The sequence below is a fragment of the Triplophysa rosa genome, linkage group LG5 (genome assembly GCF_024868665.1).
Source record: "Triplophysa rosa linkage group LG5, Trosa_1v2, whole genome shotgun sequence".
Taxonomy (NCBI): Eukaryota; Metazoa; Chordata; class Actinopteri; order Cypriniformes; family Nemacheilidae; genus Triplophysa; species Triplophysa rosa.
In genome coordinates this window covers 26,772,685-26,844,773 of record NC_079894.1, presented here as the reverse complement: position 1 = coordinate 26,844,773, position 72,089 = coordinate 26,772,685, and the positions used below count along the sequence as shown (strand labels likewise).

The 72,089-nt window shown below is 41.0% G+C and overlaps 1 long non-coding RNA gene and 2 pseudogenes across 1 annotated transcript; 2 read left to right on the top strand and 1 right to left on the bottom strand.

Moving 5' to 3' along the window:
• Positions 1 to 1,300: 1,300 nt before the first annotated feature.
• Positions 1,301 to 7,532, bottom strand: LOC130554821 (nuclear pore complex protein Nup107-like; annotated as a pseudogene).
• A 21,037-nt stretch (positions 7,533 to 28,569) lies between these two features.
• On the top strand, positions 28,570 to 30,930 carry LOC130554820 (uncharacterized; annotated as a pseudogene).
• A 17,071-nt stretch (positions 30,931 to 48,001) lies between these two features.
• Positions 48,002 to 61,645, top strand: LOC130553810 (uncharacterized). The gene is made up of 3 exons (XR_008962911.1): positions 48,002 to 48,285; positions 60,068 to 61,058; positions 61,154 to 61,645. It is a non-coding gene; the product is annotated as an uncharacterized LOC130553810 (long non-coding RNA).
• Positions 61,646 to 72,089: the final 10,444 nt, after the last annotated feature.

Sequence of the window (72,089 nt, the reverse complement as noted above, 5' to 3'; positions counted from 1 at the left end):
ATCTACATTTGAATCTCTTTTTCAAGCACTACAAAAATAGGTTTGCCCTTTGTAAACTTGCATTTATGAATGTGAAATGTCCAGATAAGAAAATGTTGGGGCGTAAAGTTGTGTTTATAAATAAGCCTAAAGGTAGCAAGTGCAAAAATAAAAATTTAGAAAGTTTGATTGGAAGTTTTTTTATTTCATAATTGCACATCAAAAGACATCCGACACCCAAACTACAGGATAATATTAAGATTATCATACCAGAGGACGCCTCTTAAGTCATCTCACCGGGAAACAGAAGTAAACAAAGGGACATCGCAAAGTTAATTTCACGTGATCTCACCTGGCAACGGTTGTGTAACGTCTCTGTCGCTCTCTGAATGATTCTCTGTCTGTCTGTCCAAAGCCGCGGGAACGTATTTTGAGCAGGGGGTGCTATAATGCTTTTTGCTAGGGCTGAAGTTATGACTGTGCTTTGGGCGAGCCGCTTAAGTTTAATGTTAATAAATAACGGAAGAAAAAAAAGGTCTCTGCCAAGAATAAAGATGAATGCCAATGTGATTATAAGATACAGCATAAAAACAAACACATAAACGCATGTTATCTGTATGCCTATAGCCAAATAACAATCTGTTGAACGAAACTACAAGCTGCGCGTTAACTTACCCGCTACATTTAAAACCGGCGCGACTTCTCCCCAGCTCTTTTCCTTATCTGTGCGGTTGTGGTGTGTTTTGGAGGATACATTATATAGACAATCATGTTGTTCCTCCATCTCCGCTGTCCAACGTACCCTTGCAGGAGCTTTCGCGGTCGACATTTTTAAAGGTCTGTCAGTCACCTCCGTCACCTTGCAGATGTGCCTCTCATTGGCTGTTGCGAAAGTACCAACGTCATCACCCCGATTTAAAATCCTAAATATCAAACATGTTTGATATGATCGGGGTGGCCCCGATTTCTCTCGGAGCAGATCGGGAGGTGTAAGATTCAATCTGTGAACGCCTCACATTACATGATAATCTGGACCGAACCTCGGACCCGATCGAGGTTCTGGACCCGATTTTTTCAAAGATTCTCGGGAGGGGAAATCGGGGTAAATTCTGGCCGAGAATCCTGTAATCTGAGCCAGGCTTTAGCGGTTATAAAATGCCCTTTAGAACTCAGCTCAGCCAATCAGAATCTAGGACCAGAACTGACCGTTTTATAAACACCATTATGACATCATAGCGGATTACTCACTGAAAAGCCACGATGAAGGTTGTGAGAGTAGCTATGAGATAGCGGCGTTTTGCTTTTCTCTGATTCTTTTTACTTAAATGGGTATGAGGAAGATAGCGTACAGCGTGTCTTTTGGCCGCTCAAAGCTTTGTGCTGAGTTCGAGAACGAATGGATGCACTTGGAGGCGAAGGTCGAGCGGCAGCGGACGTGCGGGAAGTCATCTTTTCCAGCTCCTGCGCCCAACCTCGGCTGTGATATTGAAGAGCCCATGGATTGGACAGACAGCAGTGAAGCAACACGGATGAGTACCTTGATGTCCACCACCAGCAACCCAAAAGCTTCATTTTCCAGAGCGATTTCGAGACCACGCACCTACATTTACAGGAGCACCGTGATGTCCACAAAGATCAGGTCAAATGCTTCATTGTCCAGAGGTTCATCGTCCAGAGGGATTTTAAGATGTACCTTAGTTCGCAAGAGCCCGAGAACCTGGCCCTTGTATTCCTCACTCTTGGATTGAACAGACAGCAGTGGAGGAACACAGCTGAGTACCTTGATGTCCACCAACAACCAGTCAAATGCTTCATCGTCCAGAAGTCCATGTAACTTCACTTACAAGAGCCTGAGCAGAGCACCTTGATGTCCACCATCAACTCAAATGCGTCATCGTCCAGAGCGACTTTAAGATGTAGCCTAATTCACAAGAGTCCGAGAACCTGGCCCATGGATTGGACAGACACGACTGAACACGGCTCCAGCAACATCAAGTCATGAGCTTCATTGTCCAGAAGTCCATGTAACTTCACTTACAAGAGCACGGGCAAAACAACATCAAGTCAGATGTTTCATCATCCAGAGCGATTTTAGTACGATGTAACTTCCTTTATGGAGCTCAAGCCACTATGTGCCATATCCGAATGTGCGACGCAAATAAAGTGCCTCTGATCCCTTACTGAGAAACTCAAGGTACGGCCTGACCTGAAGAGACCAGACCTATGGAAAACAGCCTCCACCTCTGCACGGGATATTGTGAAGCAGCATGTGAAACGTTCCTTAAAAAGATTCACCAGATTTACATCCCCCTCCCTCAAACTGCATCCAGTCATTCAATTAAAAAAATGATAATGTGCATACAGCATGTCAGCGTTTCCTATCTACTACTTTCCTAATCAAGATGTGAAAACATAAGACAAAAAAGCACAAACACCAGTTACTGTATATTGTCAAGAGTAAAGGCCTGGAATAAATAAATTGCAGTAATACTCATAGTACTAATAGTGCTAATAATATTTTTAACAAGTTACTTTATCCTACAGATATTTTATACTTGTGCATATATACAGTACATTTTAAGTTTACGTATATGCATTTTATATATAATTATTTCAATTCAAATACTGACCCAGATTTGAGTCTCTTGAATTTTCCTGTTGCAAGATGACAAGCAGGGACACCCATCTTTTATATGAAAGAGTATCTTACCAGCATCTTTTACATGAATATTCAGAAAAACACAAGTTGTCTTTTAAACTTGACAGACCGACTTACAGAAACAGATCTAAAACAGCCGTCTGGTAGCATTAACCAAACCACACATTGTCTCTAAACAACACATTTTTTTATTAAATTACAAGTTACAAATCACAAGAAAAAAACACTCTGTCTAGGGCTGTATTTCATATCCAAGTGGATCTAGCCCTTTATCCAGCAGGAGCAGTGAGGATTCCCTCATCTTCTGGAGAAACTTCTGTAGCTCCTCTTCAGAGAAAACCTCAAGGAGGAAAAGGAAGTTCGGATGCAGAACTGGACATCAGTGATCATAAGCCTTAAAGCGATACATCAGCCATGAATAAAAATGTCCCCATGTTTTACTCACCCTCAAGGCATCCTAAGTGAATATGACTTTCTTCTTGAAGAATAATGCAGTCAGAGTTATAATACCACGTATCCTTTTACTTCCAAGCGGTAGAATGGGAGTGAATGGGGGGCAATTTTTTGCTCCAAAAGTTCATCTATCGATCAAAGAGCGGCTCGACACGGCTCAGTGGTCTTATCAAAGGTCTTCTTAAGCGTGTCGATGCATTTGTATCAGAGAAATATCCATATTGACAACACAATTAACGATAATGTCTAACATCCGTTATCGTTAATACCGTGGTCAATATGGATATTTTTGTATGTTGGTCATCGTATCAGATACACATGAATACAAAGGTGTTCGTGAATAGCACTCTCTTCCTCGGAAGGAAGGGCCGAGCTCCTCCACCTGGCGAAGACCATCTTGGTAGCATCGTGCTTCTTAGATGCTATGGTACAAGAGGAAGATTAGACATAAACAAGACAAGCTACAAAACTTGCTTGAAGTAATTTAGCTGCTAAGCACACACACACACACACCTAAAAACTTCCTTATGATGGCACTGCTCTCCTTGAGGGCTTCAGCTCGCTGGGCGGGGTCAAACACCAGCCAATCTATGACATTAATCTTCTGTTGATCCTCCTGTGTGAAAAGGTTACAATCGGATTCTACTTAAACTTGCTCATTTAAATGAAATTAAAGAGAGACGTCACTGTATGCGTGCGTTTTATACTGCTGTAGCCGTGTCTAACGCAGGGGTCAGATCACGATGGGCAAACTCATCTGTGTCTCTCTCTGATGGTCTCTACCACTGTCTTAGTGATTGCCTGAACAACAGAACCTGAACGACAGAACCACATACAGTATATATTTATCAAACCATTACAACATAAATTGTATTAAATACACACTGTATATAATACTATTCTTTCATAAACTGGGGTTTGATCTGAAAACCATGACCAAACCTTTCTAGAACAGATTTCTGTAAAACTTGATTCCTGATTGGACCACTAAACTATATAAATGACATTTCATTATCATGCTAGTTTTATGTCTTGTATCATTATCACAAATAAAAACCAGTCATACCTGCTTCTCTTTCACTAGCAGTGAGATGTAAGCCTTCAGAACATCCACACACACCTCCTCTTAAGAACAAAACATTTAAAAACAATGAATAATACTATAATTTAATGTTTCTTGAGTGAATGCTCAAATGTATGGAAGCCCGTTTCCGCCAGGGTTTTTTTTTTTTTTAGATTTTAAGATACTAAGATACTTGGATACTAAGTCATTATTATGACTTAGTATCTAAAATAATGAGAAACTAACTCATAATAATGACTTAGTAACTCATAATAATGAGAAACTAACTCATAATAATGACTTAGCATCCTTAGCATAGTTAGTGAGAATTGCTCCCTATTCTAAAGTGTGATGTAACTTTTATTGTGCTACAACATTATTAGGATGGCATGCAGGTGCTTTTAATTTTTTCACTAAAGCCTAATACTTGTTTAAGTAGAATTTTACAAGGACTTTCTATCAATGTTTTTTAATTGTCACGTCTTTTTTAAAACATTCCATTAAACTTGGTTACTATGGTAACTCTTTTTCACCATGCTAAACTGCACCCCATTGTCAATGAGGTGATCAATGCCATCACCATCTAGCAACCGTAAAATAATTCGTACAGTCTCTCTGTCGGTGATTATTCCATTGAGCTAGCATTTCTGGTGCATCCACCTGTAACCGTGTGACTGCCCTGATGTCTGTAATTGTTCTTGTATAAAAGCTGCCACCTCAGCTTCAGCAGTCTTGTTCTTCCTCCTCCAACGCTGGTGTTTGCTCAAAAGTCGCTCAAGAGTTCCATGGCTAATTTTAACACCATGAACATTCTCCAGTAGAGTAATAATTTCACGATTTGCAAGGCCCTGTCTGAAATATTGCTCTATGTGTCTAAAATCCATGAATCAACACAATGCTGATCAAGCAGACTGCACATAAAACATAAGGACATACGATCAAAAGCACATAGCAGCATAGCAGACATGTGCATGTGCAGATTAAGCCAATATTACGAGAAAGTCAGTATGAAAAAGTTTCTCAAAATAATGATTTAGTAAGTCAAAATTTAGACTCAGTATCTCATTTTTATGAGATAGTTTCTCATTTTTATGAGATACTAAGTCATTATTATGAGTTAGTTTCTCATCATTATGAGATGCTAAGTCATTATTATGAGAAAGTTTCTAATTATGAGTTACTAAGTCGAAATTTCGACTTAGTTTCTCATTATTTTGAGATACCAAGTCATAATAATGACTTATAAAATCTAAAAAAATCCCAACCCTGGCGGAAACGGGCTTCCATAGAAATTAAACTATTTCTATAAAAGAAACAGAATCAAAATGAAGCTCACCATCAAGGTGTCCAAGAATAACAAACTTCTGAATTACATGATAATGCTCTTTGGTTGCCTCTATACCCTCTGTCAAAATAAAACATTTGCAAAAAAATATTAAAAAAATGCAACATACCACAATAATTATAGATAAAAGTTTAATTTCCCATCCTCACTTTGGATTCTGTTGTTCTTCAAAGACTTTCTCCACTGTCCAACTTAACAAAAATGTCACACAGCAGAGCAAATCAATCATTTAGTGGTAAATAAACACATTATTAACCAACATATGATGTACAATAAAAAGTCTTACTTGGTCTCTAGGAATTCTCTGGGTAGCTCTTCCAGTTCCTCACTTTCCAAACCAGAGGAACAGATCTCCTGCTCCACCAGAGTGTCCACCATCACCCGGAAATACGCCCACACAGTGTCCTCCCACGTCTCACACACAGGTAACTCGACAAATCATACACATTTAACTAAATGAATGCAAATGAATAACAAGAAAAAAGTGAAATGGTTGGACGATTGTACCTGTTTATGGTTTCCACTCAGTGCTGCATAGATGGCTCGTTCATATTTGTTGAACTGCTCCTAAAATCGCTAAATCAAATCTGAATTTTAATCAGAATCCCAAAATAACATTCTAGATGGGAACCCTTTATTTTATATATTTAAGTCAAATTCAAGTTCTCACCTCTTCTGCCAATCTCCAACAGCACACCTTCCACACACTCCTATGAGGATTCCCCTCCACCGGCTGCAACCCTCCGCCTCCTGAACACAGAAACAAAATGTGTATAGTGATATAAAAAAAGCAATAAATCCAGTTCTGTCAGATAACAGTATGAATCTAACTGGTGTATGCAGATGAGCGTGTGTTGACCTTCACTGATGTTGAAGTGGTCTCTTCTGTCTGATGGGAGCGTCAGGATCCAGTTCTGTGACTAAAGGCCTGCTGAAGCCACTACTGGACTGATTCCTCCTTAACTTCAGCGTGTGGAGAGTGTTCTCCCTACACACAAACACACCTTCATAAAACACTGACTCGCCTGCATTATATTAGACTTGGCATCTGTTTATAGATCTCCAGTAACTCAGCATCATCACTTACCAGTACTCAGATTTGGCATAGTACTCGATGTTATCTGAGAAATCTCTTATCTCGTCTTTAGCTATACTCTCCAGCCAGTCCACCACCAGCTAGAAAACAAAACAAGTGTGAGATGGCCCTTCTATAGAGAAACATAGGATAGGTGGATGGATGAAGGTGTACCTGGCTCTGTCGCACCATGCTGTCCTTCTGGAAGAACTGCTCCATTACTGTACTGTCGTACATCTACGCGTAAAATATATTTTAAAATTTAAAATACATTTTAGGACGAAAGTTTTTGTGAATCACGATTTGTTCGTGAAAGCGTTCGTACACAGGTTTCACACACAAATTTGTGCGTACGCATGCTTAGTGAATGAGACCCATTGCATGTCCATGTTTAGACCAAAGTCATTTGAATGCACATTTGCACCATCGCACCAATTTCCAAAGTTTTTCCAACTACACTGTCAACAATTTCAGACCTCTTTAACTCAACATTTTGTAGTGACTTGATAGTGATTTTTCTATAAATTCAAGGAACAGACTATTGCCACAAGTGATAGTTAACAATTGTGCCAATTTAAACATTCAGATGCAACAAGTCATTAAAATGATATACAATTTTGAGTTGAGGTCTGATTTCTTCAACATTGCACGAACAAGAAAAACTTGAGACCAAAGTTTTAATTTCGGAGAAGTTGTGTTTGTCCTGTACTCGGTCTAAAGGGCCAAATAACAAAAATTTACGTAACTATAGCTCCACTTTTTAATCAAGCACCCTGACATCTCGCTTTGAAGTCTCCCGCATACCGGAATGAAGAAATGACACCGAAGAAGTTGCTATTATAGAATTCAGCTGTTCTCTGTTGGCAGACACGGTAATCGCTGAACTGAACATTTTCCAATCGTTCCTACCTCCAGCATCCAGCTCATCTCAGCATGGACATGTCAGAACCCCCTCCAGGCTTTCAACAGTCCTGATGCCTCTACAGAATACTAACACCTTCCCAAATAACCAGAGCCACTCCAACAGAAAACTCCTCAAAGACTCACTTCTGCTCCCAGAGGTAGAGTTGAACCAGATGTTCATTCTGTCTTATCTTCATTTGAAGTGTAAGGTTATTTGCGAACTAGCTCAGTTCTTAAGTTGGGGGTTTCGACATTTGTTTTTAAAACAAGTCTTGACTAGATCATTATTTTTCATCCAGGAGCAGTATTTGGAGATACTTCTGGAATAATATGAAGAATTAACAACAGCACAGCCATCTGCAGATTGCATCAGACCTCCGTGGCAAATCCCATGATCCTCTCTTTCCCACTTGCAGCCACAGCCAATCGCCCTCAGCCGTAAGAGACCCATAAAACCTTAAAACAATTTGGAAACCTCACCGGCCTCGCTTCATCGGGCCATCATTCGTAAGCATTGCCTGATCTCAACAGCCTTCTTCTGCTTCGCCAGGAGTTCTGTGCTGTTTGACATTCACCCGCCAGCTCATTGGAATGAAATTGAAAATGCCTCTGTTTTTTCCTGTCCCGTGTCGGTTCATTGTTCAATGTTTCTCGTATGTTGTTCCTTGTTCAATGGCCACTGTGTTCATGACTTGCCTTGCGTGTCCATTAAAAGTGAGTTTTGTTTGTTTAGGATTTTTAGTTCTCGTTTTTCCCCCTTGAGGGAAGTTTTTGTTTTCCTTTTTGATAGGAGTCCTTTGTTTATAGTGTTTGTTCGCCCATTGTGGGTTTTTGTTTTATTATTTAATAACCCTTTTGTGTTAACCCCTTATTTGCTGCCTGCGCTTGGGTTTTTCCTCCATTTCACGACAAATAGGGCCTATTTTCTTTGGGTTAAGTTGAAATAGTAGTTAGATGCTTTTTACTTATAAATAGTGGCAGATAACATTACTATTTGCACCTCAGTATTGTTGTGCATTAAGCATTATGTAAGGGATAATGTACAGGCAGCCAGTTGTTATGGCAGAAATAAGCCCCCGACAGTGTGATCAGTGATCTTGTATCTCACTGAAGGGGCTTATTTCGCGATAACAGCCGGCTGCTTGTACATTATCCTGCTTATTACACGGCTACTTGTCACATGAGAAAAAAAACTGGACATAAAATGTGAATTTGAAATATTTTATTAGCTCATTTTTACCGAATGCTGACCTTCCGCGAGGAAAAGACGTTTAGTTTCGGTTTTAAAGTAACGACGTTCAAACGTCACGAACAGGCAAATTGGTTTAATCATTTGTAAATATAATGTCATATATGTTGTTAAAAGACATATTTATCATTCATTTTTGTGTAATATTAAACTGCCCCTCTCAAAATGATTTGCAGCATCCGGGTTACAGGGTGTTATTAGTTTTGAGCGGTTGTAATTTTAACAACCCTTGGAATGTTGCGACTGGCCAATCAGAATCAAGCATTCAAAAGAGTCGTGTAATAAGCAATAATAACAGACAGTAAATCATTATATTTATAAAAATTATTAAATGATGGCAATTTATTGAGATATTAAAGCCCTATACCACCCCTAACCTTACCCTAAACCTAAAATATATGAATAAAAATGAATTTTAAGTCTTAAATCAATTTTATTGAAAACAAATGCCTTTATGATCTGTTAAGTAATAAAAAAGGTTAAAGGTTTTCAGCGGGATTAGATCCCCGGTCTCCCATGTCTTTGTCGGCACAGACTTTACACTTACCCTTACACTTTACACTTATACCACTCGAGTCACTGTAAGACAAGGCGTCAATCTTAAACTTTCTCTATTCCAATCACATATTGGTGGGCGGAGCTAGTGTAAATAGTCTCTGCCAACAAGGCGAAGGCGGGCTATTTGTACTCAGTGTAAATAGACACTACGTTAAAGGCACACGTCTCTTGTTCGGTAATCGCCTGCACGTATGCTTACAGCACAGTTCTAGCTGCGGCTGAAGGTTGAGCAGAAAGACACGGTGTTCTGATGCCTGCATGAAAGTGTTTCAGAGCATGAAATTCATCAGGATTCTGCCATCATTTCTGCTGTGATGTTGATTCATTCATATTTTGATTCCCAACAGCAGAATCAACCTCGTTTCATAGGAAATACGTACCACCAGGAACATATTGCAACACGGTATCACAATTTCCAACAACGTTAACAACACCAGATTATATTAAACTTGAGTGTAATTTAATCAGACGTTGTATTTTGTGTACGTTTATTATTACGAAAGCACAATTTAGTCATATTTGAGCACGTAACACAACCCTGCCCCTTAACCTAACAGTGTATATTATACAATATAAAACACAGCACGTAACAGGAGGATGATGTCACCATTCTGCCTGTCATGTTTTGTTTTGGCCACTAGGAGTCCCCATTGTGTTCTGTTTTTGATCCCTGTTTAATTTGAGTAGTTGTTTTCACCTGTGCCTTGTTTTCCCGTGTAGTACTTAAACCTTACTTTTTCCTCAGTTCCTTGCACTATGTTTGTATGTCTGAACTCAACCTTGTGTGTTCTACCCATGTGGACTATTGCTTGTTTGCCTGCTTCCCGAGACTGGATTTCTACTGTGACCTTTTTTTGGTATGTGTTTGTTCCCCTGTGAACCCTGCCTTTTTTGAGTTTGTTCTATTTTTGATCACGAGGTTTTTTGATTTTGGACTTTGTGGATTTACCTCTCCACCTTTTGGATTATTTACTTTTGTGAAGACCCTGCGTTTGCTTTTGGCTTTTTATTTTATTAAACTGGAATACTCAATCTGCTGTGTCTGCCTATATCTTCTGGGTTCCATCTAATACCACGTGGCTCGACTGGTGTAGTGAGTATCCCTTACACCAGAGACCCGAGGCCGGGTCCTGACAGAAACATAGTGCCATCATGAACCCAGAGGCAGCCAGCTCACAGGAGATCCTCTCTACACTGTCTCGCCACGAGGGGGCGTTTCAACGCCACGAGGCCATGCTGGTACAACAGGAGACTTTAATGGCGCAACACTCCCAGCTATTGTCACAGATGCTGGAGTCCGTTCAACGGATGTCGGATCGACTTCCCGCGGCGCCTGCCGCTCAAGTCCAGTCCATCCAAGTCCCCATGGTACTAAACCCCGGGGTGGAACCTCGCCTTCCACCACCTCAGCGATTTTCAGGTGACCCGAGTTCCTGTAAAGGCTTTTTTACCCAATGTTCACTCTCGTTTGAACTGCAGCCTTCCTCGTTTCCCACTGACCGGTCGAGGATTGCATATATCATCACGTTGTTGTCTGGAAAAGCCCTGGCTTGGGCCACCGCTGTGTGGGAGGCTCAAGGTACCTGCTGCTCCAGCTACTCTGCCTTTTCGGAGGAGTTCAAGCGAGTCTTTCGACACCCTGCCAGTGGCCCAGAGTTGTCCAGGAAGCTACTAAATCTCCAACAGGGCCATCGCAGTGTGACTGACTACGCCATCCAGTTCCGGACGATTGCAGCGGGGAGCGGCTGGGATGATGAGGCACTCATGGCATGCTTCCTGAACGGTCTCTCTGGCTCAATTCAAGATGAACTTGCTACCCGGGAACCATCAGAAGGTCTTGAGCACCTGATAAAACTAGCTTCCCGCATTGACAACCGACTGAGAGAAAGGGAATTTCATCGCAGACCTCTCTGCCCATTCTCCACCGGTCCCAGTCCTGAGTTCCATCCATCTTTCTCACAAGCACCTCCAGAACCCATGCAACTGGGACGTACTCGCCTCTCCCAGACAGAAAGAGACCGTCGGATGAGAGAACGTTGCTGCTTGTATTGTGGCAGACCCGGTCATCTCCGTCATGCCTGTCCCGAGCTTCAGGGAAACGCCCCAACCCGTGCAGACCAGGGAGAACTGTAACGGGGAATGTAAGCACCTCCCATCCGTCCAACTCCCGCTTCCTTCTTGCAGTCACCCTCTCCTGGGACAATCAAGAGCTACCCCTACGAGCGCTGGTGGACTCTGGTGCTGCAGGAAATTTTATGGACGGTACCTGGGCCAAAGAAAACAACATCCCTACTGACTCTCTTACCTTTCCCTTGAAGGTCACTGCGCTGGATGGGAGACCTCTGGGGCCAGGCCTAGTTTCCCGAGCTACTACCCCTCTTCACATGACTATCCTTCGACACAAGGAGATGATACGGTTTCATCTCATCCCCTCTCCCGAGTTCCCCCTCATTCTTGGATACCCCTGGCTCTGTGATCACAATCCGGACATTGACTGGGCTGTGGGGTCCATCAGTCAGTGGGGCCCCACGTGCCATGCCAGATGCCTATTCTCGAGTTCCCCTGACCCTTCTCCCGAGGTTCTAGAGTCCATTGATCTGTCCCGAGTCCCCAAGTGTTACCATGACCTTAAGATGGTGTTCAGCAAACAGAAGGCCACTACGTTACCACCCCACAGGCTCTACGACTGCACCGTTGATCTGCTTCCAGGCACCTGCCCTCCCAGGGGCCGGATCTTTTCTCTGTCTCCGCCAGAACGGCTTGCTATGGATTCCTATATCCAGGATGCCCTAGCAGCGGGCTTGATTCGTTCGTCCACCTCACCTGCAGGGGCAGGTTTTTTTTGTGGCCAAGAAGGATGGGGGACTACGTCCCTGTATCGACTACCGAGGGCTCAATAGCATCACAGTACGTAACCGGTACCCTCTACCCCTCATGGCCACAGCCTTTGAGTTACTGCAAGGAGCATCCCTCTTCACCAAGCTGGATCTGCGGAATGCATACCATCTTGTGCGGATCAGGCAAGGCGATGAGTGGAAGACAGCTTTTAACACTCCCACCGGTCACTACGAATACCGGGTGATGCCCTTTGGCCTGACCAACGCCCCGGCTGTTTTCCAAGCCCTTATTAACGATGTGCTCCGGGATATGCTCAACCTCTTTGTGTTCGTCTATCTGGATGACATCCTCATCTTTTCGGCCTCCGCCCAAGAACATACGGAGCATGTCAGAAGAGTCCTCAAACGTCTTCTCGATAACCACTTGTACGTCAAGCCCGAAAAGTGTGAGTTCCATGCCTCTCGAGTACAGTTCTTGGGATTCGTAGTGGAACCTGGCCGTATCCAGATGGACCAAAAGAAGGTTGAGGCGGTAGCAGATTGGCCCACCCCCACGTCTCTCAAAGAAGTCCAACGCTTCCTCGGGTTCACGAACTTCTACCGGAAGTTCATCAGAAACTTCAGCTCTATAGCAGCTCCCCTCTCTGCCCTTACCAAGGGTGGCGTCGCTGAGTTTCGGTGGGGGGCGGAAGCTGAGGCAGCCTTCGTGAACCTTAAGCAGCGGATCATCTCTGCTCCCATTCTGACGCTTCCTGATACGGACAAGCCCTTTGTTGTGGAGGTAGATGCATCTGAAGTGGGGGTTGGAGCAGTACTGTCCCAGAGAGGTGATGACAAAAGACTCCACCCTTGTGCCTTTCTCTCGCACCGGCTCACACCCACAGAGAGGAACTATCACGTAGGAGACCGTGAGCTCCTGGCGGTCAAATTGGCTCTAGAGGAGTGGAGACATTGGCTCGAGGGGGCAGCACATCCTTTTCAAGTACTCACGGACCATAAGAATCTAGAGTATATTCAACAAACCAAACGGTTGAACTCTAGACAAGCACGTTGGTCCCTCTTTTTTAACCGGTTCCAGTTTCTCCTAACCTTTCGGCCCGGTTCTAAAAATCTCAAGCCTGACGCCCTGTCCCGAGTATATGCTCCCACCACTCGAGACGACACTGACATACCCATAATCCCCAACACCAAGATCGTGGCACCCGTTTCATGGGTTATTGAGAGAACAGTGCGACAAGCCCTAGCCAGGGAACCGGATCCAGGAGGAGGGCCTCCCAATCGTCTGTTTGTCCCTAAGGCTGTACGTGCTCAGGTTCTCTTCTGGGGACACTCTTCCCGCCTCACTTGCCACCCTGGCATCGATCGCACCCTCGAGTTCCTCCGAAGACGGTTCTGGTGGCCCACGATCAAAGAGGATGTCAGCACCTTCGTCAAGGCATGCCACATATGCAACCAGAATAAGACCTCCAGTCTCTGCCCTCAGGGGTTACTCCATCCGCTGTCCATTCCCCATCGGCCCTGGTCCCACATCTCACTGGACTTCATCACTGGTCTTCCCTCATCCCAAGGCAACACAGTGATTCTAGTCGTCATTGACAGGTTCTCCAAGGCAGCCAGATTTATCCCTTTGCCCAAATTACCCTCTGCTAAAGAGACTGCTGACCTGATTATAATCCACGTTTTTCGGGTTTTCGGTATCCCCCAGGATATAGTTTCGGACAGAGGCCCCCAATTCTCTTCTAGATTCTGGAAAGCATTCTGCCAGCTCCTTGGAACCGAAGCCAGTCTGTCGTCTGGGTACCACCCTGAGTCTAACGGGCAGACGGAGCGGATGAACCAGGAACTGGAGACTACTCTCAGGTGCATGGCCTCGAACAACCCTTCCACCTGGTCTTCATTCATTGTTTGGGCAGAATATGCCCACAACACCCTACGCTCTTCTGCCACTGGGATGTCTCCCCATGAATGCCAGTTTGGCTATGCTCCCCTGTTGTTTCCTGACCAAGAGGTGGAAGTTGGTGTTCCCTCAGCTACATCATTCATCAGACGCTGTCGACTCACATGGAGAAAGGTCCGTCACAATCTTTTACGTGCCTCTCAGTCTTACCAACGGCAGGCCAACAGACGCCGCCGACCCGGTCCCACCCTTCGCCCTGGTCAGAGGGTATGGCTCGCCACAAAGAACTTGCCCCTACGAGTGGAGTCCCGCAAACTTGCCCAGAAATACATCGGACCCTTTAGGGTAGCCAGGAGAGTAAACCCTGTTACTTACCGGCTATACTTGCCTAGTTCACTTAAGATTAACCCCACGTTCCATGTATCCTTGCTAAAACCTGTTGTGTCTTCTCCCTTTGTCCCGGCAGGCAGACCCCCTCCTCCACCTCGCATCATCCAGGGCCAACCAGCTTATACCGTCCGCCGGATACTGGATACCCGCCGAGTGCAACGATCCGTGCAGTATCTGGTGGACTGGGAGGGTTATGGTCCTGAGGAGCGCTCCTGGGTTCCTGCCAAGGATATATTGGACCCGGACCTTATTCGACAGTTCAAGGCCCGTGGTCTCGATAGACCCGGTGGGAACGTCAGGAGTCGTTCCTAGAGGGGGGGATTCTGTCACCATTCTGCCTGTCATGTTTTGTTTTGGCCACTAGGAGTCCCCATTGTGTTCTGGTTTTGATCCCTGTTTAATTTGAGTAGTTGTTTTCACCTGTGCCTTGTTTTCCCGTGTAGTACTTAAACCTTACTTTTTCCTCAGTTCCTTGCACTATGTTTGTATGTCTGAACTCAACCTTGTGTGTTCTACCCATGTGGACTATTGCTTGTTTGCCTGCTTCCCGAGACTGGATTTCTACTGTGACCTTTTTTTGGTATGTGTTTGTTCCCCTGTGAACCCTGCCTTTTTTGAGTTTGTTCTATTTTTGATCACGAGGTTTTTTGATTTTGGACTTTGTGGATTTACCTCTCCACCTTTTGGATTATTTACTTTTGTGAAGACCCTGCGTTTGCTTTTGGCTTTTTATTTTATTAAACTGGAATACTCAATCTGCTGTGTCTGCCTATATCTTCTGGGTTCCATCTAATACCACGTGGCTCGACTGGTGTAGTGAGTATCCCTTACACCAGAGACCCGAGTTCGAGGCCGGGTCCTGACAGATGATGCTGTTTATTCAAAAAGTGCAATTATTTCAAGCGTTCCAAGGCCAAAGAACAGACCCAAAAGCTATCCCCTTCTCCGTCTGCCATAAAACTTTTTTATTTATTTTTTATTAATGCCATACAGTGAATACAAAGAGAAACATTCACATTATATCACACAAATATAAATGTAAAATCAAATAAGCCAGAGTCTGATTACGTATAACAAAAAAGAGAGAGAAAAATAAAATAAATAAATAAAAGGATAGGGTTAATCAACAATAGCATATTTGCTTGTAATTTTAAAAGCTCTGATTGCTTTTCTATTTGTACAATTTTGTAAAATATTACAATAAACATTAAGTTCATGAGAAAATGTTAGCTTGGAGTCAGACCATTTCATTTTATGAATGTGAAATTTCCCCAGTAAAATTAACAATTGTGTAAGATATATTCCATCTTTATCCAATCCTTGATCATTAAAGTATAGTAACATGTCCAATCCCGTTAGCTGTAAAGCAATGTTTAATCTCTTCATAAAAAAAAACGTTCCATATCAACCCAAAACTATTTTGTGTGTATGCAATGGAAAAATAAATGAAAAATGGTTTCTTTTTCAATATGACAAAAGCAACAAGAGTAGTCAATATTCAGTTTAAATCTTTCCAGCACATGTTTAGCTGGATATATCCTATGCATTATTTTAAAGGACACTTCTTTTACTTTATTATTATTAAAAAACGTATCCACTGTTCGCCAAGCTTAACGCCAATTCACATCTCCAAACACCGAAACGAGCTGGGGGATAAACAATTCTATTGAGTATATTCCTAATGTAGTTATTTGTGACTCTGTTTTGCAAAATGTTAGTATTGCCAATAAATATTTTACTCTTAATGTCTGTAATATTTGGTTCTTTCTCTTGTGATACATTTCTAAAAAGCATCAATATCTTTTTGGGAATTGCATCCATCACAACAGCAAATTCTTTGGGTGTAATTGGTATTTTAAATTTGTTCAGAAATTCTTTATTGTCATGGTTCTGCCCCATCTTGTCTTGCTTTTCTAGATCTAGTGGCAGAACCATGACAGAACCTCTTGTTTCATGTGGAGAGAGGCATTTTGGCACTGATTGCCTTCCATACTCTCCAGTTCTCGTCATTGTTCCTGCCCTCTTGTTTCATCGTTAGTGATAATTATTAGTTCATGCCCTGCACCTGTCCCCTCTTGATTTTGATCCCTTATAATGCCCTTGTGTATTCTGTCCTGTGCTGGTTCATTGTACTGTCACTTGTTTCATGTGGGTGAGTCCTAGTCTAGTCTAGTCTAGTCTAGTCTAGTCTAGTCTTTTTGTAATATATGGTAAATGTTATTTTTTAGTCCTGTCTAGTTTAGTTAGTCCATGTTCCTGTTTATCTGTCATGTTTATATCATTATTTTACCCCCTCGTGGGTTTTTGTTTTGTTTATTATTTAAGTCTTGTTTACCCCTTACCCGCTGTCTGCACCTGGGTCCTCTGTCCGTGTCTCACCTCCCCGTTTCATGACACTTTATAGTCAATAAATTACCATCATTATTTAACAGCTGACTAACTAAAACAATATTATTTTCAAACCATTGTTCAAAAAAGTTTTTTTTATATAGAATATCTTTGTTATTCCAAATATAAAATCTCATAGGGGAAAAATTGTGTTCATATGCCAGAATCCAGGTCATAAGGTCATGAAATTTAGCAAGTTTAACTGGTATTTTATCAATTGAATAATTACATTTATTCATAGGTCGCCCTTGAGGGGGGGGGACTCAGGCAGGGGCCACCTATGCTTTTACGGGGCACACTAACATGTGTCATGATTAATTTTCAGTCATTTTTCACTGTCATGTATTACTGTTTTCTCTAGAAGTAAACTAATAAGCTAATAAAACAAGTTCAGCTCAAATTAATGTTCCATGGTCATTTATTTCACAACACATTGTATATAGTCAAAATAACAATGACAACAATAATAACATTTCGGCACTTTTCTACATCTTAAATGTACATACATGAATGAAAAACTACCCACAAACAAGATATCCAAAAATCAACTTAAGCAGTCATCTAAACATGAGTCACATTATCAGGTATTTCCTTTACACAAAGAAAAAAAACACGAATTTCAAAATTTTGTGGTTTTGTGGTTTTGGCACACTTTCATGTGAATGCCATGTTAACTAAATACTCATGTAAAAACTCATGTTTTTCACATGGAATTTCAGGGTTACAAAAGTTGTCTCTCTGCACAACTATCACCTTGCTGATGGGTCCTCTGTTCTATTGGACTTTCTGCATTCTCTAAGCTTTTGTGCATTTCTGACTCTTTTTCAGAAGCATCTTCTTTCTCCAGCCTTGACTGACTATTATCTTTATTTTTCTTATTGAAAAAAGGACATCATGTCCTTAGAATTTTTTTCTTCATTTTAACTGCAAATGGGAAAATTATGAAAATGTGTAAATGAAAAGAGGACTCTCAAATACACCACAAGTAATATACAGGACAGTATAGAATAAGCTGTATTGATTACTTGAACTCTGCTAATTCCTTGGGAATTTTAATTATAAGGCAAAAGTGCATTTTATCAAACATTCACCCCAATAAATGTAAGTTACATTTTATCTCATTTCATTAACAAATAAAATTTCTTTAGTGTGTTACACTTTCTCTGGCAGCAGCTGATTCTTTGTATAGGCACGACTGCTTTATATGTAGATTTAACATGCGCAACACCGGAAAATATAGGTCAGTATTTTAATGTGATGTGTAATGATATGCATTTTCATTATATTTTGACAAAATATTTCCATTACCTGTATGATGTAGACGTAATCTTGCTGAAGGCGCACAGACTCGACATTGTTTGCGTCTTGCTTGCGTAATCTTTCTTTTGGCACACAAGCATCGTTACTGCCACTCGCAGGACAAACTGTGCATTGCACCCGAAATTGCTCGGTTGTGGCAAAAAATTCCAGACACGATTCCAGATTTAGGGGGACCAGTGGGGAGGCCTAGTGTGCTGACACAGGGGCACTGGCCCCCTCTGGCCTCCCCTAGAACAGCCCCTGAACTTGATATGTTTCCCTGCCATTCATTCTGATTAGCACGAGCGCTGTCACTCCTGTGCATGACTGCGTGTTCATCTATTACATCCACAATATGTTTTAAATTAATAATAAAAATACTGAAGCGTCTGAAAAACGACAAAGAGCTTCTAGGTACACTTTTGTTTTCTCAGAACTCAGAACAATGAATAACACAGCAGCCGCACAGGGCTGAACTACAACAGTAACATCTGCCCGTCGACGTCTTTCTGGGGCTCAGCTCTCTATAACTTAGGTGCAGAAAAATCAAACAGCACATCATGAATGACACATTTCTGTGTGCTACAATATCATCATGATCGTTTTCTAAAGTATGCCGTCATTGGTGTGAAGTGCTTTCATTTTGCTGGAGGTAACGTAAACAAGTAACGTTAGTTAACGAGGGATGAACGCAGACAAAACGTTTTTACAGTGGATGGGAAAGGGTCTTGTATCGCTCCCGCATCATATTAAGCTGCATTTATAACAAAGAATGGCAAAAATGCAGATGTCATGTTAATGTACATGTGACCTGTACCTTCGCTCTGCGTTGTGTTGATGGTTTAAGGAGACCAGACAACAGAAATTCCTCAGATCACTTTTTATTCTGAGTTAATAAAAAGGAAAATTAATTAAAAAGAAAGTCAATCTGTGGCCCTTCTTCACAGTTTCGCCATTGACCTTTCCTCAGCTGTGCTTACCGCGAACTGAAAAAAAGCAACTGGAACTTAATTCTTAAAGGGGACACATACCATATTTAACAATTACAACAAACACAAAAATATGTACATATAAGCATAGAAAACAGGTCAAATAACAGAAATCGATATGAAAAGAATTGCCAGAATACAAAATAATTGATTAAGGGAGAAATTTTGTGTGAAATTAATAAATTGATAACACATCTGTTACATTCACCTCCCCTAATTTCACCAAAATTCTGCATATACATAAAGAGGATTTCCTAAAGAGTCACAATGTAAAAACTAAATAGTTACAGCAATGAAAGCTATCTGTCTTAACAGATAGAGAGAAATTTGAGGGTGATCAGGCCTTAAAACCTCTTAAGTATGTTGCCAAGTACACCATACCACACTTAACCTTTGCAACAAATCCTCATTCACATTTTTCTTCATATTACACTTAATGAAAAAAAAATCTCGAAAGAAAAATAGGAAGTAAACTTGCTACACATCTACAAAGATTAAAATAGGCTTAAAAGTGACTGAGACTTTTTCTGGAACCTGTCTGACAAGTTCGCCATTTTAAATGTTTTTTGGGCCATGGTTTCAATCAGACGGTTGACTTTTTTACTACTCTACCAGCTCGTGTTGTAATCGTGTCTTGAGCTTGTTCAGGACTTGACATTGACACATCATCACAACCAGGTAAATCAGAGGCGGTAATACCTTAATTGGTAAAGTCAACAGTTGCGGGTACATTGTCACAATCAGAAGATAATGCACTGTGTTTTATCAGGGAGCAACTGGTTTCGACTGTCTGGGACAGAATTAACACAGTAAGTGCCATCACTCTCATCTTCTTCCTGTTCCATTTGTACATCCAGAGGTTTTGAATTCTTTGAGACATCCTCATTCGATATTAATGAATGTGTTCTGTTTTCAGTAACTTCGTTCTCCAAGGAATCAGAATCAGAATCAGAAAGAGCTTTATTGCCAAGTATGTTTGCACATACAAGGAATTTGTTTTGGTGACAGGAGCATCCAGAACACAGAAACAGCAACAACAGTACACAGAGACCATAACACAATAGAATACAGTACAAAATGATTTAAATAAGGGCCTATTGGTATAAAAAATTAAGAAATACAATACAATAAACATAAGATAAAGATATAGAGAGTAAAGCTATGTATGTATGTAAATATGTACAAGTAAAAAATAAGAATAGACTATTGTGGTACAAGGTATGTGCTATGGTATGTGCTATATACAGCAGAATGAATGAAATATAATTTACAGAAAAAGTTGTATAAAAATAGATAGTGTATTATCTGGAGGAAATAATTATTATTGCACTTAATTATTATTGCACAGAGTTATTAATTGCACGGTGTGTAAAAACATTTAACTGTTCAAGAGGTAGATGGCCTGAGGGAAGAAGCTGTTTTTGTGTCTGGTTGTTTTGGTGCTCAGTGCTCTGTAGCGCCGACCAGATGGCAGCATTATGAAGAGATGATGGCTTGGATGTGAGAGGTCCAGGGTGATTTTCTGAGCCCTTTTCCTCACTCTGGATGTATACAGTTCTTGGAGGGTGGGCAGGGGAGCACCAATGATCTTCTCAGCAGTCCGAACCGTCCTCTGTAGTCTTCTGATGTCTGACATTGTGATTGAGCCAAACCAGACAGTGATGGATGTGCAGAGGACAGACTCTATGACAGCTGAGTAAAACTGTTTTAATAGAGTTTGTGGTAGGTTGAACTTCTTCAGCTGATGTAAGAAGTACAACCTTTGCTGGGCTTTTTTAGCAATGGAGCCAATGTGATTGTCCCACTTCAGGTTCTGAGAGATGGTGGTGCCCAGGAACCTGAATGACTCCACTGCTGCCACAGTGCTGTTCATGATGGTGAGGGGGGGGGGGATTGTGCAGGGGGGTTTCTCCTGAAGCCCACAATCGTCTCCACTGTTTTAAGCGTGTTCAGCTCCAAGTTGTTATGACTGCACCAGACAGCCAGCTGCTCAGCCTCCTGTCTGTACGCAGACTCATCACCATCCTGGATGAGGCCAATGAGTGTGGTGTCATCTGCGAACCCATCTGCGAAGGGTCCTGGGCAGTGCAGTCATTTGTGTACAGGGAGAAGAGCAGTGGGGAGAGAACGCACGTATGCGCCAGTGCTGATTGTGCGGGTGCTGGATGTGAGTTTCCCCATTCTCACTAACTGCTGCCTGTCTGTTAGAAAGCTGGTGATCCACTGACAGATAGAGCCCGGAACAGATAGCTGGGTTAACTTTGTCTGGAGCAGTGATGGGATGATGGTGTTGAAAGCAGAGCTGAAGTCCACAAACAGGATCTTCACATAGGTCTATCCAGATGTTTCAGGACAAAATGCAGCCCCATGTTAACTGCATCCTCAACAGACCTGTTTGCTCTGTAGGCAAACTGCAGGGGGTCCAGTAAGGGTTCTGTGATGTCCTTCAGATAAGCCAGTACCAGTCTCTCGAATGACTTCATGACCACAGATGTGAGAGCGACGGGTCTGTAGTCATTCAGTCCTGTGATTTTGGGTTTCTTTGGGATGGGGATTATGGTGGAGAGCTTGAAACAGGAAGGAACTGTGCACAGCTCCAGTGATCTGTTGAAGATCTGAGAGAAGATGAAGGCCAGTTGAATAGCACAGCTTTTAAGACAGGCTGGGGAGATACCATCTGGGCCTGGTGCTTTTCTTGTCTTTTGTTTCCTAAAGACTCGGCACACATCCTCTTCACTGATCTGAAGTGCAGGAGGTGGGGTGACTGAAGGTGATAGGTGTTGTGTAGAGAGAATGTCAGAGTTGGAGTGAGGTGTAAAGTTAGCATTTTCAAATCTGCAGTAAAAGTCATTCAGATCATTGATCAGGTGTTGATTGCCTGCAAAATTGGGGGATGGTGGCTTGTAGTTGGTGATGTCTTTAAGGCCTTTCCACACAGATGCAGGGTCGTTGGCTGAAAACCGGTTTTCCAACTTTTTAGAGTAGTTTCTCTTAGCCACTCTGATCTCCTTTGTCAATGTGTTCCTAGCCTGCTTGTACAAGACTTTGTCCCCTTTTCTGTAGGCATCCTCCTTGGCTTGGCGAATCTGTCTGAGTTTTGCTGAGAACCATGGTTTACCATTGTTGTATTTTAAGGAAGTCCTGGTAGGAATGCACAAATCCTCACAGAAACTGATGTATGATGTTACAGTCTCTGTGAGCTCGTCCAGATCGCTGGTAGCAGCTTCAAAAACACTCCAATCGGTGCACTCGAAACAGGCTTGTAAGGCCCGCTCTGTTTCGTTGGTCCATCTTTTAACAGTCCTTACCATAGGTTTGGCAGCTTTTAGTTTCTGCCTGTAGGCTGGGATAAGGTGAACCAGGCAGTGATCAGGGACTGATCTAAGCTGCTCTAGGGACAGAGCGATATGCATTCTTTATTGTGGTGTAGCAATGGTCCAAAATATTTTTGTCTCTGGTAGGGCATGTGATTTGTTGTCTGTATTTTGGCAGCTCGAGTGTAAGTTTTGCCTGATTAAAGTCGCCAAGAATAATAATGACAGAGTCCGGATGTTGTTGCTCAGTGTCCGTGATGTGATCGGCGAGCTGTTGTAACACCACGCTCACGTGCGCTTGCGGTGGAATGTAAACACACACGAGAATGAACGAGGAAAACTCTCGCGGCGAGTAAAAGGGCTTACAGTTAATGAAGAGTGCTTCTAGGTCGAGACAGCACATCTTCTTCATCACTGTTGTATCTGTACACCCCTTTTCATTGATGTAGAAACATACCCCACCACCACGCGATTTCGCGGTCCGCTCTGAACAGCTGGTAGCCGGGCAGATGTAGCGCGCTGTCCGGGATGAAGTCATTTAGCCATGTTTCCACGAAACACAAAACAGCAGAGTTTGAAAAATCCTTATTTGTCCGGTAGAGTAGAAGTTCGTCTGTTTTGTTTGGCAGAGAGCGCAGATTCGCCAGATCTATGCTAGGCAGCGCAGTTTTAAAGCCGCGCTTTCTGAGCCTGATTAGCGCGCCGGCTCGCTTCCCACGCTTGCGCGTCCTGGAGCGCTTTGTTAGCGCCGCTGCGCCTCCGACTATGATGTTAAGTAAAACGTCCGAATAATCAAAAACCGGTAAAAGATCAGATGGTGTGCACTGCCGAATATTCAGCAGTTCATCTCTTGTGAAACTGATTGTATGGGAAAAACATAAAACAGGACAAACTAACAAAAACACTAAAACAACTGGAGAGCTCCACACCGAGGCAGCCATCTGAGGCGCCATCTTGGATGATATTCAGTGGTATTTGTTGATCGGCTCTCACAGTCAGAATTGTTTGAGCAATCGGCAACTGTAGATCCACATGTTTCATCCTCAGGACATGTCACTGGTAAGAAACTGATGTCTAAGAGCATATTCCAATGTACCACTTTAGTATGTCCTTTGTCATCTTTCACTGTATATGTGTGTCTGAGGGTCATTATCCACAATGGTGTACACAGTAGATTTCAATCTATCTGCCAACTTCCTTTTCCATCTTTCTCCTTTATTGGCAATAAGCACTCTATCTCCATTGTTCAAATGTACTCCCTTGATCTTGTGGTTATAAATCTTTGTTTGTTTCCTCTGTTCTTGTACAGCCTGTTTTTGAGCAATTTCAGCTGCTTCGTGAAGATGAGACATTAAAGTTACAACATAGCTGCTGTAATCAACAATCACTGGGTTCTTCGATACTTCGATACATTACATCCACAGGTAATCGTGGGACAAGTCCAAACATCAGTTGGAAATGTGCGTAACCCGTTGTCTCATGTACTGTTGAGTTGTAAGCGAAGGTCAGAGTCTGAATCTGTTGTGGCCACTTATCCTTAGATCTCAAAGGCAAGGCGCGAAGCATATTTCCTAATGTTCGGTTGAACCGATCCGTGATGCCATTTCTCATAGGATGATAGGAAGTCGTGCAAGATTTAGAGACCCCGGAAAGTGTTAGTAATTCAGCCATACACGCAGAACACATGGTCCCATAACTTCCGAGCAACTTGCTTAGCAGTCTGGTTGATGCAAGGAAAGGCATGTGCAAGTTTAGTGAAATGGTCCGTCAGGACCAACACATCCACTGAACGCTGTTTGTTATCTTCTGCACTCCAAAAGTCAAGACAAACCAACTCCATAGGTGCAGAAGTTTGGATGCTTTCCAGTGGAGCTCGAGCAGCTGGCTCAGGTGTTTTTGCCAGAATACACCTCTTGCAACACTTCACATATTCTCTGATCTCACACTCCATCTTGGGCCAGAAGAAGCACCAAGTGAACTGTTCTATCCTGTCCTTGGTGACCGGCAAGATCGTGAAGACCATATAGGGCCTTTTCTACCATGCTCTGAGGCAGAACATACTGATGTCTTCTCTGTCTGCTTATTGGGTCCTTAGTTACCCTGTACAGAATCCCATTGCACATTTTTAGGTGATCCCATTGCTTGACAAGGGCCAATGCTCTGTAGTCAAGCTTTTCTCTCTCTCGTCTGGAAGGGCGTCTCTTACGAAGTACGAAAGGGAGAACCTTGGAAATAGTAAGGTCGAGCTCTTGACGTCTCTCCAACTCATCATGAGAGAACATAAGCAGAGGTTGTTCGCTTTGGCTAGAGGCTGCAACCTGCTGAACTAACTGCACCAACTGAACTGACACTTGGCAAAGTGTCTTGATGGCTGCTGGATCACATGACTGCACATGACAGCTTGATTGACGTCCAATCTGATTACTTATCTTGTGGCACTCAACCTTCAGACGAAACACATCCTGTATTCCTTCTACTTCTACAGCATCAACTTCAGTAAATAAGTGGTTGTAACTCTCATTTATGAGCCTATGACTAATTGACCTTGCAAACGGATCTCTGCTTAAGGTGTCAGTCCAAACTGTGAAGCTGTGCCCATTGAGCCAATGGCTAAACTTTTCACACACACTCCACTTCAAGGCCAAAAACTCGAGCCTGTGGGCAGCGTACTTTTTCTGTGATGTGGTCAGGGTTTTGCTGGTGAAGGCGATTGGCTGAGCTGTTTCTTCCCCAGCTGGAACTTGGGATAGTACAGCACCTAACCCACCCAGAGATGCATCAATTGAAAGGATCAAAGGCTTAGATAAATCAGGATGTGCAAGCACAGCACAGTTCAACAACTTCTCCTTGAGGATATAATATTGCATTCTTCCATCCAATCATTTGGATTCAGCTTTCTGAATGTGCCAACAGGCCTCCTAACTTTCTCTTTACCTCTTCTCTTCTGACCTGCAGTTAGAGCAAAGAGAGGCTTGGCAATCGAAGAACAATTCAGAATAAAGTGTTGATAGTAGAAAATTATTCCTAAAAACGACTTGATCTTTCGAGCTGATGGAGTGCAACCATCATCCTCCATAAGTTGAAATTTGTGCATTTTGCATATAACATCTACCTCATAAAGTCCACAGAGACGCCATGGCCAGAAATAATATGACCCAAGAATTTCACTGAATCACGCAAGAAATTACACTTTTTGGGACTCAGTTTGAGGTGATGTAACCAGAGCCATTGAAAAAACATTTCAAGCCTGCTCAAAGCCTCTTGCTCAGTGGGCGCGAACACAAGCAAATCGTCTAAATAGCGAAGTTCATATCCCCCAAAATGCTAAGCATCATCTGCATGAACGAAGCTGGACTGTTGCACAGCCCTTGCAGCATGCGATTATACTCATGTAGTCCCATGGGAGTAATGAAAGCTATGTATTTTTTGTCTTGTTCATGCATAGGTAGATTGTAGAATCCAGAGGTTAAGTCAAGGGTGCTGAAGTAATTGTTACCTCCTAAAGCAGCAAGGCAGTCGGACTGATGAGGGAGAGCGTGAGCATCTTTGAGTGTTCTCGCATTAAGCCACCTGAAGTCTGTACAGATGCGGAGGTTTCCATCTTTTTTCCACACAAGCACCAAAGGCGATGCATATTCGCTTACCGATTTTCTAATTATCCCTTGCTCCTCCATTTCGGTTAACAGCTGACGCAACTTCTGGTAATGAGCAGGAGGGATCCTGCGATATGGTAACCGGAAAGGCCTCTCATCTGTAAATCGGATACGGTGTTCAAACTCCATAGCCTCTCCACAGTCTAAGGGGTGCTTGGAAAACACATCATTGTAATTTACAAGTAACTGTATGAGTTTCTCTTTGGATGCATCAGTGAATTTGCAGAGATCAAAGTCAATTTCACTCAACCCAGCATCCTGCAGTATCGAATTTAAAGCATTATTTGAAGTAGCTTGCCTCTCTGAACTAACCTCCTTTATCTTTCCAGTACCCTGCAAGACTGGGAAGTCTTCTGCAGCCAGACAAGGTGAAACATCTGCAAATTTCTGATTCTTTCTTAGCGTGACAGGTTGGTCTGACAAATTAGTTATTTTCATAGGTATCCACCTATCACCCCACATAGATGTTATCACACGGGCTACCATAATGTTTCTTGGCATAGTCTTGGAGGAAGTTGGTTCAACAAGAATGGTGCTTCCAAGGGACAATGGAGTGTTGCTAGGCAGTCTTCCCCACACTAAATATTCTTGTCTAGCAGCAAGAGTGACAGCATGTTGGAGCTTTACTGTTCCGATTTTGCTAGGGATCTCATCATGTCGCCAGCGCGTGAGATTTGACATCACATCCAAAAAGTGTTCACTGTCCGGTGATAACGTCTTGGTTACGGATGTAACCTCAGTTCCCTGATGGAGGGAACGAGACGTTGTGTCCTTCATGCCACAACGCGTGCCGCCCGCTGCAGCTCGAAGGGGGGCCTCTTGAGGTCCGCCAGGACCACATCAAGGTCGCAAGAGGGTACGGAGCGCGGACAAGGTGGTAGCCTTCTCGCGCTTCTTAGGAACCTAATGATCAGGTTGTGCTGTCCTAGAAACTTACCAGCAACTGGGTCGTGATGAGTGGCAATGGCGGCTATATACACTTTCAGTGTGGAAGGGGAGAGATTGCTCTCGAGTCTCTGGAAGGACAGCACGTTCCCGATCGAGCAACTCCGCAGGTCTTCTCTTCGAGAAGAGCACCAGGACGAGAACTGACGAGAGAGCGCTCGGCTGTCTGGTTCAGGTCGCCTGGGATATGTGTGGCTCGCACGGAGCGGATCACCTGCTGACTCCACAGGAGGAGGCGTTGGGTAAGTCGTGCTAACTGCTGTGAGCGAATGCCACCTTGGTGGTTGATATACGCTATGGCAGTTGTGCTGGCCGAACGAATCAGCACGTGCTTGTCCTGCACGAGAGGTTGTAGCCTCTTCAGTGCAAGTAGCACAGCCAACAACTCAAGTTGTTGATATGCCAGCGCAGGCGGGGGCCCGTTAAGTTAATTCATGCATTCATGACATCAACCCTGCAGGGAGGCATCTGTCGTCACCACGACGCATCTCGAAACGATCTGCTTCATCGACCTCCCCGGGGGTGGTTCGATGGCTGGCAGTGCGGATCCCTCACCGTGGGGAAGCCCCCGGGGAGGAGATCGGCTCTGCTGGCTTACCTGCCTGGCGATGATGTAGCACAATGCACCGTGGACTGAGAGTGCTGAGGGCTGCTGATTATCCTCGACATTGGGTCTCGCCGTGACGCAACGCCGAGTTGCCGAACACCGTCGTGTAGATGGTGAGAGCAGCTGTGATAAATACCCAGAGTGAGTGGAAACTCTTTTTGTAAGAAGTGAGCTGTTGGGACGGGGCAGGAACCGTCCAGGATCGACAGACCAGTGATGGAATGGCTGGGGTCGGGCCCGATGGTATTCTTGATCTCCCTGGGGTCTTCCCACGAGGACCGCTTCTGCCGCGGCTGCTGGCGCGGTCTTCTTCCGGGGGGCCGCCTGAGTGGGGGGCACCAGAGGGCATCGAAGAGGACCAGGGCTGCTGGGAAGCAGCGGGGGAGCGGGGGGGGTATGGGGCGTCTGGGGATTGCATTGATAGATCTGTCTGCTTTCTTTACTCGGGTCTTGCAGCAATGATGTGAAGTATCTCACTCACTGAAGCATCCCCTTTCTCGCGAGGTGGGGTTGGTGGATGCGGACTTTTGTCGTCATCCATGTTCCTGTAGCTTGCGAGAGTTTCAGCGGAGAATCTGTCTTTGATATGCACAGATGAGTGACATTCGAGTTCAATGCAGTTGTTTCTGCGCACCCATCGGCAAGGGGGGGGGGGGGTTTGTTCAGTGAATATGTCGAGCGCGTTCTGACGTTATACTGAAAACCCCTTGTGAGCGAATGGGGTGCGCTCGTAGAAAGCGGACTTTCTCGGTGTCATCTTATGTGAGTTAAGCTCTTCTCTCTCCCAGAGGTGCATACTCCTGGCATTCAAGATGTGGGAACTCACTTTCGCAAACTTTCACGCCCTCCCCAGGGATGTTGCGCGTCACCCGTTGAGCGAGGATTGGCGGTGGAGTTTGCTAATGTTGTGGGTTGGTTTTACTGCTCTTTCCACGTGGGACTCCCATCATCATTGAGTTCGCCAGGATGGCTTTCATCGTTCGGATGCTAGAGGAGGCATTTTGCGGAGAAGATTTTGTAGTCTCGTACACCTTCAGAGATGGGAGAAAATCTTTTACCATGCTTTTGGATGTGGAGGTGCTAAAGTCGACGTCCCAGGTGGGCGAGTTGCGGGCAAAGTGCAAGTACGGCACACTTCCGGCCTGGCGGCGAAATTGACGTACTCTTAGTGCCCCATTGAGGGAAGAAAGTGGCGATGGAATAGTTTGACGTGCACGTGCGAAGGGGGCTTAGGTCTCTTATGAAGTTTTCTCATCAGGTATGGAGTTTATATAGACCCAAAACTCACGCGCATGGAATCCGCACGCAAACGCGCATAATGATAACCGCGAGCGAGCAGAATAGTATCCGTAAGCGGAAAAGAATCCTCGCGCGGGCGCATTTCTGCTCCGCGAGCAAAAACTCAGTCCGCGAGCAGAGGCTTTGACGAGCGCGCGCGCGATTCTCTATATGCTCTCGCAACTGCTCAACACTTGCTCGCTCGTTGAGTTGACTTCTGAGACTTTGGAGGCGGGACAATGGCAGACTTCTCCGATCCTTTGATTGGTCACTTTTAACATGCACTCACCTACAGTCTCCGACATGTATCTTACCCGTTGTACAGACGTCTTAATTTGGCATAACACGATACTTTTTTCCGTTTTTAAACTTGGGTTACAGTGTTATGTATGCCCTTGCCTTTGGATTTACATATTTGGCATCTTGACAGGAAGTTAGAAATAAATAGTTTTTTCTGTTTCTGCCTCGTGGGGGCTGTGTTGTATCAGTGCTCTTACAACTTCGCTCTAATATTAGTGTATTTTATTGTCGTTGCTAACTTATCCTGATATCTCAATAACCCTGTTCTTGTTATCTACTTGAAGATTCTAAACCAAAAGTGATAGTTAACTTAATGCCGTTAGCATAGCAATAGCGTGTTAGCTTGCTTTCTGTTCACACTGTGGAATATCATCTTGCCTCTGGTTTGTCTTGTGTGCTAACTGTTTCTCTTTTTAAGCGAGTATACTACGATCCATCGAGCAACCTTGGTAAGTTGGAATTGCACTTCAAATCCGGTGAGTTATGGCTTCTATTCCTATTATTGTTACTTGCACCTCATGTCATATGTTTAGCTTAGCCTTCTCTGTCAGCTGCGAGGGCTTTATATGCGATAAATGCAGGGAAATAGTTAGGCTGACAGAGAAGATCTTAGAATTAGAGTCTCGCATCCAATCTTTATCTGAGGATAGTAAGAGTTTAACGACGATAGAAAACACTTTGGATGCGAGCAACATTAGCGCACACAGCTCGGTTCCGGTTGAAAATCCTCCGCAGCTGGGAAACTTCGTGACTGTGAGACGGCGTAGTCGCAGGACAAAACATCACTCGACCGTTCCGATTACAGTCTCGAACAGGTTTGCCCGATCAGTGACGCACCGACTGAGAAGCCTGCTGAAAGTGCCCTAGTTATCGGTGATTCTATTGTTCGGAACGTTAACATAGAGGCGCCAGCCACCATATTCCAATGTTTACCGGGAGCCAGAGCGCCTGACATCAAGTCAAATTTAAATGTGCTGGCTAAGGCTAATCGTAAATTCAGTAAGATTGTTATTCACGTCGGCACAAATGATGTTCGACTCCGTCAATCGGAGATCACAAAAGATAACATTAAAGAGGTGTGTGAGCTCGCAAGCACGATGTCAGACACTGTAATATTCTCTGGCCCCCTCACTGCTTATCGTGGTGATGAGATTTATAGCAGATTATCATCACTAAATGGCTGGTTGTCTGAGTGGTGCCTGCAGAATGATATAGTTTTTATAAATAACTGGAAGAGTTTTGAGGGCAGACCTGACCTGTTGAAACGAGATGGTCTCCATCCCTCCTGGGCTGGGGCTTCCATCCTGTCTAGAAATATGGCAAAAAGTCTTAATGCTAATGCTAAAACTTGACTCGCTGGGGCCCAGGTCAGGGAGCAGACAGAATGGCTTAACCAACTGTCTGCTTGCCGTCTCACGTCGCAGAATACACAAAATGTACAACATGTAGTAATCCGTTCTCCCAAACATCACAAAATAGAGACTGTGTCTGTCCTCCGGATTAGCAAACATAAAATAATGCGTAAACCTCTTGAAAGTAATTTAATAAACGTTAAACAAACTAAACATGAACAAAATACAGATAATCAACTGTTACGACTCGGATTGCTAAATATTAGATCTCTCTCTAATAAAGCACTTTTTGTTAACGATATGATAACAGATCATAAAATAGACATGCTCTGTTTGACAGAAACATGGCTAAAACCAGATGATTATATTGCTTTAAATGAATCTGTCCCCCAAGATTATTATTATAAACACGAGCCTCGTCTAAAAGGCAGAGGGGGAGGTGTCGCAGCACTTTACAATAACTCTCTTAGCATTTCAGAAGTCGAACTCTAAATATAATTCTTTTGAAGTCATGGTTCTTCATGTTTCAACACCTAATACTAAAGATAAAACTCTTTTTAAATTGATTCTAGCTATTGTATATAGGCCTCCAGGGCACCACACAGATTTTATTAAAGAATTTGGTGGGTTCTTATCAGAACTAGTACTGGCCGCAGATAGACTCCTTGTCGTTGGTGACTTTAACATCCACGTAGATAACGTTACAGATGCCTTAGGAATGGCTTTCAAAGACACTCTTAACTCCATGGGCATTAGTCAACATGTGTCAGGACCCACTCACCTTCGTAATCATACTTTAGATTTAATACTGTCTTACGGTATAAATGTGGACGACGTTAAAATCCTTCAGCAGAGTGAAGACATTTCGGATCATTATCTGGTATTATGTTTGCTTCACTGGCCTACGGCTGCAAATAAAACTCATTGTTACAAATATGGTAGAACAATAACTTCAACTACCAAAGATGCGTTTCTCGATAATCTGCCCGAATTGTCTCAAATCATGAGAAATAACGTTGAAGATCTTGACATTACCACTGAAAATTTTAATTCCACCTTCTCGGTAACGCTAGACAAAGTTGCTCCACTACGTTTAAAGAAGATTAAAAATGGCAGCCCCACACCGTGGTATAATGAACACACTCAGGCTCTAAAGAAAGCGGCCCGAAAAATGGAGCGCAACTTTAAGAAAACTAAATTAGAGGTATTTCGTACAGCATGGAAGGATAGTATTCGAAAATACAGGAAAGCCCTAAAAACTTCTAGATCCGCCTACTTTTCATCACTAATAGAAGAAAACCAGCACAACCCTAGGTTTTTATTTAACACGGTGGCTAAATTAACAAAAAATAAATCGTCAGTGACTTCTGATCCTGTATATCAGCATAGCAGTGATGAATTTATGAACTACTTCACATATAAAATCCAAGATATTAGAGAAAAAATTATAACAATGCAATCAGAAGTGAAACCCGCTGAACAAACTAACTACAGCGCCCTTAAGGAGAAAATGCAATTATTTTATACCGTAGATCAAGATGAGCTGTCTAAAATTATTAGATCATCTAAATCAACAACATGCATACTAGACCCTATACCTACAAATCTACTGAAAGAGATGCTCCCAGAAATTATAGATCCTCTTCTTGGTATTATTAACTCATCTCTGACATTAGGACATGTGCCTAAAGCATATAAGGTGGCTGTTATAAGGCCCCTTGTCAAAAAACCCCAACTCGACCCTAGAGAACTAAGGAACTACAGGCCTATATCGAATCTACCTTTCATATCTAAATTCTGGAAAAAGTAGTTTCAACTAATTATGCTCCTTCCTCCAAAGGAATGACATCAATGAAGAATTCCAGTCTGGATTTAGAGCATGTCACAGTACAGAGACTGCTTTGATCAGAGTTACAAATGATCTGCTATTGGCGTCTGACCGAGGTTGTATCTCGTTATTGGTGCTGCTAGACCTTAGTGCTGCATTCGATACCATTGACCACAGCACACTCCTACATAGACTCGAAAATTATGTCGGCATTAAGGGAATAGCTTTGAAATGGTTTAAATCTTATTTATCCGACCGTTTTCAATTTGTAGCAATAAACAATGAGGTGTCACGCAAATCGCAAGTCCAGTACGGTGTACCACAGGGCTCAGTCTTAGGGCCTCTGCTCTTCGCATTATACATGCTACCTCTAGGAGATATAATAAAGCGACACGGAGTTAGCTTTCACTGTTATGCTGATGATACTCAACTTTATATTTCCTCGAAGCCTCATGAAACACAGCAGTTCCATCGAATAATGGAATGCATAGTCGATATAAAAAACTGGATGAGTAACAACTTTTTATTACTGAACTCGGACAAAACGGAAGTGTTACTTATTGGACCGAAAACTGCTATAAGTAACAACCAAGAATACTGTTTAACTATTGACGGATGTTCCATAAAACCCTCGTCGTCAGCAAAGAATCTTGGCGTTCTATTCGATAGTAATCTGTCATTTGAGAGCCACGTCGCCAACACCTGTAAAATTGCGTTTTTCCATCTTAAGAATATATCTAAACTACGTCATATGCTGTCAATCTCAGATGCAGAGAAGTTAATTCATGCATTCATGACATCAAGACTAGATTACTGTAATGCACTGTTAGGTGGTTGCCCTGCAGGCTTATTACAAAAACTCCAATTGGTCCAAAACGCGGCAGCTCGAGTTCTTACACGTACAAAAAAGTATGAACATATTAGCCCGGTTCTGTCAACCTTGCACTGGTTACCTATAAAGCATCGCGTTAACTTTAAAATCTTGCTTATTACCTATAAAGCCTTACATGGTTTAGCTCCTCAGTACTTGAATGAACTCCTTTTGTATTACAGTCCTTCACGTGCATTACGCTCTCAGGCGTCCTGTCAGTTGGTAATACCTAGAATTTCAAAATCAAGTGCAGGTGGTAGATCCTTTTCCTATCTAGCGCCTAAACTTTGGAATAGTCTTCCCTGCACTGTCCGGGAGGCAGACACACTCTGTCAGTTTAAATCTAGACTAAAGACGCATCTTTTTAATCTTGCATACACTACTCTTCCATAATATAAATCTTAGAGGGTTTAGGCTGCATTAGTTAGATCAACCGGAACCAAAAACACAACTGATGTACTTGTTGCATCAAAGAGTACAGAACAGTACTCTACTCTCAGCCAGTCTTGTCTCATTGTTCCAAGGTTACCACAGCGAGCAGGATGCAGTTCATGGCCTGACCTGATGGTAGAGCGGAGAATGGGAAGTGGGGACCTGACAAGAGCTGAGATGATAGAGCTGGATAAAGAAGGACGCGGTCTCTTGACATGTCTTCACCACAAAACTTCAAATGCTATTAGATTATTAATGATAATCTTAAACTATAATTTATTTTATTATTAAGTTTATTTATTTTATTTAGCCTTGTTGTGCAAGTTCTCTGGAGCTTGTGCAGAGGCAGCAGCTTTTGCCAGAGGGGAACTGGAATCCCCTGGTTGGGCCTGGGTTCTCCTGAGGTTTTTTTTCTCGATTAGAGTTTTGGGTTCCTCGCCACCGTTTGCATACTGTTTTTGCACTATCTGCCTGACCGGGGGGGCTGCTTTAGAATCTTAAAGTTTTACTTAATTAATATTGCATATAGGAATTTATAGTCTGTTATATTTGACCTGTGCTTCTCTCTCCTTTATCCTAAATGTGTGCTCTCACTGAGCGTGTGTGTGTGTGCGTACTTGTCTGTGTACGTACGTGTGTGTGTGTGTTGTGTGTGTGTGTGTGTGCGTGCGCATCCGTGTGTGTGTGTGTCTCTGTGTCTGTGTGTGTTGGTGCGTGTGCGTGTTGTGTGTGTGGAGTGTTTTGTGTGTGGGTGTGTCTGTCTTCTGTGTTTTCAACCTTTTCTTGATTTTGCAGGTACAACTTTGATTGTTTTGCTTGTAGTCAATGTGTCTCATGTACAGCTGCTTTGTAACAATGAAAATTGTAAAAGCGCTATATAAATAAAGTTGAGTTGAGTTGAGTTGAGTATGTGTATTCATAATTGCTTTTGTATTGTTAATAATTTTCATGAAATTGTTATAAAATGAGAATTAATAAATGGCTACAACAGTATAACTCAAAGCACAAGTTATTATAAATTACAATATGATGTACTCTCTAAAATTTAATTTAAATAATTTATTTGTTTTGCTTTATTTGTTTTGAAAATATTAAAACGGGCTATGCCAGTAAACAGATATTAGATAACTCAAATTTAATGACTACAGGAGACATTTAATTATATTATTATAGTATGTTTTAAATAGGTCACACATGACATGTAAGTTTAACTGCTATATTATATAGCATAATTTTTGTTGACAGATGTAAGAAATCAAAATGTCACTTGTTAAAACACTAACACATAGCTAAGGCAAGGTAATACACTAATCATTCGGTAGTAAGACATGTAATCTGTAGGCGACTGCATGTAGGTGAGTGCTTGTTAAAAGTTACCAATCAAATGAGCAGAGACATGCAGATGTCTCCGCTCATTTGATTGGTAACTTTTAACATGCATTGTCCCGCCTCCAAAGTCTCAGAAGTCAACTCAATGAGCGAGCAAGTGTTGAGCAATTGCGAGAGCATAGAGAGAATCGCGCGCGCGCTCGTCAAAGCCTCTGCTCGCGGACTGAGTTTTTGCTCGCGGAGCAGAAATGCGCCCGCGCGAGGATTCTTTTCCACTTGCGGATACTGTTCTGCTCACTCGCGGAGTTTAAATGCGCCCTCGCGGAGCAGCTTTCCGCGCGTGGTTATCATTATGCGCGTTTGCCGATTCCATGCGCGTGAGTTTTGGGTCCATTTAAACTCCATACTCATGCACTTCCGGGAAACACGGCACTGGGGGCACTCAAACCCGAGGTACCATGTATCCAGCCACGAGCGTTGGGAGAGGCAGTGCGGTGCACTGCAACCCAATGCCCACGGCGGCCTGGGAAAGCATGGCTGACATTTCGACGTCCGCTTCTTACTGGGCTCGACACCCTGAGGAAGGGAGCTCCGAGGAATCGTCGGAGTCAGATGCCAGTAAGTCACCCTCCAATGCTGCAAGGGACATCTCATCATCAGCATCACGCACCATTTCCGAATACATAGTTGAGGAACAAGACGGTGGGACCGTCTCTTGGGGAATCGTCAGACGAGCGAGACAAGGTGCGAACGGTCCGCGAGCCAGTGGCTGATGGATTAACGCTCACAGTAATCCTCATATCACCCTCGCTGCTTGCCGTAGCGGACGGCAGGGCCGTAGCCACTGCTGTCACGGAACGGGAAGCTGACGAGGTGGTGGCTGAGTCCTGAGGGAACACAGCCACCCGTGAATGCAACGTATGAATTGTCATCCGCCCGCAGTGCGGGCAGGACGTATCCACAAAGGCTGCCCCAGCGTGCTGGAAACCCAACACTTGAGGCAGACATCATGTCAGTCCCCCTCCTCGATGAGTGTGTTGCACCCACGAGAACAGCGAGACATGCCACGCTGGAGAAATTTGCTCTTTCAGAGAAAAAACTTGAACACTTCTGGATCTGCCGAGAAGCCCAGGGGAAGCTGCAGGAAGGGACAGTCTGCTGCACCACGTCATAAGATTCCAGCAGTAATTCAGCATAGAGTTTGAAGTCTCGAAGTCGATCATGTGTGAAGGCTCCGAAGAACAAATGGTGAATGAATGCAGCACGCCGTCTCTCTTTTATACCCGGATATCTGGGGGCGGAGTCCGGCATGCAAATTTCATTCGCCAATTTCATTGGCCTTTTCTAAACTAGTCAGAAGTTGATAGGTTCTCAAGACGAACCCCATCTGTCGGTTCGACACAACCGACAGAAAGGGAACTGTGTAGCATTTTGCGATATGAAGTCCCAATACTCATCCGTGCTCTTCATTTGATTCACAATGTGCTTGATCAAGTTGGTGCCAAGAATTAAATCATCATGTTGTCCTGGAACAACAAGAACTGGAACTCGACAGCTGTTGCTATACACTTTCATGGTAATTTGTACAAACATTTTGGCTGTGTGGTCCTACCCCCAACACCGACAAGAATGATATTCTCAGGTAATGATTTTTTGTCCAGGATGACATTTTCAGCCAACAACTTTTGTTCAGCTGTCTCACTTAGGGTACAAGACATGGAGCCAGTGTCAAGCATTCCTTTCATATGGAACTGGTCATTTACAATTACAGAAGTATAGAAAAGATCATCAAAAGCCTTTATTTTCTGTATGTTTTGTGCGTATATCACGCAAGTACTGTCGGGTGCTGTATGGCATGCATTCTCATACTGTTGTTCCAGATCACTCCAAATGTGGGTCTAATGGTTTAAAGGACCAGCTCCTTGTGGTGAGTAGTTTACCTCCAGACTGTAATGACTACTCCACTTTCGGCACTCTCTTTTTCTGTGTCCATGTTCAAAACAAAACAAACATAAACCGTCTCTTCTACAATGTGCAACAGTAGAATGGTCCATGCCTCTACAAACCTTGCAAAACTTCCTACTCACAGTCCCATGTCTGAATGAATTTACGGGTGCAGAAGGGCTTTGCATGTTTTGTTTCAGCACACGATCGAGCAAACTGATAAGAGACTGAGTGCAGCTGTCATTTGTTTGAACTGATGGTGTAACTGGTAACCCACCTTAACCTCCTGACACTTTCGGCTCATTCACAGATGTCCCATTCTCTAAATTGGACACTTGGGCATTGGCAGCTACAGTTTTTGCAAAGGCAGGACGGTTGGACTGTGCCTTCATTTGTGCTCTTTTCTCAGCTTGATATTCGTCAAGACGTTCTTGTATTTCAGCCGCCGTCCACCTATCAGCAGATTTGAACTTCAAAATAGTAGAAAGAGATTGGTCAGGGCAATGTTTAACAAACATTTGAGTCACTTCATGGGTAGGATCTTCAATACTTCTGCCCTGTCTTCTCAAACACTCGTCAGCAACATCAACAGCTTTATTAAGCCGAATCCAATATTCCATTGCATTCTCTCCTTCTACAGGTAAAGTGCCATAGAAGTCAGCAAGGGGCATAGATGAATATGTCAATTCACTGAAGTGCTGTTTGAGTATGTCTGTGACAATCCTTGGGTTTGTTTTAGGGTTCAAGGAAGGAGAGACATGCTGTCGGAGAGCCCTCGCCACTGAGGGGGATCGCGGTGCTGAGGAGTTCGGGCAGCGGTGACGAGGGTAGTCGCGGGGGAATGAAGTGGGGTGGTTGCCGTCCTGGAGGGAGCGGACGAGTCATCGCTGTTGGCCATGGGCCAGAGCCTGCTGCCGTCCGCCTTGAAGGGTAGGAGCAGGAAACGGGGGACTCGCTGCCGGCTGCCCTCAGCCAGAGGAGCCATCGCAGGCCGCCAGGGGGCAGAGGAGGATCAAGCCGTCGAGCGTCCAGTACCACCGCATGGCACCATGAGGAAGAGCCTCTCGGCTGGCTGAGGAACGAGCGACAGTGTGTCGGGGAACCGGTCCAGATTTTTTTTCTTTTTCCTCTCTCCCCTCTCTCGTCCCTGTCGCTCCTTGTGCTTCCGTCTCTTTTCCTCTCATCTCACCTGTCAATACCCACAGGCGCTGGGACCGCCGAGACTGGCCCTCGGGGGGGGGAGTAGAGCACGGTCTCATGGGTACCCCCCAGCCTGTGAGGGGTGATGGGGGTATGTGACGAGGGAGGCGGGACGAGAGCCGTGGGCGAACAACGCGGGGCCGGTGGCGCGAGTGATAATGAATGTCAGCTGTGCGCAGTGGTGGAAAGTAACGAATTACAAATACTCAAATTACTGTAATTGAGTAGTTTTTTTCAGGAATTGTACTTTATAAGTAGTTTAAAAACAGTGTACTTTTACTTGAGTACATTTTTAGTGCTGTATCTGTACTTTTACTGCGCTATTTTTCCTCACATTGTCGTCACTACTTTATATGTTTAATCTTCATGTGATTGGCTAAGGAGAATAATCAGTCCCGTCACGTGACCCCGTCCACTCAAATCGCGCATGGAAAACTTGCGTCACACAGATTTCAAGACATCTGCCGCCAATTTAGTTTAATCATGGAGGAGGACGAACGTGTGCGGCAGGCTGGGCGCGTATCTAAAGGCGGTTTTGCGCACTTGAAAGTCACTGCGGGAAAGGGACACAATACGAAGGCTCGTCCGAGATATGTAGAAATATTGAGTTCCTGTATCACTCCGTTCGCCAAGTTTCATCCAAACGGCTATATCATGAGATAAAATTGTCCATCTCTCTCCAAAGTCTCTACACTAAGTGCTCTGCCCTTATAAGTGAGTAGGGAACATATGCGATTGGAATGCATGCAAAGTAGTTTCGCAAACTGTGCATTACCCGTTATAATGTTGTAAATAACGTTCAGTTTCTTGCACAGTTCGATCGACTCGCTTAAATGAGACGTCATTACATCGAAAGAAGCCGCAGGGATTGAACTTTTAAAGACATGAACCATGAAAAACCATGGACCACAACTCCAGGTAAAAATCTTTATTGTTCTACCAAAGAAATAATGTAACATACATTTTGGATGGCTTGAGCTTGAGTAATTGATCAGCCAGCTCCTCTACAGATATGACTGTTAATGCTAACCCAATGCAATTTAGGTTACAAATGTTTAGCATTTTTTGCATGCAGTATTTGTGGCTTATTTATTAATTTCTGCATTGTGGGGCCTAGTACACATGATTGAACAGTGTTGGAAGTGCATAAATGCAGGGGTGTAGCCAGAACTTTTTTTTAGAGGGTGAACTTTTTTTATTAGGGTGACCAAAAAATCCTTACAGACAGAAATTCTTTAACTTCTAGTGTAATTTACACCAATTCTTCATTACGCATAGTTTGCTGGTCAAAAACATACACAAATAACGTAAAGCAATGCTTTCATGTGCTAACATTATTTAAAAATAATTTGCTAGCTATCATTTGCAGTAAGTTAGCATTTTTTATAGAAAATAAACATTGCAGTACCCCAAATTAAACTTTCGCGAAAATGTAATTAATGAATGAAATCCAGTTGAACAAGACTGATTTTACTGACCTGATCCTTCTGCTCGCGATGAACTTCCATGGTACACAGACCAGTGGCGTAGCCAGAATTTTGATTTTGAGGGGGCCTGTCTGTAAATGAGGGGGCCATTTTGTATATGTATATAGCCATTTATATTTTTCTATTACTAAACTGACACACCTATATTATACAGCACATTTCACCATTTTAGCTAACTTAAACATAGCCAAGCGGTTCTTAATCTTGGTTTACGCTGACTTAAATCACCAGCTCGTTAGAAGAGCGCTCCATGAATAAACTGTGTTCCTATTGACATGGTCCCTACACAGTGTTCACTGCTCTCTACTCCCTGCACACAGGAAATCAGCTGAAGTTACTTCTGAAGTTAACTTCAGTTCAGAACACGAATTTGCGCTACACGATTGCCTGCAGCGTCTTCACACAGGGACAAAACTTACTAGTGTGCACCCGCCATCGCAGCATATAAATTAAACTCTTGGCGCAAAAGATGCTACGCACAACACGTGACATAATTAAACCAATAACTTTGAAAACAGCGAAGAGCACTGATTGGTCGATCAACCAGAGTAACAAATCAACAATTCCTTATTTTTTATTTTAAGAAATCAAAGATCTGAGGGGGCCGTACATGTAAATCGTGTACATGTACGGCCCCTCGTGGCTACGCTACTGACACAGACAGTACACTGTCACGAAGCGGTTAGCAGCTGTTCAGCTATAGCGCTCAGACTGTTTGCGTCAGTGCGTCAGCGTATGACATCATATTAACGCGAGAGTAATGTTACTTTCAGTGCATACGCTAAATGATCTGAGCAGCACTCCGTATCCGCATCTTAAACTCCGACACACATCTTAAAACTGCTTCGCACAACAGAGGTGGCCAGATAGGTGGCCATCCATCATTCAGGGGTAGCTGTGGCCACCCGTGGCCACCATGTAGCTACGGCCTTGCATAAATGGTTTTACCTGGAAAACTGAGCTCATAATAGACAGACAGACACACAGACAGAAAAACACATTGAATGGTTATTTTGTCTGGGTTGTATCCAGTTATATGCTTTATCAGTAAGGTAAAGATGTGTTTTGTTATAAGTAGCTATTTTCTATATAAATCTCCAAATTTGATTATTAATAATTATTCTTAATTCATTAAATAACCCAGACTAAAAAGTAACGAGTAACTAGTACTCTGAGTAGTTTTTGAGAGGAGTAATTTTTACTTTTACTCAATTACTTTTTTAACACCAGTACTTTTACTTGTAATTGAGTACAATTTCAGCAATGTAACAGTACTTGTACTTAAGTACAAATTTCCAGTACTCTTTCCACCTCTGGCTGTGCGTTACACCGGTCTCACATCTCTCACGGAGGAGATCGGAAGCATAAAGGGACAAGCGACAGGAGTGTACGACGAGAGAGGACCGGGCCCGGACATGTGTTAAGTTTGTATTTATGTTCTTGTGGCCTTTTATTTCCGTGTTATTGTTTGTTTATTTGATTAAAAGTTTGTTTAATGTTCGCCGGTTCCCGCCTCCTTCCTTCCCTTTGAATTGTATTACACTTGTCTTCCCTCTATTTTGTGACATCTTGAATATTACAAATCACAAAAGTAAATTAGAACAGATGACCACAGAAAAAAACTGTTCATGTGCATACAGCTAAAAATAATACACAATCAAATAATCAAACAAAAAAGGTATCAAAATTACAAACTTTTGTTCTCTTTTCTGATAATATGAATTTTCAACTTTTTTTTCTGAATAATATGCAGTCTAATGTCCAACCTCTTTTTTTTTTCGGCACAGGTACAAACAGAATTTGGACGCTCCAGAAAGCAGAAAACCCGGTGACCAAGCTGGCGTTGGTCAAAGAAGATCCACGATGACTAGAATCAGATAAAAGTCACGGCACCATTGTGACCGGTCTGTACCTTCGCTCTGCGTTGTGTTGATGATTTAAGGAGACCGGACAACAGAGATTCCTCAGATCACTTTTTATTCTGAATTAATAAAAAGGAAAATTAATGAAAAAGAAAGTCAATCTGTGGCTTTTCTTCACAGTTTCGCCATTGACCTTTCCTCAGCTTCGCTTACCGCGAACTGAAAAAAAGCAACCGGAACTTAATTCTTAAAGGGGACACATACCATATTTAACAATTACAACAAACACTAAAAAGTGTACATATAAGCATAGAAAACAGCTCAAATAACAGAAATCAATATGAAAAGAATTGCCACAATACTTTTGTGTGAAATTAATAAATTGATAACACATCTGTTACACACACACACCTTGTAACGTTAATCTGCTTATGACGTTCACTCCAATGTGCTGCTGTGAACTGAAGAATGCGCTAAATAACGCAGCCTAACGCCGTTTTCATAATAAGAGTTTTAAAGGGAACTATAAAGCGATCTCGAATTCTTGTACAGATTACATTATTACTCACAATATTTTAGGGGGGCTAAGCTAGAACTTTAGGCGGCTTTAGCTCCCCTTAAAAGGGCCTAGCAACGGCACTGCTCCAAACTTTGCAATCTTTGACTGCCTCTTTCAGTTTTCTCATCATATTTGTATCCGCCTTTACTGCACCCAGCCAACGTGTTCTTTGTCGCCCTCAGCTTCTTCTTGTTTCGTTCCGACTATGCACAGCATTATGTTTCCAAGGAATTAACTTGCATGATACTTGGTATTTAATGCTAAACTTACATCACACGACAGCAGTTTGAAGTTATGGCTGCACTCGGTGACTTTGATTGGAGGTAGCTGGGTGGGTGTTGTGGGGAGTGGGGGGGCTTGTTGGTTGTGGTTCGGGGCGTTTCATTTGTTGGGACTGTGTGGGTCTGGTCTGGTTGGTCTTGTTTTGTGGTCGATGTCGGACAACAGAGGAATAAAGTTAATTATGCCATTACTACTTTTCCCTGGTTGTTCCTCTGTTGTCTGTTGTTGATCGCGGAATGAGACCGGGTTGGACCTGCACGGTTTCGGCGGGTGGGGCTTCCTGGGTCGCGGCTCGTGGGCTCTCCCTGTTCTTCGTGGACGTTGCTCGGTGGCTTTGGTCGGGGTCACTGAGTGCAGCCATGACACGTCAGAGGAGATCTGGCCCTCCCGGCTGAGCCTGGTTTCTCCCGAGGTTTTTTTCTCCATTATTCAGCATTGGAGTTTGGGTTCCTCGCCACAGCAGAGCAGTGCAGTGTTGGCTTGCTCACCGGGAGACTGCATTTATTTATTTATTTATTCATTTATTTATTAGATATTATTTATTATAATGATCTTGCTTGGTCTATAAACACCATGCACTGTGCTGTGTTTTACCTTTCTGTGTTTTTCTTATTTGCTCCTGTAAAGCTGCTTTGGAACAATGCACATTGTGAAAAGCGCTATATAAATAAAATTGAATTGAATTGAATTGAATGATATGGCCAAAGTATGAGAGCTGCTGCTGAGTAATGTTGCACTGCAAAAAATGACTTTCTTACTTAGTCTTTTGTTCTTGTTTTCCAGTAAAAATGTCTAAACATTCTTGAATCAAGAAGCATTTTCTTGATGAGCAAACTGACCTGAGAAAATAAGTCTGGTTTGTAGTCAAAAAATATGAAATTTCAGTGAATTTGTGCTTAAAACAAGCAAGAAAATCTGCCAATGGGGTAAGAAAAATAATCTTGAATTGAGTGACTAAGAAAAAAGGTAAACCTTAATTCAAGATTATTTTTCTTACCCCATTAGCAGATTTTTTTGCTTTTTGCTTTTTTGCTTTTTTTACCACGACCCATTATAATATTTCTAGCCGAGCAAGTCAGGTTTTGATTTTTTTACTTGTTGGTATTTGATATAAAACATGATGACATGTATCTGAACAAAATGTCCAGAACCTCTGGTATAAAAATATGTTCACAACAATGAAGATCTGGTGACATATTTAACTGTGGACATGGGGAATTATTTTATCCCTGTGTGCACCAAACCTATCTTGTGTTATTGTTGCCAAAAAACCTCTTTTTCATTCCATATGGCTATAGACCCCAGTCCTGGTTGAATTCCAGTATGGCAGATTAATATGGTGCAGTTTATTTTTGCATAAGAGCACAAGATTTGTTTCTTGAACAGTGTCCCAAACAACTTGTGGTGATGGAGGTGCAGTTTTCCTTTGTTTTTATTAAATGCTTTCTGACCCCAAAATTCATCTGATTACTGCAATTTTCCATCTGTGCTCTTTGAAGAGTCTTTGGCCACTCAAATTCTTCTCCTAGTTCTGCATTGAGACAATATAGACACACATCCTGTTTCAAGCTGATTTTCAACATCTTCAGTCTATTAAAATTTCTTGATCATTGCCCTGATGTTGGAAATAACATTGTTTATTGTTTTAACTATTTCCTTAAAGCCATTTTGTATTTTGTGTAACTCAACAGAACTATATTGCACATCAGAACTATATTCTTTGGTTTTAACCATTGTGATAAATGATTAAGGGGGTTTGGGCTTTGTGTTACTAATATTTATTCTCCTGTGCAACAAGAAGTCATAACTGGACGTCATGTTTCTAGTCACCTTGGTGTGCTAAGAAAATGTAAGTATCAATGGGAATATACTTGGGAGGTATTTTACTCATAAGACTTTCTAGGGGTACCAATAATTGTGGCCAGGGTGTATTAGAGAAAAAAGAAAATTTCTCAATGTGATATTCCCCCTACTTCAAATTGTTTTACTTTAATGAAATGTTGGAATATTGTAGATTTTTTAAATAAAAGATCAAAAGGATAAACAATGTAGATTTATTTTTACAGCCTTCTTTGCTCATATTTACCAAGGGTGCCAATAATGGTGAGCAGGACTGTAGAGCTTAACAATGCATATCATTTCAAAGCACCTTAAAAATGCATGTTTCAATGTTACAATCAAAAAATATATCCTTTAATCAGCCAGAGATGGCTGTGACTCACTGAGAAACAACAAAGTGATGTTCATATCACAACAGCTCTAAGACAATATAAGTCATGTGTTTAAAGTAATGTTCAGTTAAACAGGCAATATTATTATAGGTTAAGTTTGCAGATTTTCAACCCATATCCAGCAATTTTTTTGTGGACAAGTAAATGGGAATATCTCAGTATGTAACTAAAAAAATAAGGGTAAACATTGTCCATTTACATATATGGCCATTATTGTAACAATACAAAGTGGTTTGAAAATCAGCAAACTTACACTTTCAACTCGTGTCGCCCAGAGCACAACCACGCCATGTGTCGGAGCACTGCCCACGAGGCTATCAGCTCCTACATATTTGGCAGTTTTGTATGTCCATCTATAGTTGCCATCATCTGAAGTCTTTGTGAGTGTTGGCATCATCTGAAGTCTTCACAAGTGATGCTGTGTCCAATCTGGAGCTGCCGTAATCTTAAAGTGTAAACCCTGACAGATTGAAACAGGAAAGCAAAAGGAGAAAGGTTAGCACTGCTGCTGTTCATAATATTATTTTAAGCAAAATATGATCATGTTCACTTTTTACTATTTCATTTATGAAGAACAAGGTTACAAGATGTGTTATGGGAATGCTTAACAAAATGTGAAAAAGCTCTGGCTCCTTTAACGGAATCTGATATCCTGGATACTACCAATAGTCCAGAGCTTGTGATTTGAAAAAACCTGCCAAATATTGTATCACTGCCTGATTACACTGCTTATGAAAGTGTAAGTGTGCTGATTGTCAAACCACTTTGTATTGTTACAATCCTGGGTTTTACTATGGTAACACTGCAACCATGTAATCATATTTTTTTCTTTTTTCAAATCAAGGTTTTAAAAATGGTTCTGATGCTTTTGAAACCATGGTGAAAGTCTGTATAGGTTTTCTATATGTTGTAGTAATGTCATAGTTATTGTGGTTTTGCTACAACAATCAATCATTGTAGTGGATTTTGTATGGTCTTACTGCAAATGCTGTAAAAAAAACATGGATAACTTCCATATGGGTACAAATACTGTATTTGTGTGTTGGTCTGATAAATGTAATGCATTTGTGTATTTAATCTGCTAAAATATTAAATTTGCAGTTATTGAACATTGGTTTTTGTGTTGAATGACATTTTGGTTAGCGTGATTTAACGATTATAAACCGCGGACCGACCGTGGGCCACCAGCAAACTTTAATGATAAACCAGCGGCTTAGCAGCTGGACCACCAGTGGAAATATGGTGGCTGCCGCCGGTGGACCGCTGGAAAAACGATGAGCAAAAAGCCAGTGGCCCGCAGGTGGTTCCCGCCGGTGGACCGCGAACTTTGCCACTGGTGGCCCGCCACTGGTCCGCCAGCCTTGTGTTAGCTGGGTTAGAAGAACACTATCATTTAGCCACTGCTGTACCAACAGAGGCACAGCGGTGGCAAGCCGCTGGTGGCGTGCCACCCAAAAAAGTTGGGAGACCGACAGCATTTTTACATTGATCGGCTTATCGACAGTGTGCCGACGGTGCTCCGACTGCGTTAAGCCGCTGAATCTATACTGCCCAAAAACCTCCGGTGGACCGCCAGGTCATTGCTTGCTGGGTCGTGAATAGACGCGTGTGGTGTCATTCATCTCCCTCTGGCTGGTGGAACTTTGTTTTTTTGTATTGTAACGCGGCATGATTTCAGCCTCTGAGCTCGAGGTCCGAGGCTATTGGCCCTACCCGGTTCGCTGTAAGCTCTAGCGCCAGTGTTGCCAGGGTCACGCACAATGGGGCTATTTTGAAAATGCAGTTGCGGGAAAAATTATGAAGCCGCGGGTTGCGGGTTTTTGAGCTACTTTCATAATGTACTGCGGCCGCCAAAATGTTTATTTATATTCTAAGGATAAATGTAAATTGATGAGATTCTTAATATGTGTTCATACTCAGATGAATACCTGGCAACTCCAGGACCGGATCCGTTCTCAAAAGTGTGGGGAACGAGTGTCTGACAGGTAGGCTACAGTACAGGGAGAGACGCGGGAGCTCAGCTCAACCAAAGAGGAAAATATAGCGGTGGTATTAGAAAATGCATCCGAATTATGTTTTTACCAATGTTTCGTAAGGTGCATGTCACCTTGCACAATGAAAGAAATCACGCGTGAGTGTACAACAGTTGATTCTTCCGGCTGTCAAATATCACGTTTGAGCAGCGCTATACGCAGTCTAGAACAACTAAAACATTCCCGTGCTTGTACACATTATACATATGCAATAAATTTGACCATGCTTATTTCGTAAGCAAGTTTTTGCATGTCTTACGAAGAGAAAACATGTTTCTGTGTTCCGTGCATGGCCTCGAGCACACATGGGATCTTTTTAAAGGGACACCCCACCCAAAAATGTCAAAGGTGACCCAGAATTGTTTGCTTTCCTAAATCCCCCAAACATCTTTTGAGTTCAACAGAACAAAAAATATATACAATACCTAGGAAACCATTCAGATAAGTAAATGTAGCAATAGAAACGTCTTTTGGCAGTTGTTAACTTTGATTTTGATAGTTTTCATTCCTTTTGGGTGGGTTTTTAGGGGTCATTGGGCAGCTTTCAGGAAGCTAGTTAGCAAGATCCCTGTGACCAGCAGCAATGACAAGGTAAGCTAACGTTTACATGATGACTAGCTAGAATTCTATAATATTCTATATAATCTAGTTCAGTGATGGGATGGGACTATTTTGTATTTAAATACCTTTGAAAAAAAAAATGTATTTAAATGTGTTTAATCTTAGTATTTTTGTATTTTCAAACTAAAATACTTTTTGCCAATCAACCTCCTTATTAGACTGCATGGATGGGCAGTGTTTCAATCCATTTGAAATACAAAATACTATTATTTTGTAATAGTATTTTGTATTTAAATGCATTTAATCTTAGTTTTTTTTGTATTTATTTTTGCCTAGTTAGCCTAGTTAATTCAATAAATCAGCAGTCTAATAAAGAGGTTGATTGGCAAAAAGTATTTTGTATTTTGAAAATCCAAAGACATTTTGTCATTTTAGAATGTAAAGTTCTACTTCTGTAGTTATTTTGGTGAAAGTAACTCAAAAGTAATACAGGAGTCATGCAACATATTTCTATTCTGAGACAGTAATATTGCAAGGTAAGGGATTACTTTTAAATAACAGTAACAAGTAATCTGTAACGTGTTACAGTTTGGAAGTAATTTGCACAACACTGATCAATTCACTATAGCGAATACAACATATATTAACAATATGTAATCATTTCTATAATATATTACAGTACGACAGTATTTTTAATTGAAACAACAATATTGTAATTTATCTGCAATCAAACTTATAACTCTCCTTTTAGGCATATATATTTTAGTTGTGCGTAAGACTTCCATCATCCAATCAGGCACCACGTATTCAAATTTGGCGCCACTTGCGTCATAACGGCTGTGAGTGACGGTACTAGTGCGAGCAGCCGAGGCAGAGCTGGAGTTTTCAAACTACTACAGTGAATTCCTATGGAAGCCAGGCAGGCACTGCGGGAAACATCTCCCGAGAACAGCTGTGAGCAGTAGCGTACGAGTGACAGTGAAGAAATTTCTAACGCTCCCATGGAAATATATGACGAAGTAACTTACATTTAAAAGCGCAAATCCTTTTGAAACTGTGAGGAAAACAGCGCCTTTAGCTCCTGCTTCACTACTCGTCACCATGTCAGTCAGAGCAACCGACCACCGCATGAGGTAAGTGTTTTATAACACATTTAAACAATGATTTTATTCTTTATGTCGTGTACTGCACTTTTGTCTTAAAGCTAATTGTTAGCATTCTTCTGATAAACGTGGAGGCCTAACGTAACTGTAATGTTAGCTTTGGTTAGCTAAAGCCTGGCTCAGACTACAGGAGTTTTTAAATCCTGACAGATTTTAAATTCTGGTTGCAGCACACACATAAGGAGAATCTTAACAGATTCTCTTATTTAAAATCTTAAACCTGGCTCAGACTACAGGAGTTTTAAAATACGGAAATATTAAAAATCTGGTTGCAGCACACACATAAAAAGAATCTTGACAGATTATTTTATTTAAATTCTTAAACAAGCTCACACTCATCAGTGTACAACTAAATTACACATATTTTACATATCCATAGGATATGCAGTTTTGTAAAAGGAGCTAATAGTAACCGTTTTAATGGGTTTACTATTTTTAGATGTTGACATCACATCTACATTTGAATCTCTTTTTCAAGCACTACAAAAATAGGTTTGCCCGTTGTAAACTTGCATTTATGAATGTGAAATGTCCAGATAAGAAAACGTTGGGCCGTAGGGATGGGCGATATGGCCCTAAAACTCTATCACGATAATTCCTGGTATTTGTTGCGATAACGATAAAAATGACGATATATCCATAACGCCATCCACCGCTGTTTTTTGCGTCAAGTGATAGTAGCTGCATGTAGTCTAGACCCTCAGAAAAACAAATATTATCAAAAAGTAAAACTTACCCCAAATCAAACAGCTCCTAAAATATACCTACAGTATTTTTGTAAATATAAAATATACTAGTGAGATTCGACTTCAAAAGGTTGTAGTAAAGAAAAGTTAAATGAACTAAAGCTCAATAAACACATCATGTCATACCTAAAACTGTATATATTCTAATGTTGGGTGGAAACGATCGATCGCATCACGCTGTCAATCACTCTCTCTTGAACTGTGTGAACCTTCTCTTCTCACAGCAACATACACTGAATCTGTCTATGACTCGCGCTACAGAAAGATAACAGAAAAATGCGGATAAAAGAAATCTAATTAAATAATCCATGCTTTTATACGCTCATAAACGTATTTAAAATAACGTATACAAACTCGCATTTGTACTGTAAACAGGCAGCAGTGCTGTGCACGCTGTGTCGCTATGAAAGCACATGTGGGCGCTAGCTGCACACGGGACGCTCCGTTCATCCTGTATATAAAAGGCAAGAAATCATATTAAACAATTTGCGCACGCGCGCATAGCATCTAATGAATGTTTAAATAAATACTTTTAGCCAAACTAAATGTTGTGGTGTAACGTATTATGACTATCAACGAATACTTAACAAACGAATAAATAAAACGAAAGTGAAACTAAACATTAACTCGGATGCATCAGTGCCAACCTAAACGAGATTTAGAGCTTTTAGTGCAAACTCTTTCTCAGCTTCACGTCCGCCCTCCGCTATACCCGTTTTCGCTTCACATATGACCTGTGAATGGGTCTCACAAAGAAATACTTCATCAACTACAATTTATCGTTTATATCGCGGGAAGACTAATTCCTATCGTGTGGGGAATTTCTACCGGTATATCGCAAACGATATAATATCGCCCATCCCTACGTTGGGGCGTAAAGTTGTGTTTATAAATAAGACTAAAGGTAGCAAGTGCGAAAATAAAAATGTAGAAAGTTTGATTGGAAGTTTTTTTATTTCATAATTGCACATCAAAAGACATTCTAAGACACCCAAACTACAGGATAATATTAAGATTATCATACCAGAGGACGCCTCTTACATCGTCTCACCGGGAAACAGAAGTAAACAAAGGGACATCGCTAAGTTAATTTCACGTGATCTCACCTGGCAACGGTTGTGTAACGTCTTTGTCGCTCTCTGAACGATTCTCTGTCTGTCTGTCCAAAGCCGCGGGAACGTATTTTGAGCAGGGGGTGCTATAATGCTTTTTGCTAGGGCTGAAGTTATGACTGTGCTTTGGGCAAGCCGCTTAAGTTTAATGTTAATAAATAACGGAAGAAAAAAAATAGTTGCTGCCGAGAATAAAGATGAATGCCAATGTGATTATAAGAACAGCTAAAAACAAACACATAAACGCATGTTATCTGTATGCCTATAGCCAAATAACATCTGTTGAACGAAACTACAAGCTGCGCGTTAGCAGTTAACTTACCCGGTACATTTAAAACCGACGCGACTTCTCCCCAGCTCTTTTCCTTATCTGTGCGGTTGTGGTATGTTTTGGAGGATACATTATATAGACAATCATGTGTCGTGTCTCCATCTCCGCTGTCCAACGTACCCTTGCAGGAGCTTTCGCGGTCGACATTTTTAAAGGTCTGTCAGTCACCCCGTCACCTTGCAGATGTGCCTCTCATTGGCTGTTGCGAAAGTACCAACGTCATCACCCCGATTTAAAATCCTAAATATCAAACATGTTTGATATGATCGGGGCGGCCCCGATTCTCTCGGAGCAGATCGGGAGGTGTAAGATTCGATCTGTGAACGCCTCACATTACGTGATAATCTGGGCCGAATCTCGGACCCGATCGATCTGGACCCGATTTTTTCAAGATTCCGAGGAGGAAATCGGGGTAAATCTGTGCGAGAATCCTGATGAAGTCGAGCGTCGTTGAATCGTTTGAGTCAAATAAAGTTTTCAGATTTTGATACGTTTTTTATAGAATTCTTCACCTGATCCATAGTATTATTATAAACTGAGGAAACCGCAAAATATAATTCTCTAGTACAAATTCACATGAGATTTTTCTGTACATAAACTTAAAGTACAGTGCGGAGTTTGTATATCATTAACAGAAATGCAATAAATACAAAACTGTTCTATAGAATCGATGTATAAAAACTTGAATAAAGTTATGCAATTCTATTACCATAGATAACCATTGTATCCTAAAGATATACATGCAATTTTTATTGCTTTCGAAAGCCAATGTCTTTAGTCATAACTAGACAAAAGACTAACAGTCAGATGAAAATAATTCGTACAGAACAATTAGACTGACATAAACCACTATGCTACAGAATTGTATCAGCCATGTTTTTTCAGTAAGCTCTAAGGACAAACAATAAGAGCACTTCGTATATGTGTCTTCGTGTGTGTGTTTTAGACGCAGCTTGCGTCATCACTGAGTTGAAGACGCACAAAGTAGTAAGTCGTAGTACGGAGGAGAAGGAAGTAGTCGTCGCTTAGCTGAAGCAATTGATTGTTCTGTCTTAGAAGTTTTGATAAAATGGAGGACCATGCGTATTGTGCACAAGGCCGACAGAGCGTGAATCTCCGTCGTCAAAGAAGCGCAAACGTGATGCTGCCAGACGAATTAGAGACAAACGGCGGCAGAAATCCAGGATAAACATCGGTGTATCTATTACCAGATGGAAGGCACTGTTGAAAGACAAATGTTTTCAAGGCGACGCCGAAGTTGCCTGTTTTCTGCTAGACTGGTAAGATAATTCAACATTTTCAATGTTTCCACTTTTTCAATGTTTACCAAACAACTGTTTTGTTGAAACGGTAACGTTAGCATTTTATACAAATGGCCATATAACCTCCGAATAATAATGTTTTTCCGTCCCTGCGGTACGTACTCCGGTTGTTCCTGACTTTACAAAGGGGGAGACAAACGTCTACTAACTTACACCTAACTGCCTATGTCGCTGTCAGATCAAACGCTTTGAACAGCGTTGCTATTTACGATTAGCTAACTTTAGTTACTTCACTATCTCAGCGTGTACTAGATAGCACGCAAGAAATATATCTAATTATAGAATTGTAACAGTAACTTTCGCAATAGAATACATGTTAAATGATTAATTACGTTAATATATTGCCTTACCTGCTTGTATCACTGCTATCCGCTGTCTCAGTAGACAACATCTTTTTTTACTGTTGCGGCCTCCGTCGTAATTCGAAAGGGAGGGGTGGGCAAATGACTCAGAGATTCATTGCAAAACTATAATACAAAGCTAGTGGCCGCTGATTTTCAAGAACTGTGCCTTTAATAAGTATACTTAATAAAACAAGACTAAAAACCTTAGGTCACTTTTCTTGTCAAGTAACTGTATATTGACTTAAGAAGTTTTAGATGTTTTTTTTACTAAAAACAAGACAAAACTGCTTAGTAAGAATCATTTTTTGCAGTTTAAGTAAAAATGATCTACAAACCCGATTCCAAAAAAGTTGGGACACTGTACAAATTGTGAATAAAAAAGGAATGCAATGATGTGGAAGTTTCAAATTTTTATATTTTATTCAGAATACAACATAGATGACATATCAAATGTTTAAACTGAGAAAATGTATCATTTTAAGGGGAAAATAAGTTGATTTTAAATTTCATGGCATCAACACATCTCAAAAAAGTTGGGACAAGGCCATGTTTACCACTGTGTGGCATCCCCTCTTCTTTTTATAACAGTCAGCAAACGTCTGGGGACTGAGGAGACAAGTTGCTCAAGTTTAGGAATAGGAATGTTGTCCCATTCTTGTCTAATACAGGCTACTAGTTGCTCAAATGTCTTAGGTCTTCTTTGTCGCATCTTCCTCTTTATGATGCGCCAAATGTTTTCTATGGGTGAAAGATCTGGACTGCAGGCTGGCCATTTCAGTACCCGGATCCTTCTACGCAGCCGTGATGTTGTAATTGATGCAGTATGTGGTCTGGCATTGTCATGTTGGAAAATGCAAGGTCTTCCCTGAAAGAGACGACGTCTGGATGGGAGCATATGTTGTTCTAGAACTTGGATTTACCTTTCAGCATTGATGGTGCCTTTCCAGATGTGTAAGCTGCCCATGCCACACGCACTCATGCAACCCCATACCATCAGAGATGCAGGCTTCTGAACTGAGCGCTGATAACAACTTGGGTTGTCCTTGTTCTCTTTAGTCCGGATGACATGGCGTCCCAGTTTTCCAAAAAGAACTTCAAATTTTGATTCGTCTGACCACAGAACAGTTTTCCACTTTGCCAAAGTCCATTTTAAATGAGCCTTGGCCCAGAGAAAACGCCTGCGCTTCTGGATCATGTTTAGATATGGCTTCTTTTTTGACCTATAGAGTTTTAGCCGGCAACGGCGAATGGCACGGTGGATTGTGTTCACCGACAATGTTTTCTGGTAGTATTCCTGAGCCCATGTTGTGATTTCCATTACAGTAGCATTCCTGTATGTGATGCAGTGCCGTCTAAGGGCCCGAAGATCACTGGCATCCAGTATGGTTTTCCGGCCTTGACCCTTACGCACAGAGATTGTTCCAGATTCTCTGAATCTTTGGATGATATTATGCACTGTAGATGATGATAACTTCAAACTCTTTGCAATTTTTCTCTGAGAAACTCCTTTCTGATATTGCTCCACTATTTTTCGCCGCAGCATTGGGGGAATTGGTGATCCTCTGCCCATCTTGACTTCTGAGAGACACTGCCACTCTGAGAGGCTCTTTTTATACCCAATCATGTTGCCAATTGACCTAATAAGTTGCAAATTGGTCCTCCAGCTGTTTCCTTATATGTACATTTAACTTTCCGGCCTCTTATTGCTACTTGTCCCAACTTTTTTGGAATGTGTAGCTCTCATGAAATCCAAAATGAGCCAATATTTGGCATGACATTTCAAAATGTCTCACTTTCAACATTTGATATGTTATCTATATTCTATTGTGAATAAAATATAAGTTTATGAGATTCGTAAATTATTGCATTCCTTTTTTATTCACAATTTGTACAGTGTCCCAACTTTTTTGGAATCGGGTTTGTAATTTTTTCCCTATCAATTTTGTTATAATTTCATAGCAATACTCTATAGCTTAATTTACTTGTTGATGTTTTGTATTTCTGTCTGTGAAACTTGTGCTTTGTATGTGTAAATGTAAATACAAACAATCTTTCACATGCATACATGAAGATTGGAAAAATGATTGCATTAATTATTCGAGTCTTTGTTGTAATGCTGATATCTTTGCTTTTCCAGATATACGTCATTACTTGCATCGCGTTTCGTCCAAGTGCAATTCTTCTGTTGATGTCAGGTCTTGAGATGCCGCTACAGACAACTTTGGATCCCAAGAAGAAAAAAATCCTGTACTGATTCAATTTCTACAATGTCAATTGTTATATGAACATCTGTTGTTGTCATAACTTTTGTTTTGTTAATTTTGAGACTTTTTGGACCATGTGTACCAGGTATTTTTCACTTTCTGCAAGCAAGGTTGTATCATCGGCGTATAGCAGGTTATAATAGATTCTGCATACAGATTAAAGAGGCAACAAAAGCCACCTCCACTTTAAACAGATAAGATTGTACAAACTCATACAAATTTCTATCTAGATATTATCACTAGATGTAGTTTTTAAGTAAGCACGCACATTCTGTCTGAAGTCTTTAAGGTCCCTCTAATGTCAGTTGCCAAGAAGAACTAGGGTGGTTTTAAAAAGCTATGCTTCAAGGGCCACGTTTTAGAATCAGGTCAGTAAAATCTGAACTATGGCCAGAAGAGACTGTCTTGGAGATGTCCATTCATCTTGGTGGCAGCCCTGCTCCTATATAGACATGAAATGCCAAATTTACCCCCTCAGAGACTGAGAGCTCAACCTCCTGTCACAAAACAACAAGCCAACAGCCCATTAACAGATGATGGCATAGATGTGGACAGCGCTTCTGACAGATTTGAAGCTGGGCTGCAGTGGAAATAACTGGATGTTGTAGAATCTCGGTGTTGGTGGAAAGTGTTTCAGGGTGTTGATATCTGGAGGCAGTCTGAATTTGTTACTTAGGCTATTAGTGAAAATGATTAGCATACACTGTAATAAAACGTAATTTTACAGAGTTTTCTGTATATTTTTTTACTGATTTTTCATGTATTTTTAAAATACGGTCAAAAACGAAAAATTACAGAAAAAAATTGCCAAAAAACGTGGAAAATGTAATTTGACAGGGAAAACCGTTTTTACGGTTTATTTCTGGCGCCCCAGCTGCCAGAAAATTTAATTTTTTTTACAGTGTAGGCTTAGAGTCGCTAAGAAATTATTTACAAAAGACCTCTTATCAAAAACCCTTCCTTGTCAAATGGTTACCTTTAAAAATAAGTGTACTTCAAGATCACTTTATTACGTATACTTTTAGTGTATTTTGAGTATAGTTTATATACTGTAGTACAGGGGTCTTCAACGTTTTTCAGGGCAAGGACCCCTTAGATGAGCGATGCATGGAGCAGGGACCCCCTTTTTTTGTAAACGGAGCTATTTAAATAGAAACAACCCTATTGTCACAGCAATATTATGTTAAGACATTACATTAGCACTATTATGTTATTGTTGCACATAGGCTAAATACTTTTCTGTATTATTTATGTTTTTAATATAGATTGCTTGATTATTTTACGGGATTTGCAGCATCAAACATTTTCATTTTACTGTGAGATGGACAATTAAACATTTATTTGAACCTTAAGTTTTTATTAAGCCTTCAATGAGATGACTGACCCTGGTTAATGCCACAAAGACTCTTCTAGTGGAGGTAGGGGTTGTCTCTGGAAAATTAGTGCAGATTTTACGTAATTCTGTTGTAAAATCAGGCCGTTTTATTAATTAATCAGGCCGTATTATTTGAAAAAATCGGGTCCAGAACCTCGATCGGGTCCGAGGTTCGGTCCAGATTATCACGTAATGTGAGGCGGGTCCGAGGTTCGGTCCAGATTATCACGTAATGTGAGGCGTTCACAGATCGAATCTTACACCTCCCGATCTGCTCCGAGAGAAATCGGGGCCGCCCCGATCATATCAAACATGTTTGATATTTAGGATTTTAAATCGGGGTGATGACGTTGGTACTTTCGCAACAGCCAATGAGAGGCACATCTACAAGGTGACGGAGGTGACTGACAGACCTTTAAAAATGTCGACCGCGAAAGCTCCTACAAGGGAATGTTGGACAGCGGAGATGGAGGAACAACTTGTGGAGTTGTGGCAACAACATGATTGTCTATATAATGTATCCTCCAAAACATACCACAACCACACAGATAAGGAAAAGAGCTGGGGAGAAGTCGCGTCGGTTTTAAATGTACCGGGTAAGTTAACTGCTAACGCGCAGCTTGTAGTTTCGTTCAACAGATTGTTATTTGGCTATAGGCATACATATAACATGCGTTTATGTGTTTGTTTTTATGCTGTGTCTTATAATCACATTGGCATTCATCTTTATTCTCGGCAGCAACTATTTTTTTTCTTCCGTTATTTATTAACATTAAACTTAAGCGGCTCGCCCAAAGCACAGTCATAACTTCAGCGCTAGCAAAAAGCATTATAGCACCCCCTGCTCAAAATACGTTCCCGCGGCTTTGGACAGACAGACAGAGAATCATTCAGAGAGCGACAAAGACGTTACACAACCGTTGCCAGGTGAGATCACGTGAAATTAACTTTGCGATGTCCCTTTGTTTACTTCTGTTTCCCGGTGAGATGACGTAAGAGGCGTCCTCTGGTATGATAATCTTAATATTATCCTGTAGTTTGGGTGTCTTAGAATGTCTTTTGATGTGCAATTATGAAATAAAAAAACTTCCAATCAAACTTTCTAAATTTTTATTTTTGCACTTGCTACCTTTAGGCTTATTTATAAACACAACTTTACGCCCCAACGTTTTCTTATCTGGACATTTCACATTCATAAATGCAAGTTTGCAAAGGGCAAACCTATTTTTGTAGTGCTTGAAAAAGAGATTCAAATGTAGATGTGATGTCAACATCTAAAAATAGTAAACCCATTAAAACGGTTACTATTAGCTCCTTTTACAAAACTGCATATCCTATGGATATGTAAAATATGTGTAATTTAGTTGTACACTGATGAGTGTGAGCTTGTTTAAGGATTTAAATAAAATAATCTGTCAAGATTCTTTTTATGTGTGTGCTGCAACCAGATTTTTAATCTTTCCGGATTTTAAAACTCTGTAGTCTGAGCCAGGTTTAAGATTTGAAATAAGAGAATCTGTCAAGATTCTCCTTATGTGTGTGCTGCAACCAGAATTTAAAATCTGTCAGGATTTTAAAACTCCTGTAGTCTGAGCCAGGCTTTAGATTAACTTTAGAGGGGGATCCAATATGGCGGCACGCTGATCACACGCATTTATAAACGCTCCTACAGCATTCAGCAATTTTCTTTTTAAACAGCCTTATTTTCGTTCCAAAACTGAACAATATATATAAGTAACGACAAACAACAGTGAAACAAGATGACATCGCGCACAACAAAGAAAAAACCTGGAAGTCAAGACGACTCTAATGCTGAGCCTGCTAATCATCATGCTAACACAACATCGGTGGATAAACAAACCAGTGCAAACACCAATAAAAATCAAGAGAATGACATTATGGGTGCAATTACGAGCATGAGAAAAGACTTTTCGGTACAATACACAGGAATCTTCGCAGCCATACAAGATGTGAAACAAGAAGTCACAGAATTTTCTAACAGATTGACTACGGCGGAACAACGTATTAGCGACACAGAGGATCGGGTGTCTGTGTTGCAAAATACCGTGGATACTCTTCAGCAACAGGTGAAACTTCTTGGAGTTAAACTAGAAGACCAGGAAAATCGAAGTCGTCGCAATAATGTGCGCCTCGTTGGTCTTCCCGAAGGATCTGAGGGCTCAGATGCGGTGGGTTTTCTCGAGAGATGGCTGCCAGAGGCACTGGGACTGGAGTCTCTTAACAACACGATTACCATTGAAAGAGCTCATCGTTTACAAGATCGAAAATCAGGGGTGGTTCTAGGGGAGGACAGAGGGGGCCAGTGCCCCTGTGTCAGCACACTTGGCTACCCCACTGGCCCCCTTAAACACATTTTAGATATTTTAATATCTGAGCCCTCACTCTGCTCCGCGGCAGTGGCTAGCCCCAGTATAAATCTCTAGTTTAAGCCCGTGTTCACACTTAACTTATTTTTTGAGAAGAAAAAGTTGTCCAAGGCGCTTTTTTAGTAAAAAAAAAAAACGCTAGCAGCGTTTGGTTACAAACAGCAGCCGAACGCCATGACTTCGTCGTCAGCGTCTGTGCATGAAGGCAGCCCAGAGAAACAGATAGGCAGCGTAACGGAAGTCTATTTGAATTACAAACAGAGTTCGTCTTGCAATAACTAATCACATATTTAAAAACTACAATACTAATTTCTCGCTAGAAATGCAATCAGAAGTTGTTGAAAGTGAAAATTAAACTTACATTTATACAAAACTATGCTCCACTGGGCGTTTCGGCCGCCATTTTATTTTTTCGAGTTGGAGCCTTCTTGACCAATCACGTTCCTCGCATGTTGTTATGGAAACGACAGGTCTCTGTCATTGGTTAGCTGGGGAAAAGGAGGTTGACGTGTTTTTTTTGAGAAGGGGGAGTCTGCAGACCTGGAGCAGGCAGTTTTACGCCCCAAGCAGTTTTGCGCCCCAGGCAGTTTTACGACCCTGTTTTTACTTATTTGTCCAGTAGGGGGAACTGTACATTAAGAACCACCAGAACAGACCTAAGAACAGATAACTTCATCGTCCACCACGAGTTATGGTAAATAAGTGTTTTCAGGCAATCGTCCAACATGTATAGTTTTAAATGATTCATTGATATCGATATGAATTCATTTCAACATCTAAAAAGATATGTACGGTATGTGTAATTTACACTCAAAGGCAAAAAAATGTATACTTATTGACCAGGTCGATGTTCTGTCTGGATCAACCTTATAGCTAACCACGTATATGCTTACTTGATATCTCTTACTCGATTTCATAATTATTTTCTTTTTAATTTTATTTTGTTGTCTGTCTCTAGCCTATGTGATGGCCTTCTCTGGTAAAATATTCTTCTGCCCTTACGGAAATTGACCATGGTTTTACTACAGTTAAAACAAAAAAACCATGGTTACTGTAGTAAAACAATGGTTATCACAAAATAACCATTCTTTTGAAAACCATGTTTTTGTAAAACCATAGTAAAATAATCAATGCACCAAAAAAAACATGGTTACTGCACTTGTACCACAAAAAAAAAACATGGTTTATTTTCGTAAGGGTGACCCTGTTTACTTGCATTAATACATAACGTTACTACAGTAGGCTTATATGTAAACCATTTCAATTTAGCTGCACACATACTTAAGTTATTTATTATTTTAAGTCGTTACAACTTCCTACAAAATGGAGAGCCCCATATTCAGAACTAAAAATTAATCACAGGTGAGAACATCACAGTCAACATAATAATTAGCCAGCAAACAATTTTCTTAAATGTGTATTAAGAAAACAAAAGATCAATAATCGAGCACCAACAATCACAAACATGTTCAAACTCAAATTGAAAACTTTATTCCCATATGGAATAAAATAAATGATCATATTATGTAATGTACATATAAAATACATTTTTGTTAAAATAGCTTAATAATCCTGATTAAAATGTATGTGCACCTAATGTGGGTTTTATCATGTTTGTGATTGTTAGTGCTCAATTAATCGTGTATCTTGTTTTCTTAATAGCAATTGTTGGCTGGCTAATTAGGCCTATTATGTTGTGATGTTATTGATCTCATCTGTAATAATACTTGGAAATAATAAAAATGTGTTCAAGAATGCAGTTTACATATTTACTGCACTTTTAACCAATAGCTTGTCTAATAAATACATAAATGACTTACAGAGACATATGTGGCAATGTTTTAATGACATTCTCAATTTTCTTTGCACAGTCCATCATCAGTGGCCAAAAGAAATCAAAGTGGCTTGACATATTTTGCAATCCTTCTGCCAAGACCATGCTTGTGCCTGTGTACGTTGACAATGAGGACCAAACTGATGACCTACTTTCACCTCACTTAATTTCTGGACAGGACACCCACACAGACAGTGACACAATCAAGTTTATTATGGATGTCCTTTTTCCAGAGGTGGGTCCTGTGTTAGCTGTGCTCCTCAGATTTATTTTGTAATTGCTTTAAAAAAATGTTTTGGTTAATGTAGAAAGGATACTCAGTTTTGTTGTACAAAAAAATAAAAAATAATTTTAATACTGAAATGATACTACTTGTTTGGGTGTGACCCATCTTGACTTAACTCTTTCTTTGATAGTATCATGGTTCTGCCCCATCTTGTCTTGCTTTTCTTGACCTAGTGGCAGAATCGTGACAGAACCTCTTATTTCATGTGGAGAGAGGCGTTTTGGCCCTGTTGGCCTTCCACTCTCCGGTGTGGCGTCTCTGTTCCCGGCCTTTCGTTGCCTCATTATTGATTGTTTATTAGTTCATGCCCCACACCTGTTCCCTCTTGATTTGTTCCCTTTATAAGGTCCCTGTGTTTTCTGTCCTGTGCTGGTTCATTGTCGTTTGTATGGTGAGTGCCTGTTCCGTGTCAGTCTAGTCTAGTGTAGTCATTTGTAGTTCATGTTTATGTTAATCTTAGTCTTGTTAGGTGTATTTAGTCTTAGTCCTGTCCTGTTGTAGATTCCCCTGTTTTGTTTTGTTACCCCCACGTGGGTCTTTGTTTTGTATTTATATTTTATTAAATGTCTTGTTAACCCCTTACCCGCTGTCTGCGTCTGGGTCCTCTGTTCCCTGACTTTGTGTCTCACCGAACCGTAACATGACAGATAGTCTATCATCTGTTCCCTTGCTGGTTTGGAAAATCTCACCATGCTGGAGGCTGAGGAGGAATTTCTACAAGGGCCTGTCATTGACAAGATATGTAAGGATGCTATAAAGGAGAAATGGTCAAGCATGACATCCTGCCATTATTTCCAATAACAATTTTCTCTACAACTTTAAACTTTCTTTTATCAGTGAGCGGGAGCAGTTTGACAGGAGGATTAAGAACATTTTGAAGAAGAGTGGCAACCCATAGGAGTCATTATCGAGAGCCATCCTATAATGATCATCAATCCTGTTTTTGATAATGGTCTTAATAAATAATGTTGTTCACAATAATGTTGGTCACTTTTTTCTTAGAAGTTAAAAGACCTTAGAATTTTTTTAAAGCGGTGAATTATGTTTTTCTTCATGAAATAGTATGCAGGACACTGTTCTAAATGCAGGGCATGAAATTTAATTGATGTTTCATATGATTGCACTTAATGTCTTAATGTCTTATAGGCTAAATATGGTTAATATTTGAATGTAACTTTGCCTATACATTCACAACAAACACTCAAGTCTTCTGTATATTTGCATATTAATAGGCCACAGTAGATTATATATTATTGTTGTACTGTACATCTGATGCAACTGATCTGTATTATTATTCATTTTTCAATTCACAAAAACATTAAATTGCAGTTGCAATTGCAAATCAATTGTCTCCTGCAAGCTATGTATTAAGACCGTTAGTAGATATCTACAAATATTTAAACCTGTTCTGCATATCGTTAGTTAAGCCATGGTTTCTGTAGTAAGATTGCTTTTGTCAAAAGTCACCAATACAACAACAACAACAACAACAAAACATGGTTACTACACTTTTATCATAGTTCATTTTCACTGGTCCAGAAGCACTTCCAGTTTAGTTTATTTATTTACTTTTAATCTTACACATACATAATTACATTTTTGTTTAACAGTTTGATTCGGTTACAATTATTTTATTTTGTCGTTCAACTCCCCCTACTAGACAAATAAGGAACAACAGGGGCATAAAACTGCCTGGGGCGCAAAACAGCTTGGAGAGTAAAACTGCCTGCTCCAGGTCTGCAGACTCCCCATATAGTTTTTTTTCAGGAAAGTTGAACTTTTTTCAACCTCTAAAGACGTTCTGAGCTGCAGAAAAAGACGCCGGCGCTGGCGTTTAAAAAAGCGCTCAGGACGTTTTTGAAAACACGGTTTACTCCATTATAATGTAAAACAGACGCTAGCAGCTCCGAAAAAGAATTCAAGTGTAAACACAGGCTAAGTTTAATATTGATCATTTTTGTCCGTATATTAATTTACAAAACGGATCTGCAACTTACTAATGCTTGCTTTCGGAAAATAAACACGAACAAGTTTAAACAGTTCTCAATGTCAATTTCGAGGACAGAATGGCAAATTTCGTAATTTTTTATAGCTAACTGAAGCACACTGTAGAGCCTTTGAAAGACACTGACACGAATGAAAACGGTTCTTAATGTCAGCTTGCAGGAGAGCATGGCAGATCTTGTATAAAGTTTTGCCAAAAAAAAACCTGGAAATACAATCATACATAAAATTCAGTGGACGTTAATAATTGAAAATGATTAATTTAAAAGAATATGTCAAAAGAAAAAAGTGTCAAGTAATGGGAGGCCTGTGCCCCTGTAGAGCTTTGAAAATATGACAATACTTTAAAGCACATTTGAAGTTATGCAATTATGCTTTGAAGCACATTTAGATAAGTTATTCTCAATTTTATTGGTAAACATGATTCTAATATTTGAAACTTACACAAGGTAAGGGCACAGTCCTATACAAAAATATTTTATGCTAATAATCATATGTAGCTTTGCACACTGCTGGCATCTAGAATGACTTTAGGGGCAGTTGTGGCATAATGGTTAGAGAGTCGGACTCATGACCAGAAGGTTGCCGGTTCGATTCCCAGGGCCGGCGGGTAACAACTGAGGTGCCCTTGAGCAAGGCACCTTACCCCTACTTGCTCCCCGTGCGCTGCAGTGATAGCTGCCCACTGCTCCGGGGGTACGTGTGTTCACCACTTGCTGTGCGTGTGTTCACTACTCTCTGGATGGGTTAAATGCAGAGGTCACATTTCGTTGCCTTGTACATGTGCAATGACAATAAAGTTGAATCTAATCTAATTTTGACCAGCATTGTATTGTTCATATCAGAGGGCTCTCTCAACTTCTAGCTTAAATTTTACTTTTTGTAATACTACTACGACTGCATTTTATTTATAGGCGCCTTACTGACACTCAAGGACACCATACATCAAACAGTCAACAATAACAACAATCATCATTAAAGACAATTAATACAGGCTAAATACAAGTTTAAGTGCAGCAGATGATCTGAGAGTGCGAGTCGGAGTGTAATTGCAAAGGAGTTCTGCTAAGTAGGATGGAGCCAAATTATTGAGTGCTTTATAAGCCAGGAGAAGGATTTTAAAGTTAATTCAATATTCAACTGGAAGCCAATGCAGGTGTTGTAATGTGGGAGTAATGTGCTCGGTTATAGGAGTCCAACAGATAATTCGTAATTATAATATTGTTTATATCGTTATCGGAATTATATCATTGACCGAAATGCATGAATATATTTCAATATCAATTTTGTCCATATCGTCCAGCCCTATTTTAAAACAACAGCTGAAGTTAGGACCAATAATACAACATCAAGACCTTTTCAAATATATAGAGGCACACTACAAGGATGCCCTTTATCGCCAATGCTCTTTATTCTAGCATTAGAACCTTTAGCAATCGCGGTTAAAATTAACCCCTCTATCAATGGCATAAAAATAAGCATTATACGCACACGACACTATTCTTTTCCTGACAAATCTTGAGAGATTCGTACCAGCATTACTCCAATTGATTGATAGATTTGGAAAGTTCTCTGGTTATAAAGTAAATAATGCCAAATCATCAATACTGTTTTTAAATACCCAAGAAAGGAACCAATCACCGATTAGGCATCCATTTTACAACGCAATCAATGGCTTTAAATATCTAGGCATAGTTATCACTCCGACTATTGAAAGTTTAGTTCCTGCCAATTATAACCCACTCATAACAAAAGTCAATGAATCCATGGACAGATGGTCCTCCCTGCCAATCTCACTGATTGGCCGTATAAATATAATAAAAATGAACATTCTCAACAAATTTCTGTACTTATTTCGATCTATCCCACTTTCTATCCATTAGGGTTTTTATCTAATATGAAAAAAAAAAATTCATTTGGAATAATAGACGTGCAAGGCTTCGCCTAACATTACTATATCTTCTTTATGATAGAGGAGGTTTACGCTTGCCCAATTTACAGTGGTATTATTGGTCAGCCCAGTTAGCTAGTCTCACCTATTGGTTTTCAACGCAAACATTATTACCCTGGGTAGAAATAGAATCAATGATATGGGTTGAAAAGATATGGGTATGGATATGTTTTTGTATTCTGAACAATTTAAGAATCTAAAAAAGGCTACCAAAAATCCCTTTGTCAAAAATAGTTTTGTAGTATGGAATGATGTTCAGCGCACGTTGGGAGAAGTCCCAACTCTTTCTTTTTTTTCTCCTATTTGGGGAAACGGGGATTTTAGATCAGGGAAAAATGACCCAGGCTTCAAACAGTGGGCATTAAAAGGCATTCGTAAAATGGGGGATTTGTTGTTGGATTAACTAGACCTTTGCCAACAGAACTAGAAAAGGCTATGTTTTATGAGAATGTTAGCACAAACCAAATATCACGGTTTTACTCTAAATTTGTCAATAGCTCCAAAGAATCATCTGAATTCAAAAGGGCTGTTTGGGGAGTAGATTTGAGATATGACCTTTTGGACTCAGAATGGAATCATATATGTGCTAGAGCCCAGAATGTGTCAATTAATACCAGATTTAAGATGATCCAGTACAACTGGATAATGCGCACCTATATCACCCCTGAAAAGTTAAATAAGTTTAACCCAGATATCCCAGATACTTGTTTTAAATGTCGAACATACAAGGGAACGCTCTTTCATTGTATCTGGGAATGTGAGGTGATTAAGTCATTTTGGCAAAAAGTAATAACATTAATTTCCTCAATCATCTCAAAACTGACTCCTGAACTATGTGCTCTGGGCTTAATCCCGGTAAATTTATCATTACCAAGTTATCACATTAAAATGATTGATATCTGTTTAATTCTTGCAAGACGCTTAATAACATTTTATTGGAAGAATATAGAAGGCCCATCCATTGATCATTGGTTAAAAGATTTATCACACTGTATCGCATTGGAAAGAATAACCTATAGTATAAAGGGCAAACTAAAAGAGTACTATAAAATGTGGGATCTTTTTATAGATTTCTTTGAAACTAACCAAACCTTGACATAGGCTCTCTCACCACTGATTGATATATGTTATGCTTTTGTAATAAAGAATTTATCGGTCCTAGCCTTTGTATAAAAATATTTTTTAACTGTATTTGGAAATGTTTTGGATGCTGTGGGTATATGGGGGGTGTTAGAGATGGTTTGTATATACAGTATATATACTGTATATATATATATATATATATATATATATATAACAAAGGAGTTTCATAGAAATGCATTTTACACATATACTGTATACGTATATATCCTGGGTCGCGGCTCATGCGCTCTCCCTATTCTTCGTGGACGTTGCTTGGTGGCTTTGGTCGGGGTCACTGAGTGCAGCTATGACACGTCAGAGGAGATCTGGCCCTCCCGGCTGAGCCTGGTTTCTCCCGAGGTTTTTTTTTCTCCATTATTCATCATTGGAGTTTGGGTTCCTCGCCATAGTAGAGCAGTGCAGTGTTGGCTTGCTCACCGGGAGACTGCATTTATTTATTTATTAGATATTATTTATTATAATGATCTTGCTTGGTCTATAAACACCATGCAATGTGCTGTGTTTTACCTTTCTGTGTTTTTCTAATTTGCCTGTAAAGCTCGCTTTGGATAAAAAGTGTGAAAAGCGCTATATCAATTAAATTGATATTATATTTATTATATATTAATATATATATATATATATATATGTGTAAAATGCATTTCTATTAAACTCCTTTGTTACTATTTTTGTTTTTTCAATAAAAATATGCTTAAAAAAAGATGAACCTTAGATGAGCGAATTAAAATGACAGGTTTTTTGTTATATTTCTAGTTAAACCACAACCACAAATGCATAGTGATATTTGTAGTAAAACTGTGATTATTCAAATGGTTGCTTTACTTTTACCATGGGACAAATATTAATTATAATTGTTGTTTTGTTCATGAAGGTCAATAATCAGGTTGCCTGCTGGATAAAAATCCCTCTAACGCTACTGCAGTAGAGGTGATGTGTTGTGAATAATATTCTCTTCTTTCATTTGAATAATTCAGGATGTGTGTGCAGTCTCTCTGGGCAGCATGAATGAGCTAATGAGTCATAGAGATGGACACGGACACTTTGTCTGAGGTATTCGAATGAACTCCACTTTCTGTAATTATACCTCTTAATGCCACAATTTACAATTGATTTCCCATGATGTCCATGATGTTCCCTTGATGATCTTTTCACTCGGACCGATAAAGTGTAGGTGGGTGATTTATAAGCGAAATACTTTTGCAGTATTATCTGTTGTCCTCCGAATAATGTATTAGCAATTATATAATCTAAAGAATGATTGACACTCGAGTTTCATTTTGAAAAGGATTCAAAGTACTTGCATTGTAGAAATAATTTCAAATGTGCAGAAAGTGTCATGGTTCTGCCCCATCTTGTCTTGCTTTTCTTGATCTTGTGGCAGAGCCATGGCAGAACCTGTTGTTTCATGTGGAGAGAGGCGTTTTGGCCCTTTTGGCTTGCCATACTCTCTCCAAGTCTGTCATTGTTCCTGCCCTCTTGTTCCCTTGTTAGTGCTCGTTATTAGTTCATGCCCCGCACCTGTTACCTCTTGATTTATCCCCTTTTATAATGCCCTTGTGTTTTCTGTCCCATGCTGGTTCAGTGTGTGTGTGTGTGTGTGTGCGTGTGCGTGTGCGTGTGTGTGTGCGCGTGTGTGCGTGCCGTTGCTTGGGGTGAGTTCAGGTCTTGTCAGTGTAGTCTAGTCTTTTGTAGTTATGTCATATTTTATCTTTAGTCTTGTTAGTTTTAGTTAGTCCGTGTTCCTGTTACCTGTCATGATATACCCTTTTTTGTTATTTTACCCCCACGTGGGTCTTTGTTTTGTAGTTTTATTATTAAAAGTCTGTTAACCCCTTACCCGCTGTCTGCACCTGGGTCCTCTCTCCGTGTCTCACCTCCCCGTTCCGTGACAGAAAGTATTTGAAATCTGGTTATTAAGTGTCTTGAGAATGAAAATGTGGCCTTGTATGTAAGGTCTTCTGTTAATTTTAGTGTTTTAAAATGATGATCTATAAAGGTTTCTAAATGAGAATGCTGGCAGGGTTCTCTCGGAGTTTTGCGTGTGGATCCAGTAGATATTTATGGTCATATTTGGGCTCTTTGAATGACTCAACTCAAACATATTGACTATGAGCAAAACAATTAAAGTTATACCTGTAAAAACAAGAAAACACAGAAGACAGACATACCCACATACAAAACACTCCACACACACAATATGCACATGTACTAACACACATAGACACACACGGATGCGCAGACACATGGACGCGCATGCGCACACGCACGCACGCATGCACACACAGACACGCACGCACACACAGTGAAAGCACACATTTAAGATAAAGGAGAGAGAAACACAGGTCAAATATTAAACTAACTATAAATTCCTATATGCAATATTAATTAAGTAAAACTTTAAAATTCTAAATTAGACCCCCGGCCAGGCAAATAGTGCAAAACAGTATGCAAATGGTGGTGAGGAACCCAAAACTCCAATGGAGAAAAAAAACTCAGGAGAACCCAGGCCCAACCTGGGGATTCCAGTTCCCCTCTGGCAAAAGCTGCTTCCTCTGCACAAGCTCGACACTGCTTGTACAACAAGGCTAAATAAAAATAAATAAACTTACTAATAAGGTAAATTATAGTTTTAAGATTATCATTAATAATCTAATAGCATTTGAAATTTTGTAGCGAAGACGTGTCAAGTCATCGCGACCTTCTTTATCCAGCTCTATCATCTCAGTTCTTGTCAGGTCGCCGCTTCCCATTCTCCACTCTACCATCAGGTCTGGGCATGAACTGCATCCTGCTCGCTGTGGTAACCTTGGAACAATGAGACAAGACATCTGAGAGTAGAGTACTGTTCTGCACTCTTTGATGCAACAAGTACATCAGTTGTGTTTCTGGTTCCAGTTGATCTAACTAATGCAGCCTAAACCCTCAGAGGATTTATATTATGAAAGTGTAGTGTATGCAAGACTAAGACACGTCTAGAAAGATGCGTCTTTAGTCTAGATTTAAACTGACAGAGTGTGTCTGCCTCCCGGACAGTGCAGGGAAGACTAGTCCAAAGTTTAGGCTCTAGATAGGAAAAGGATCTACCACCTGCACTTGATTTTGAAATTCTAGGTATTACCAACTGACAGGATGCCTGAGAGCACTTGAAGGACTGTAATACAAGAGGAGTTCACTCAAGTATTGAGGAGCTAAACCATGTAGGGCTTTATAGGTAATAAGCAAGATTTTAAAGTTAATGCGATGCTTTATAGGTAACCAGTGCAAGGTTGACAGAACCGGGCTAATATGTTCATACTTTTTTGTACATATAAGAACTCGAGCTGCCGCGTTTTCGACCAGTTGGAGTTTTTGTAATAAGCCTGCAGGGGAACCACCTAACAGTGCATTACAGTAATCTAGTCTTGATGTCATGAATGCATAAATGAACTTCTCTGCATCTGACATTGACAGCATATGACACAGTTAGATATATTCTTAATGAGTCCTCTTTGATCTTTATACTCACACTTATAAGGTGGGAACCTTATGAAAGTCCTTGCTTAGCTTTTAGTTTATACTGTATAGGAGTCTTAGAAACAGAGAAGGGGTTTCATCTTTTTCATTTTCATTTAGAATAAGCTTTAATCCAAAGCGACTTTGAAATGGGGTTAACAATGGAAGCAATTGGAACAACATAAGGACAACAAAAAGCATAAGTGCAATAAAACGGGCCTACCACAGTATACGGAGCTAAGTATTTATTTATTTTTGTATAGAAAGAGTAGAAAAGAGACAGAAGTCAGAACTGATCGATCAGGTGCTGACGGAAGAGATGTGTTTTCAGACGATTCTTAAAGATGGACACAGAATCTGCTGATCTTGTAGCAGCGGGAAGATCATTCCACAAATGTGGAACAGATCCAGAGAAGGTGCGTATAGCGGCACAAATATAACCAAAGCTGCTAAGGAGCTAAGTGAGGAACTTCGTGACTCGTCAATCATCGTAATACTTGCATCTTCTTGTTTATTAATCATTGTGAACAAAAGTAGCTACGATAAATATATGGTCAACAAAAAATATGTGCTCCCGCTTCACCCCCATCTTTCCTTCCACACACATACCACCACAGGTGTTTAAACACGACATAATTAATGACACTCCCCGTTTCCCTTCATCACATGACAGTCACCTCATCACATGGCTCCTACATTCCAGCCCCTAATTATTATTACTCAATAATAATTACACACATTAAATACAACAAGGAGACATACAAGAAAAAATACAAGATCTCAAATACATCAAAATGAATTTACATCAGTTATCAATATTTATGCATTTGCAAAACAATTTTTTAGTATTGAGTCCTTGTAAAGTCCTTTACACTTCAGTGTCAATATAATGGCCTTACCTTCATTCAACCATACATGTGAAGGTAATATCTGTTTAAAGAGTCAAATATTCTGTTTAAAGAGTCAAATAAGGGAAATGTCACATGTCTGCATCTTGCAGAAGGCAGATTTTTGTAATTGGTCTATTTAAATAGTTGGTCTTGGTCTCCAGTCGTACTTGACGAACAAAGCCTTTATCATCTGGAAAGGTTTGAATCACTTTTCCAATTATCCATGAATTACGTGGTGCTGAATCATCAACCAAAAGCACAATGTCACCTGGAGTGAAGTTGCGCGATAGGACTGACCATTTTTTCCGCTCTTGCAACTGAGGTAAGTATTATTTTGTCAATCGTTTCCAGAACAAGTCTGATATATACTGGACTTCATTCAATCTTTTACGAGCATATACATCTTCCTTTTGAAAAATCCCTGGTGGCAAGGATGGTGTGGTCTTTAACAACAATAAGTGATTAGGTGTCAATGGTTCCAAATCATTGTGGTCTGTAGATTCTTGAGTAATTGGACATCCATTAACAATAGCTTCAGTTTCACATAAAACTGTATGGAGACCTTCTTCGTCGAGAGTTTGTGTTCTTAAGGTGGCATTAAGTACTTTTTTTATAGATCTAATCAATCTTTCCCATATGCCTCTATGATGTGAACCAGATGGTGGGTTAAAAATCAACTTGATTCCTTTCTGCAAAAGTGTGTTATTAATTTGAGATTGATTCCAGCCTTCAATAGCTTCCCTCAACTCACGTTCTGCTCCATGAAAATTTGTACCATTGTCTGATTGCATTTCTAAGACTTGTCCACGTCTTGCGATAAATCTTCGTAGAGCATTAATAAAGGAATCAGTATCCAGTGATGATGCCACTACAATATGAATGGCACGAATGCTAAGGCATGTGAAGATAACGCCATATCTCTTCACGGTACTCCTCCTGCTCTTTTTTACGAAAGGTCCAAAGCAGTCAACTCCAACATTTGTGAATGGAGGCTTGTCTGGAGAAACTCTATTCAGAGGTAAGTTTGCCATTTGTTGATGTGCTGGTGCTGCTTGTAAACGTCTGCAGATCACACACTTAGATATTGTTTTACTTATGACTACACTAGCGCCAGGTAGCCAATATTTCTGATGCAATTTAGACAGCATATAATTTCAGCCACCATGACCCACTTCCTGATGTACATGTTTAAGAATGATGTCTGAGATATGAAAGTCCTTTGCAAGTATAATGGGACGTTTTGGATTCTTCAGGCACAACTGCCCTACTCAACCGTCCACCTACTCTCAAAACACCATCTTCAAGTATTGGATTGAGCTTATAAATGTGACTGTTCCATTTTAAATGTTCTCCCTTTTGTAGACTTAAGAATTCTTCAGAGTATCTTCTTCTTTGACAATAATGAATTACCTCTAATTCAGCCTGATACAGCTCATCCACGGAGAGCTCACTTCCACCACACTGAGCCTTTATTTTCTCAATTTCTTATTTCAAATGTTGTCTCTGTCGGTTTTCATCCAGGACAGGTTCTGATAAAGACATTCTCAATTTCCTCCTCTGACTTAGATTTAGGAGCAATTGCTTAAATCTGAGAATCCAAGCTACTGATCTCTTCAACCAGGTCCGAGAAGAAAAGTATTGGCTAAAGTGCATTATAGGGTCCGTGTTCTTCTCTGTTTGTACAGCATTGACTGTGACATTTCTTTTTACCTCTGGATCATCTGGTGAACATTCTCCTAAGTCATTAGGGTTAACAGGCCATTCCTGTTCGGGCAAAAGAAGAAATTGAGGTCCATAGACCCAACTCTTATTCTTGAGAAATGATTCAACTTTCAACCCTCTAGATGCTATGTCTGCTGGATTTAGTTCAGTATTCACATATCGCAATTGTGATGGTTGAGACACCTTGAGGATTGTTGGCAACAAAAGTGCGGTATCTGGAGACCTCATTTCTGATATATTTCAGTACAGAAGTACTGTCGGTCCAGAAAACAGAATATTTGAGTTGCAAGCACAGTTCTGTTCTCCACAATGAATCAACTCGACTTGCCAATGTTGCAGCAGTAAGTTCCATTCGAGGGATAGATACTGGCTTCAGAGGAGCTACTCTAGCTTTCCCCATTACAAAAGCAACGTGCACTTCTGAGTTAACATCATGCAGGAGCAAATAAGTAACAACTCCATAACAGTTTTCACTTGCATCGGATTAATGATGTAACTGTTCTGTTCTCACCTCTCCGAAACTCACAGGTTTAAAGCATCTATTGATTTTGAAGTCTTCCAAGTCACATAG